Genomic DNA, 72,089 nt, shown 5'->3' on the forward strand with positions numbered 1-72,089 from the left:
AATAAAATCAAATAGTGTCAAGTTGCATGGGAGCGTTAAGGTCGGTGGGTGGTTAGTAAATAACTCAGCAGTCAATCAATCTGAACCTCAAAAGGGCGGACAGATAGCATCAGAGTTGCTGGTGAGAGACTGGAAAGAGAACCAAGGTGCACTGGTGGAAGAGAAGGGTTAGTATAAGGGAACATGGGGCAGAGGTCCCTGTCCGTAAGGCCTCTCAGTTTAAGAAGCAGAGTGATCGGGATAGAAAGATGGTTGGTAGACAAAGGGGTTGAATAATATGATAGGGATAAGGCCGATACTTTAATGAAAAGGTGAGTTTTGAGGGCTTGTTTGGGTGCTGGTAGAGAGTCTAATTGGGCGACAGAGTGAGTTCCAAAACTGGTGAGAGGAGGTGAGCAGAGAGGAGGTGGGGTAGCACTCATCGGAGGAGTTGACAGGACAGTAATGAAGATGGAGGAGGGAGTGAAGTAACTGAGGGCTTTATATGTGGGGGTGAGGAGTTTGAGTTGTATTCCGAGGTGGATGGGGAGCCAGTGAAGCAGTTTGCAGAGGGGGGAGACCAGCGCAGAGGTATGGGAGAGGTACTGTAAATGAGCGTGGCGGGAGGAAGACTAACTATGTTTGGGTAACAAATGTCCAGATGGGAAATGGCAAGTGTATGGATGAGGATGTTGGTGGTTTCCATGGTGAGAAAGGGTCGATTCTAGACATTATGAAGGTGGTAGCAGCATGATTATGAGATAGACTGGATGTGTAGCGTGAAGGAGAGGGAGGAGAGGAAGATGGCCCCCAGGCAGCAGACTTGAGAGACAGAGGAGAAGATAGTGCTGTTAACAAACAGAGAGAGGAGGGAAGGTGAGAGGTCTTCAACGTGGGGGGAAAACAATGAGTTGTGGTTTGGACATCCTGAGCTTGAGATAACATTGGGAAATCCAGGAGGAGATGGCAGAGAGACAGGGGAAGGAAAGAGGATTGAAGAGAGTTCAAGGACAACTTTAGAGCTTAAGCTCTTTGTTTTCCTTACATATATATGGTTGTGTGGGTGTGTGAGTGAATTTCAATGAGAATGTCCAAAACTTGCTAAGGTGCCCTCTAAACTCAAATCCAGATATAGTGACGCTTATGGACTTTTTCCAATGTTTCAGTATACAAATTTAAACTTTCATCAGGGATACGGAACGTAGGACTCTCTAACTTTAGATACGATCTTCATCATTCAGCTGCTGCCAACATGGCTACCAGTGGGGCGCCTGGCTCCTTCCCTACAGCGGCAGCCGATGGCTTCCGGCTCCAGCAGTGGGCACTATGGGAGAGATGTTATGACGTCTCTCCCATAGCTCCGAGGAGCGGTTGGACCAGACGGCAACAGAGGCAGGAGCGGGGCTTAAGGTAAGTATTGTGTTTGTATTTTTAATTGCATTTTTTTGTGTAAGGGGCATTATCACTGGGGGCACTACTAATGGGTGCATTACTACTGGGGGCACTACTACTGGGGGCATTGCATAGGGGGCATAGCATAAGGGGCACCACTACTTTGGGCACTGCATAAGGTGCACCACTACTGGAGGCATTCCATAAGGGGCACTACTACAGTGGGCATTGCATAAGGGGCACTACTGCTGTGGGCATTATGTGTAAGGGGCGCTACTGCTGTGGGCATTATGTGTAAGGGGCGCTACTGCTGTGGGCATTGTATAAGGAGCACTTCTACTATGGACATGATGTGTATTAGGGGTCAGGGCTGCCATTGGAAATTGTGGGGCCCGGGGACTTAGAAAATAGGCAGCCCCCCCCATCCCATATAGTACAGAAACTGTGAGCCGCAGGAGGGCTTACATACTAATATATATATATATACATATATATATATATATATATATATATTTACACACACACATATATATTTATATAATGTATATTTACATATACACACACATACCGTATATACTCGAGTATAAGTCGACCCGAATATAAGCCGAGGTACCTACTTTTATGACAAAAAACTGTGAAAACTTATTGACTCGAGTATAAGCCTAGGGTGGAAAATGCAGCAGCTGGTAGTGCCCCCAGTAGTAATTCCCCCTGGTTGTGCCCCCAGTAGTAATCCCCTCTGGTAGTGCCCCCAGTGGTAATCCCCCCTTTTAGTGCCCCCAGTAGTAATCCCCCCCCTTTTAGTGCCCCCAGTAGTAATCCCCCCCTGGTAGTTTCCCCAGTGGTAATCCCCCCTTTTAGTGCCCCAGTATTAATCCCCTCCTGGTAGTGCCCCCAGTGGTAATCCCCCCCCCTTTTAGTGCCCCCAGTAGTAATCCCCCCCTGGTAGTTCCCCCAGTGGTAATCCCCCCTTTTAGTGCCCCAGTAGTAATCCCCTCCTGGTAGTACACCCAGTGGTAATCCTTCCTTTTAGTGCCCCCTCTAGTAATTCCCCCCTGGTAGTGCCCCCTGTAGTAATCGCCCCCTGGTAGTGCCCCCAGTAGTCCCCCCCCCCAGTAGAGAGAGACGTAATAAAATAAATAAATAAATAACTTACCTGAAACCCCCGCTCCTGGTCCCGCCGCTAACAGCTCCTCCGGCCGCTTTGCATGGGAGAGACGTCATGACATCATGACGTCTCTCCCATTACCCACTGCGGGAGCCGGAAGATGGCTCCCACAGTGGGAGCAGCAGCAGCCGATGAGAGTCTGACAGACTCTCAGCGGCTGCTGATTACAGCAAACACATAGCTGCCGGCTCCGGCGGCTGTGTGTTTGTGCTGTGTAGCGCTGACCGAACTCCGTCCGGTCAGTGCTACACACTTCACTCGAGTATAAGCCGAGGGGATACTTTTTCAGCACAAAAAATGTGCTGAAAAACTCGGCTTATACTCGAGTATATACAGTATATTTTTCCCCTGGTTTATTAAATAGGACTGTAACCAGACCAGTGCCCTGCCCAGCTTTTTCTAAATTCTTTCTCCTTGGGTTTCATAAATATGACTGGAAGAGGCCAACTCAGTGCTCCGCTGTCTGCCCTGCCCAGCATTTTCTGACTTACCTTTGTCCTTGAAGAAGGCTCCGAGTACTTCCTTCTGACTTCTTCTCTTCTAATCCCCCAGCAGATGCTGCTCCTCCATCACCGCGGCTCCTCCGACCTCTCCCCTCAGCGGCGCTGCGTGACGTCATGACGTCACGAGCGCTGACTACAATACAAAAAAAACTTTATTGTGCATAGTTGCCGGGCAGGTCTCTATGTGTCCGGCTGTAGGGTGCAGGAGCAGCCCGAGCGGGCGCTGCACCATTTACTTAATGAGGACCAGGTCTGCGGTCAGTAGCAGTGGCTGGGCCTCCTTTAGAATCAAGGGGCAGTCCGGGGCTGCTGCTGGCTGTGCCCGAGTGGTAGGAGCCAGCGGGCCCCCCCTGTTCTGCCAGGGCCCGGGCCCGGGACTCAAGTCCCGGCAGTCCCCCCCTGATAGCGGCCCTGTTAGGGGCAGTACTACTGTGGCCATTGTGTAAAAGGCACACTACTGTGTGTCATAACATGAATAATGGACACTACTATGTGGTGTAATGTGAATCAGGGGCACTATGGGCCTGATTCAGAGGCGCTCGCTGTTTGCAAGCGCTCATTCTGAATCAGGGCGTTCTTTTTGCTTGTGCGAGCGGCCTAAGGTAGGGTCTCAGCACTCGCAATGCCGAGTGGACTTCCTGCTCACGAGTGATGTCAGTAGGGCCGCCCACAAATGGCAGGCGTTCCTTCGGGAACACCTCCGTTTGTGCAGCCACCCACCCTACCCGCCTACAAAACGGGGCGAGCTATCGATCACCATCGACAACCCCCCCATTTTGTTGTGAGCCCCGGAGCGAGTGAAGTTCTCACTCACCACGGGTCTTGCGCACATGCGTGGTGCTCGCTGCTCGCGTGCACTGGGCTACCATCGACCCACTTGCGAGCGCATAGCGGGTCTGAAACAAGCCCCATGCGCGGTGTAATGTGAATAAGATTGTGCTACTGTGTGGCGTAATTTGAATTGGGAATACTATTGTGTGACCATGCCCCTTTCTTTTGAGACCAAACCCTTTTTTTTGTGCCGAGTGCCTACGACAGGCGCTGTCCCTTTATTGAAAAAGCACCAAGGACGGGGGGGAGCAGAGTTCCATCATGTCTCTAGGACCACTTTAAGAACGGAGGATGACTATATGCATGTAGGGACAAGTAAACAATAACATCTCTAGCAATGCATACTCTGTAAAGCACAGGGGAGAATAAGATCCTTGCCGAAATAATAGTTATATATAATATAATATAAATATATATATATATATATATATATGTATTGCACTAGGAGGCACTTGATGTCTTTATTTGTTGCAGATTTACTACCATAGAACCATAGAATTCTATTAGTTACCACCTGCAAAAACGAGGAGTGTCTCTATCCTCAGATGCTATACTGCATGTTTATTTTATGTAGAGATGTGCGCCGACCCCCATGTTTTGGTTTTGGATCTGGATCTCCCCTGTTTTGTATCTGAATCTGGTTTTGGATTCTGTTTTGTTTTTCGGTTTTGTTTTTGGTTTTGGATCTGTATTTTTTCCCAAAAATTATATAAACAGCTAAAACCACATAATTTGGGCCTGTTTTTGTTCCTACAGTATTATTAACCTTAATAACAATCATTTTCAGGCATTTCTAGGCATTTTTAACCACCTCACAGCTCACAATATTGATTTCACTATTTTTCACCAATATAGGCCAAAGGCTGCAGCGAGCTGGCTGGCTAAAGTAAGCAACAGAGCAGCTGCACAAACGCACGGCAGATTAAAAAAATATCAGACATCTATGAAACATTGCCACACAGCAGTGGCAGACAGGATGGCAGTTTAATAAACTATAATAATGTCAGTCGGCAATGCCCCAAATTGTGCCAAATGTAAAGGAAAGAGGTGCAAGATGGAATTGTCCCTCCCACCCAGTCTTATGTGGGATATTAAAGAGGACATACACAGTTTAACAAACCAAGCACTTTAGCGACTAGGACTAACACTTTCGTGGCTGAACTCCTTGGTTTGTTTGGGCCCCACAAAACATTTTTTGGAAGGACTACCTTCAATTATTAAGGAGGAGGTTGATGATGAGGGTGTTGGTGATGGAGATTGCCTGTGCTGGTCCAAACTGCTGGTAGCCGATACTGGACTGCTTGTTATAAATTTACAAATTATAATTTTGTTAAACAAATTGCATGAACTCGCTGCAAATGACGTAACAGGGAGGAGATGCCTAAATGGTTAATGTCCCTTCCTCTGCTAACTTTGGCTTTACAAATGGAACAGATGCCTTCACAACAGTTGTCAGAATTTAGATTAAAATAATTCCACACCCAAGACGTGGCTTTTCTGGCTTTCTTTTTATCGTTAGAAGAACTGCTGCCACTGGTGGCTGATTTACGCAAACCACATCCTCCTCATCAACATCCACATTAGCGTCAGATAGGACACAAATTTCCCCCTCATCCTCCTTTTGCACTTCCTCCATACTATCATCCTCATTTTTTTATAATTTCACCATCTAATACTAGCACAGCCGTCATGGCGTCAGTGATCCGCTGTGAAACTGGGTGACAGCTGTTATACTTACTTCCTCTATCAAAGGACTGTTTAATAGTCAATTGTTTTTTTAAATTACTACTAGTAGTAGTCTTCTTGGTCCCTTTCTGGGATGAAGATCCACCCCCAGCAGCAGCAGCAACAGACATAGCACTCAATGATTCTTCTGAGGAATCACGGATAGGAGAGGAGTCAGTCATGCTTCTGAAATTGCATGCAGGACTACTTCTAATTATGAATGAGGATGTTGATGATGATGCAGGTGTTGGTGGTGGAGGTTGCAGGTGCTTGGATCCAGATAGAAGGGAGCAGCTAGGTGACACTGGACTGATTGTTGTTCGGTTTTTCGACCCCAAAGTTTTAGAATTTGAAATACCCTTTCCAATTTGGTGAATGCGCTGCAAGTGACGTAACAGGGAGGAGGTTCCAAGATGGTTAAGGTCCTTACCTCTACTCACTGTTGCTTGGCAATGGTTACAAATGGCTTGGCAATAGTTGTCCGGATTTGGGTGGAAATAATTCCACACATGAGAAGTGGATTTTTTTGGTCCTTTGCCCAGGCATGCCAACAATGGGATTTTTCCCCCCACGGGCAACAACTGTTGCCTGATTTACAGTTTTTACACAAACATCCTCGCCAATCAACATCCTCATAATCATCAACATCCTCATCATCCTTGTTGTTATCGCCAACTACATAAATATCCTCCTCATCCTCCTGCAATTCCACAGAAGCATCCTCGATTTCTACATCAGAAGGCACACAGATGGTGTAAGGAGGATCCTCTTCAAGCACAGTATTACTAGAAAGGTCAGGCTCACACATGGCAACAGCGGACACACTTGGACTCTCCTCTGGGATTTGTGATTTTTCAGAGCACACAGTTGGTTCCGGTGTCTTACTCGTCTTAACAATTAAAAAAATTTTGTACCTCTCCTATAAGCAGAGGGGCTTAAATTATCATTAGAACCATCAGTTATCATAAATACAGGCCAATGCCTTATCCTTTCCTTGCCAGTTCGTGTAGTGAATGGCATATCGCCAATTTTTTGTTTCTCTAAAGCTGACTTAGCTTTCATTTTTTTTGCTTTAACAGGGTAAAAGTTGATATCTTTAGCCTAACTTTTTGGCCTGACTTAAGCCCTGGTAGATAGGCCTCCATAGATGTCGTTGACGGCCTTGCATCGTCATCATGACTGCTGCCGGTAGCTACAAGACTGGTATGTGGCTCCTGCTCTCTGTTTATGTGATTGTCCTCCATGCTCACTACACACACAGCCACACACAAACATTATTTAAAAAAAATGTTTAGAACATTGGGGTGAACCCCTGAAAGAGGCAGCAGCCCCTTGACAGACAGCAGCACAGCACCCCTGCACACATACGCCGATGACAGGTGAGGCTAACATGAACACAAAAAATTATTTATTTTGGGAGCAGCAGCCCCTTGACAGACAGCAGCACAGCACCCCTCGCACCTACGCCGATGACAGGTGTGGCTAACATGCACACAAATAAAAAATTGGTTTATTTATTTTTTGGGCAGCAGCCCTTTGACAGACAGGAGCACAGCACCCCTGCACTCCTACGCCGATGACAGGTGTGGCTAACATGCACACAAAAAAAATGTTTATTTATTTTTTGGGCAGCAGCCCTTTGACAGACAGGAGCACAGCACCCCTGCACACCTATGCCAATGACAGGTGTGGCTAACATGCACATAAAAAAAATTGTTTATTTATTTTTTGGGCAGCAGCCCTTTGACAGACAGAAGCACAGCACCCGTGCGCACCTACGCCAATAACAGGTGTGACTAACACGCACACAAAAAAATTGTTTATTTATTTTTTGGGCAGCAGCCCTTTGACAGACAGGAGCACAGCACCCCTGCGCACCTACGCTGATGACAGGTGTGGCTAACATGCACAACATTTATTTATTTATTTATTTTTTGGCCAGCAACCCCTTGATAGACAGCAGCACAGCACTACTGCGCTCCTACACTGATGACAGGTGTGGCTAACATGCACAACATGTATTTTTTATTTTTGGCCAGCAGCCCCTTGATAGACAGCAGCACAGCACCCCTGCGCACCTACACCGATGACAGGTGTGGCTAACACGCACACACAAAAAATTGTTTATTTATTTTTTGGGCAGCAGCCCTTTGACAAACAGGAGCACAGCACCCCTGCACAACTACGCCGATGACAGGTGTGGCTAACACGCATACAAAAAATATATATTTTTACATTTTTTTTTAACACTGGGGTGAACCCCTGAAAGGGGCAGCAGCCACTTAACAGCAGCACAGCACCCCTGCACTGATGACAAGTGTGGCTAACACTATTTTTTTTTTTTTCACACTGGGGATGGGTGAAGAGCACCATTGAATGACAGAGCACCCCCTGGACAACACAGCACTACAGCCAGCCAGCCCCTATGGACTACAGCCAGCCCCTATGGACAGGACAGGACAAGCCAGCCCCTATAGATGATATATTATATGGACAGCAGCCAGTCAGCCCCTATGGATGGACAGGACAATCTCAGTCACAACAACAGCCAGCCCCTATATGGACAACAGCCAGCCGCTATGGACATTAAGCAACACAACTGTAGCCAGCCCCTATGCACAGCAGAACAACACAGCTGACAGCTCCCTCCCTCTTCACTCTCCACAGCCGGAATGAAAAATGGTAGCGAACGCTGGACCTTTATAGAATTCAAAAATCCGCGAGAATCCGACAGCAGGATGATGACGTTTTGCCTCGTTTTCAGATCCGAGTCAGGCGGGAAAACCAGAGTCGACTCGGATGTGCCTTGGATCCCCGTAGTTTGCTCATCTCTAATTTTATGTGTTTTGTTTTGGCAGAGGGAAATAACTCGCACCCAAATACACATATATATGAATGGTCGGCTAATGACATGTAGACCAATTATGGGTGAGTTTGCAAAAGCTAATTTGTTTTATGAAACTCACAAACATTGCATGAATGCGCACTCCCAACGAAGGTGTGCTAATTCGTTATCAGAATCACATACAGTAGACGATTGCTAGTGGACATGAGGAAAGTACTGGAGGTTTTTAAATTATGTCAAATGGCTGATTTTTGTGCATTTAAAAAATAATAATAATAAAGTTTTAAAAAGGAAAAAAAGTGGTAAAAATGGTGATTTTAGTGTTACTTTGAGGCCACTTTAATTTAAAAAAAAAAAATGTAAATAAAAAAAGATAAAATTAAATTATTCTTCATTTTAAAAGGAGGGGTGTTGTACAAGGGCATCTGCATTGTGTTCCCCACAGTTTTACCTTAAAATAAAAATGTATCCTACCATATCACACCCTCAGGGGGCTGCACATGAAAAATGTTTTTTCTCTGCAAAAAAAAAGTGAGTTTGGAATTGGATAGTAGGTATGATTCGCAGTACGAGTACGCCGTGAGAACTGCGCGCACAACCTAACTCGTACCTAATTGCATTGCCCCCAAAATATAGCAGAACACCTTCAGTAACTATGCTAAAGGAAACAACTGACTGTCTCATTGAGACCATGGGGAGCTACCAAATGCAATCTATAAATCCATTTGGCCTTTAATTATAGTAGAGATTTTGCATTATCAAACCCACCATGGACTCCCTGGAGATAAAGAGGTGAAAGATCTTATATAGGGCTCAATTTATTAACATTATTTTTACTAAAATAAAGTGATAAAGGCTGTTTTGTGTTGTCACACCCTTTTCACATTATTTTAGTATCACCTACAGTTATTACAGGGCAATTGGAGTAGAATTAGTAAAATTCTACTCCAACCCCTAGTATCACTTATTTTTAGTAAAGCAGATCGCATTTCCCATAATTGTAATGGGAAATGTGATCCGACCAGAGTTACTAAAAATAAATAGTAAAAAAATACCGGGGGAAGCCCTGTGATAATAACGCCACCTGGAGGTGGCGTTATCCAGGGTCTCCCCCGGTTACCGGGCTCCCACTCTGTTCTAACGGAGAGAGCAGAGGCGGGAGCCGGTACCAGTAATCAGCTATGTGGTCTAAGCAGACCGCAAGCTGATTGCTGTAAAAAAAGAAAAAAAAAAAAGAAAATTTTTTTTTTTACTTACCTGAATCCAGGGACTGGTGATCGGGCCTCCGGTGATGGCTCCTCTCCGGTCAGCTGGTCTCCCATAGTACACTGGGGCCCGGTCATCAGGTGATTGGGCCCCAGTGCAGTATGGGAGATCACCTGATCGGGAAGCCCGGAGAAGATCACCGGAGGCCACGAGGATGCAGGTAAGTGTAATGAAGGGAGGGGTGGGGTCACGGGGGGGGAGGGGGGGCACGGGGCTTAGCACCAGGGGGTGGGGCTTAGCATTGGTGGGGGGGTAGTAGCGGTGGTCGGGCGGCGCATGCGCGGGCTCTTAGTAGCGGTATTTTTTTCGAAAATACTGCGACTAGAGTGCGGAGGGGATCCGCAGGGACAGAGCTTTATCGCAAGCTCTGTCCCTGCAAGGGATTTATAGTAAATCCCTGTGATATTGCCTGAATTCGCAATGCGAATTCACTCGGTAATATCACACTACAATCCGCATTCAATATGCGGATTGTAGTAAATAGAGCCCAAAGGCTGTTTTGTGTTGTCACACCCTTTTCACATTATTTTAGTATCACCTAAAGTTACTAAAGGGCAATTGGAGTAGAATTCGTAAAATTCTACTCGAAGCCCTACAGTAATTATCACTTATTTTTAGTAAGCAGATCGCATTTCCCATAACTGTTATGGGAAATGTCATCTGGCCAAAGTTACTAAAAATAAATTTTGAAAAAATACTGGGGAAAGCGCTGTGATAATAACGTCACCTTCAGGTGGCGTTATCCAGGGTCTTCCCAGGTTACCGGACTCCTGCTCCGCTCTAAAGGGCAGAGCAGAGCCCGGAGCCGGCCCCAGTGATCAGCTGTGTGGTCTAAACAGACCACATGCTGATATACTGTAAAAAAAAATAATAATTACTAACAATAAAAAAAAAATTACCTGAGTCTAGGGACCGGTGATCAGGGCTCCGGTGATGTCCTGCCTCCAGTCAGCTGGTCTCCCAACTTGCACTGGGGCCCAGTCGTCACCTGACCTGTTTCTCCATATAATGGTGCTGCTCCTGACCTTCTATAGACTGCCTATTAGCAAAATGATGGCGTGCCATCTGTTCTTTAAATTGTGTTGGGGTTCTGCCGATATACAGCAGAACACAAGGAAATCTTATGAAGTAAACAACAAGTTAACTTGTCCATGAGAATAAAGTATCAAATATGTTTTTGCCTGAGTGCAGATGTGCAAAATAATTTCCTGAGGCTGGGAATATAAGCCATACTTGCCTACTTTGAAAAAAAAGCATTTCATGGAGATTGTGAAAGTAACACCTACGAGCGCGGCGGTAAAGTGGGCATGTACTGCTACGGTATCTATCTATCTATCTATCTATCTATCTACTTATATATATATGTTCCAATAGTTCCCAGTGTTAACAATATTAACAACCTTTTCCACCAGCAAAGCATAGCTTATCATGCATTATAATAATATTATTAGTTGTACATTAATATGTATTGTTAGGATAAAAGCTATTGCAGGGATCTGATCTAGAATAGATTGTGGGAGAGAAGTTCAGTGTAGAACAGGTGCATATTTCAGAGTTTTCTAAAAGAGAGACCATTTCTCTCTAATTACCATTTGAATCAATCAAACGCAGAGCGGCTTTATCTCACTATGGTGTAGAGACAGTTCACCATCTACTGGCAAGATGAGGTAATGCAGTACACAACATGATTTAGGGCCCTATACATCATCACTTAATTTTTACAAAAGCAGGTGAAAATGTACATTTTCACCTGCGATTGTAAAAATTAAGTTATCGGGCCATTCACCAAGAAGGTAAAGCAGGAGATATCACAGATTATCTCCCAGAATGGTCTGCTGTCTCCATACACTAGTATCACAGATATCTCCTACTTACATTCCTCTTGCGGAATGGCCGATGTCCCCATACACTAGTGTCACAAATATCTCCTGCTTACCTTCCTCTCCCAGAATGGCCTGCTGTCCCCATACACTAGTATCACAGATATCTCCTGCTTACCTTTCTCTCCCGGAATGGCCCGCTGTCCCCATACACTAGTATCACAAATATCTCCTGCTTACCTTCCTCTCCCAGAATGGCCTGCTGTCCCCATACACTAGTATCACAGATATCTCCTGCTTACCTTCCTCTCCCGGAATGACCCGCTGTCCCCATACACTAGTATCACAGATATCTCCTGTTTACCTTTCTCTCCCGGAATGACCCGCTGTCCCCATACACTAGTATCACAGATATCTCCTGCTTACCTTCCTCTCCCGGAATGACCCGCTGTCCCCATACACTAGTATCACAGATATCTCCTGATTACCTTTCTCTCCCGGAATGACCCGCTGTCCCCATATACTAGTATCACAGATATCTCCTGCTTACCTTTCTCTCCCGGAATGACCCGCTTTCCCCATACACTAGTATCACAGATATCACCTGATTACCTTTCTCTCCCGGAATGGCCCGCTGTCCCCATACACTAGTATCACAAATATCTCCTGCTTACCTTCCTCTCCCAGAATGGCCTACTATCCCCATACACTAGTATCACAGATATCTCCTGCTTACCTTCCTCTCCTGGAATGGCCTGCTGTCCCCATACACTAGTATCACAGATATCTCCTGCTTACCTTCCTCTCCCAGAATGGTCCGCTGTCCCCATACACTAGTATCACAGATATCTCCTACTTACCTTCCTCTCCCGGAATGGCCCGCTGTCCCCATACACTAGTATCACAGATATCTCCTGCTTACCTTCCTCTCTCAGAATGGCCCGCTGTCCCGATATACTAGTATCACAGATATCTCCTGCTTACTTTTCTCTCCCGCAATGTCCCGCTGTCCCCATACACTAGTATCACAGATATCTCCTACTTACCTTCCACTCCCGGAATGGCCCGCTGTCCCCATACACTAGTATCACAGATATCTCCTACTTACCTTCCACTCCTGGAATGGCACGCTGTCCCCATACACTAGTATCACAGATAACTCTTGCTTACTTTCCTCTCTTGGAATGGCCCGCTGTCCCCATACACTAGTATCACAGATATCTCCGGCTTACCTTCCTCTCCCGGAATGCCCACTGTCCCCATACACTAGTATCACAGATATCTCCTACTTACCTTCCTCTCCAGGAATGGCCCGCTGTCCCACATACACTAGTATCACAGATATCTCCTGCTTACCTTTCTCTCCCGGAATGGCCCGCTGTCTCCATACACTAGTATCACAGATATCTCCTGCTTACCTTCCTCTCCCTGAATGGCCAGCTGTCCCCATACACTAGTATCACAGATATCTCCTGCTTACCTTTCTCTCCCGGAATGGCCCGCTATCCCCATACACTAGTATCACAGATATATCCTGCTTACCTTCCTCTCCCGGAATGGACCACTGTCCCCATACACTAGTATTACAGATATCTCCTACTTACCTTCCTCTCCCGGAATGGCCCGCTGTCCCCATATACTAGTATCACAGATATCTCCTGCTTACCTTCCTCTTGTTGAATGGCCTGCAGTCCCCATACACTAGTATCACTGATATCTCCTGCTTACCTTCCTCTCCCGGAATGGCCCGCTGTCCCCATACACTAGTATCACAGATATCTCCTGCTTACCTTCCTCTCCCGGAATGTCCTGCTGTCCCCATACACTAGTATGACAGATATCTCCTGCTTACCTTTCTCTCCCGGAATGGCCCGCTGTCCCCATACACTAGTATCACAGATATCTCCTGCTTACCTTCCTTTCCCGGAATGGCCCGCTGTCCCCATACACTAGTATCACAGATATCTCCTGCTTACCTTCCTCTCCCGGAATGTCCTGCTGTCCCTATACACTAGTATCACAGATATCTCCTGCTTACCTTTCTCTCCCGGAATGGCCCGCTATCCCCATACACTAGTATCACAGATATCTCCTGCTTACCTTCCCCTCCCAGATGGCAGACTGTCCCCATACACTAGTATCACAGATATCTCCTGCTTACCTTCCTCTCCCGGAATGGCCCGCTGTCCCCATACACTAGTATCACAGATATCTCCTTCTTACCTTCCTCTCCCGGAATGGCCCTCTGTCCCCATACACTAGTATCACAGATATCTCCTGCTTACCTTCCTCTCCCGGAATGGACCACTGTCCCCATACACCAGTATCACAGATATCTCCTGCTTACCTTCCTCTCCCGGAATGGCCCGCTGTCCCCATACACTAGTATCACAGATATCTCCTACTTACCTTCCTCTCCCGGAATGATCCGCTGTCCCCATACACTAGTATCACAGATATCTCCTGCTTACCTTCCTCTCCCGGAATGGACCACTGTCCCCATACACCAGTATCACAGATATCTCCTGCTTACCTTTCTCTCCCGGAATGGCCACTGTCCCCATACACTAGTATCACAGATATCTCCTACTTACCTTCCTCTCCCGGAATGTCCTGCTGTCCCCATACACTAGTATCACAGATATCTCCTACTTACCTTCCTCTCCCGGAATGATCCGCTGTCCCCATACACTAGTATCACAGATATCTCCTGCTTACCTTCCTCTCCTGGAATGTCCTGCTGTCCCCATACACTAGTATCACAGATATCTCCTGCTTACCTTCCTCTCCCGGAATGGCACGCTGTCCCCATACACTAGTATCACAGATATCTCCTGCTTACCTTCCTCTCCCGGAATGGCCCGCTGTCCCCATACACTAGTATCACAGATATCTCCTACTTACCTTCCTCTCCCGGAATGATCCGCTGTCCCCATACACTAGTATCACAGATATCTCCTGCTTACCTTCCTCTCCTGGAATGTCCTGCTGTCCCCATACACTAGTATCACAGATATCTCCTGCTTACCTTCCTCTCCCGGAATGGCACGCTGTCCCCATACACTAGTATCACAGATATCTCCTGCTTACCTTCCTCTCCCGGAATGGCCCGCTGTCCCCATACACTAGTATGGGGACAGAATTCATCAAGCTTGAGTGCGGTAGCATTCACCATCTCCAGATGTCGAATGCTCACGATACCCGCTTCTACCCTATGGGAAGGAGTCGCGAAGAATATCCCACCACCCCTGCCCGGATCCCTCCGCCCCTGTCCGGCTCCTTCCGCAGTACATCGAGCTCTTGTGCGCATGCGTGACTCCCGTCATTGCTCTGAAAAGCAGCAGTGAACCCGCTCCCAGGGACACTGTCACTGCGCCAGAGCAATGATGAGTTGCACCGGATTCCGTGGCGAGTTAGAATGTAAATTATTCGGACCCCGATAATTAACATCCTGAATACGCCCCATAAAGGGACACAGTCATTAATATCATCATGTTTTATTTATGTGCTTGATTAAGAATAACGTAACGTGAGTGCATTTATTTTCTATCTTGTGTGCTACAATATTGCTTATAGTTGAATATATTGTTGAATATTTATTAGTTTGTTTCTAAATATAGTTGTGATTCCCATACAGTATACTGGCAGTGCAGTATGTACAGGGTATGGAGGGAAGGGAAGCGGGGCCTGTTTATGCTAAGTCACCACTGCCTGGTGCCACTACCAATTATGTCACTATGGGTCCTTGCCATTTTCTGTTCTGGCCCTGACTTTGTGTAAGCTTGGAGATCCGGTTCACTTCCCCCTTCTGTGTGGCTGCTGAAGTTGACTTTAATACAGCACATACATACTCTGAACCATGCCTTGTGAACGCAGCCTAGCGAGCAGGTCTGAATCAGGCCCCCTATGCGGCCGCACACCGCTAATTACGGCCCTGATATAAACACAGCTGATTACATCTGCAAAAAGCTCATCTGTCTCAGTAAGGGGAGCATGAGGACCAGTAGAACAATTGACACTCCCAGTAGTTGCACGATTGAAGACTGCCATGACACGCGGAGTGGAGAACCTCTGAGCCCTGGTTACCACGGCTGGTGTCTGTTGCATTGGAGACTGCCATGACACGCGGAGTGGAGAACCTCTGAGCCCTGGTTAGCAGAGTTGGTGTCTGTTGCATTGGAGACTGCCAGGACACGCGGAGTGGAAAACCTCTGAGCCCTGGTTAGCAGAGTTGGTGTCTGTTGCATTGGAGACTACCATGACACGCGGAGTGGAGAACGTCTGAGCCCTGGTTAGCAGGGTTGGTGTCTGTTGCATTGGAGACTGCCATAACACGCAGATTGGAGAACCTCTGAGCCCTGGTTAGCAGAGTTGGTGTGTGTTGCATTGGAGACTGCCATAACATGGAGAGTGGAGAACGTCTGAGCCCTGGTTAGCAGGGTTGGTGTCTGTTGCATAGGAGACTGCCATAACACGCGGAGTGGAGAACCTCTGAGCCCTGGTTAGCAGGGTTGGTGTCTGTTGCATTGGAGACTGCCATAACACGCAGAGTGGAGAACCTCTGAGCCCTGGTTAGCAGGGTTGGTGTCTGTTGCATTGGAGACTGCCATGACATGCGTAGTGGAGAACCTCTGAGCCCTGGTTAGCAGGGTAGGTGTCTGTTGCATTGGAGACTGCCATGACATGCGTAGTGGAGAACCTCTGAGCCCTGGTTAGCAGGGTTGGTGTCTGTTGCATTGGAGACTGCCATGACATGCGTAGTGGAGAACCTCTGAACCCTGCTTAGCAGGGTAGGTGTCTGTTGCATTGGAGACTGCCATAGCACGCGGAGTGGAGAACCTCTGAGCCCTGGTTAGCAGGGTTGGTGTCTGTTGCATTGGAGACTGCCATTACACGCAGAGTGGAGAACCTCTGAGCCCTGGTTAGCAGGGTTGGTGTGTGTTGCATAGGAGACTGCCATGAAACGCGGAGTGGAGAACCTCTGAGCCCTGGTTAGCAGGGTTGGTGTGTGTTGCATTGGAGACTGCCATAACATGGAGAGTGGAGAACGTCTGAGCCCTGGTTAGCAGGGTTGGTGTCTGTTGCATAGGAGACTGCCATAACACGCGGAGTGGAGAACCTCTGAGCCCTGGTTAGCAGGGTTGGTGTCTGTTGCATTGGAGACTGCCATAACACGCAGAGTGGAGAACCTCTGAGCCCTGGTTAGCAGGGTTGGTGTCTGTTGCATTGGAGACTGCCATGACATGCGTAGTGGAGAACCTCTGAGCCCTGGTTAGCAGGGTAGGTGTCTGTTGCATTGGAGACTGCCATGACATGCGTAGTGGAGAACCTCTGAGCCCTGGTTAGCAGGGTTGGTGTCTGTTGCATTGGAGACTGCCATGACATGCGTAGTGGAGAACCTCTGAACCCTGCTTAGCAGGGTAGGTGTCTGTTGCATTGGAGACTGCCATAGCACGCGGAGTGGAGAACCTCTGAGCCCTGGTTAGCAGGGTTGGTGTCTGTTGCATTGGAGACTGCCATTACACGCAGAGTGGAGAACCTCTGAGCCCTGGTTAGCAGGGTTGGTGTGTGTTGCATAGGAGACTGCCATGAAACGCGGAGTGGAGAACCTCTGAGCCCTGGTTAGCAGGGTTGGTGTCTGTTGCATTGGAGACTGCCATAACACGCGGAGTGGAGAACCTCTGAGCCCTGGTTAGCAGGGTTGGTGTCTGTTGCATTGAAGACTGCCATAACACGCAGATTGGAGAACCTCTGAGCCCTGGTTTGCAGAGTTGGTGTGTGTTGCATTGGAGACTGCCATAACATGGAGAGTGGAGAACATCTGAGCCCTGGTTAGCAGGGTTGGTGTCTGTTGCATAGGAGACTGCCATAACACGCGGAGTGGAGAACCTCTGAGCCCTGGTTAGCAGGGTTGGTGTCTGTTGCATTGGAGACTGCCATAACACGCAGAGTGGAGAACCTCTGAGCCCTGGTTAGCAGGGTTGGTGTCTGTTGCATTGGAGACTGCCATGACATGCGTAGTGGAGAACCTCTGAGCCCTGGTTAGCAGGGTAGGTGTCTGTTGCATTGGAGACTGCCATGACATGCGTAGTGGAGAACCTCTGAGCCCTGGTTAGCAGGGTTGGTGTCTGTTGCATTGGAGACTGCCATGACATGCGTAGTGGAGAACCTCTGAACCCTGCTTAGCAGGGTAGGTGTCTGTTGCATTGGAGACTGCCATAGCACGCGGAGTGGAGAACCTCTGAGCCCTGGTTAGCAGGGTTGGTGTCTGTTGCATTGGAGACTGCCATTACACGCAGAGTGGAGAACCTCTGAGCCCTGGTTAGCAGGGTTGGTGTGTGTTGCATAGGAGACTGCCATGAAACGCGGAGTGGAGAACCTCTGAGCCCTGGTTAGCAGGGTTGGTGTCTGTTGCATTGGAGACTGCCATAACACGCGGAGTGGAGAACCTCTGAGCCCTGGTTAGCAGGGTTGGTGTCTGTTGCATTGGAGACTGCCATAACCTGCAGAGTGGAGAACCTCTGAGCCCTGATTAGCAGGGTTGGTGTCTGTTGCATTGGAGACTGCCATAACACGCGGAGTGGAGAACCTCAGAGACCTGGTAAGCAGGGTTGGTGTCTGTTGCATTGGAGACTGCCATAACACGCAGAGTGGAGAACCTCTGAGCCCTGGTTAGCAGGGTTGGTGTCTGTTGCATTGGAGACTGCCATGACATGTGTAGTGGAGAACCTCTGAGCCCTGGTTAGCAGGGCAGGTTTCTGTTGCATTGGAGACTGCCATGACATGCGTAGTGGAGAACCTCTGAGCCCTGGTTAGCAGGGTTGGTGTCTGTTGCATTGGAGACTGCCATGACATGCGGAGTGGAGAACCTCTGAGCCCTGGTTAGCAGGGTTGGTGTCTGTTGCATTGCAGACTGCCATAACATGTGGAGTGGAGAACCTCTGAGCTCTGGTTAGCAGGGTTGGTGTCTGTTGCATTGAAGAATGCCATAACACGCGGAGTGGAGTACCTCTGAGCCCTGGTTAGCAGGGCTGGTGTCTGTTACATTGGAGACTGCCATGACAGGCGGAGTGGAGAACCTCTGAGCCCTGGATAGCAGGGTTGGTGTCTGTTGCATTGGAGACTGCCATAACACGCAGAGTGGAGAACCTCTGAGCCCTGGTTAGCAGGGTTGGTGTCTGTTGCATTGGAGACTGCCATAACACGTGGAGTGGAGAACCTCAGAGACCTGGTAAGCAGGGTTGGTGTCTGTTGCATTGGAGACTGCCATAACACGCGGAGTGGAGAACCTCTGAGCCCTGGTTAGCAGGGTTGGTGTGTGTTGCATTGAAGACTGCCATAACACGCGGAGTGGAGAACCTCTGAGCCCTGGTTAGCAGGGCTGGTGTCTGTTACATTGGAGACTGCCTTGACACGCCGAGTGGAGAACCTCTGAACCCTGGATAGCAGGGTTGGAATCTGTTGCATTGGAGACTGCCATAACACGCGGAGTGGAGAACCTCTGAGCCCTGGTTAGCAGGGTTGGTGTCTGTTGCATTGGAGACTGCCATAACACGCGGAGTGGAGAACCTCTGAGCCCTGGTAAGCAGGGTTGGTGTTTGTTGCATTGGAGACTGCCATAACACGCGGAGTGGAGAACCTCTGAGCTCTGGTTAGCATGGTTGGTGTCTGTTCCTTGAAGAATGCCATAACACGCGGAGTGGAGAACCTCTGAGCCCTGGTTAGCAGGGCTGGTGTCTGTTGCATTGGAGACTGCCATAACACGCAGAGAGGAGAACATCTGAGCCCTGGATAGCAGGGTTGCTGACTGTTGCATTGAAGACTGCCATAACACGCGGAGTGGAGAACCTCAGCCCTGATTAGCAGGGCTGGTGTCTGTTGCATTGGAGATTGCCATGAGACGCGGACTGGAGAACCTCTGAGCCCTGGTTAGCAGGGTTGGTGTCTGCGCGAGTTGTTGGTGATAGTGGGAGCCAAGCGTCTGGCTATAATTTATATAGGTTACACCAGGAGAGAACAGTAGTATAGGTGCCTGGGTTACACCAGGAGAGAACAGTAGTATATGCGCCTGGGTTACACCAGGAGAGAATAGTAGTATATGTGCCTGGGTTACACCAGGAGAGAACAGTAGTATATGTGCTTGGGTTACACCAGGAGAGAACAGTAGTATATGCACTTGGGTTACACCAGGAGAGAATAGTAGTATATGTTACACCAGGAGAGAACAGTAGTATATGCACCTGAGTTACACCAGGAGAGAACCGTAGTGGGTTACACCAGAAGAGAACAGTAGTTTATGTATCTGGGTTACACCAGGAGAGAACAGTAGTATATGCGCCTGGAATACAGCAGGAGGGAACAGTAGTATAAGCGCCTGGGTTACACCAGGAGAGAACAGTAGTACATGCGCCTGGGCTAAACCAGAAGAGTTCAGTAGTATACGTGCCTGGGTTACACCAGGAGAGAACAGTAGTATATCTACCTTGGTTAGACCAGGTGAGAACAGTAGTATATGTACCTGGGTTACACCAGGAGAGAACAGTAGTATAGGTGCCTGGGTTACACCAGGAGAGAACAGTAATATATGTGCCTGGGTTACACCAGGAGAGAACAGTAGTAAAGGTGCCTGGGTTACACCATGAAAGAACAGTAGTATATGTTACACCAGGAGAGAACAGTAGTATAGGTGCCTGGGTTACACTAGGAGAGAACAGTAGTATATGTATCTGGGTTACATCAGGAGAGAACAGTAGTATATTTGCCTGGGTTACACCAGGAGAAAACAGTAGTATATGCGCCTGGTTACACCAGGAGAGAACAGTAGTGGGTTACACCAGGAGAGAACAGTATTATATGTACCTAGGTTACACCAGGAGAGAACAGTAGTATATGTGCCTGGGTTACACCAGGAGAGAACAGTAGTATATGTGCCTGGGTTACACCAGGAGAACAGTAGTACTTGTGCCTGGGTTACACCAGGAGAGAACAGTAGTATATATGTTTGGGTTACACCAGGAGAGAACAGTAGTATATATGCCTGGGTTACACCAGGAGAGAACAGTAGTATATGTTTCTGGGTTACATCAGGAGAGAACAGTAGTATATGCGCCTGGGTTACACCAGGAGAGAACAGTAGTATATGTGCCTGGGTTACACCATGAGAGAACAGTAGTATATGTGCCTGGGTTACACCAGGAGAGAACAGTAGTATATGTGCCTCGGTTAAACCAGGAGAGAGCAGTAGTATATGTGCCTGGGTTACACCAGGAGAGAACAGTAGTATATGTGCCTGGGTTACACCAGGAGAGAACAGTAGTATATGTGCCTGGTTTACACCAGGAGAGAACAGTAGTATATGTGCCTGGGCTACACCAGGAGAGAACAGTAGTATATGCACCTGGGTTACACCATGAGAGAAAAGTAGTATATGCGCCTGCGTTACACCAGGAGAGAACAGTAGTATATGCACCTGGGTTACACCAGGAGAGAACAGTAGTATATGCGCCTGGTTATACCAGGAGAGAATAGTAGTATATGTGCCTGGGCTACACCAGGACAGAACAGTAGTATATGCGCCTGGGTTACACCAGGAGAGAACAGTAGTATATGCGCCTGGGTTACACCAGGAGAGAACAGTAGTATATGCGCCTGGGTTACACCAGGAGAGTACAGTAGTGTATGTGCCTGGGTTACACCAGGAGGGAACAGTAGTATATGTGCCTGGGTTACACCAGGAGAGAACAGTAGTATATGTGGCTGGGTTACACCAGGAGAGAACAGTTGTATATGTGCCTGGGTTACATCGGGAGAGAACAATAGTTTATGTGCCTAGGTTACACCAGGAGAGAACATTAGAATTAGTGATGAGCGGTTCGGATTCTGAGGAATCCGAACCGCTCCGAACAGGTGGAATCCGAGTCCACCCGAACGCAAGTTCGGGTGTTCCCGCCTGACTCGGATTCCACCTCGAGGCCGAACGTCACCCGTCCGGCGTCGGATTCTCGCGAGAGCCGAGTGACGTTCGGCCTCAATAAAAAGGCGCGGCACCCGGCAGTCGGCGCCATTTCTCGCGTGACGCGTAGTTAGGTAGTTAGCTAGTGCGCTGTCTGTTCTAGTGTTAGATAGATTAGAGTAGGCAGTGCTCTGTGACTTTACTGGGCATAAGCCCTTGTGTGTGCTCCGTGACTGGGCATAATAAGCCCACTGTGTGTATGTGTACTCTACTACTCACTGTATTATACAAGCTCCGTGACAACTGACAGGGCATAGCCCACTGAGTGTATTATACAAGCTCCGTGACAGGGCATAGCCCACTGAGTATTATACAAGCTCCTTGACAGGGCATAGCCCACTGTGTCTATTATACAAGCTCTGTGACAGGGCATAGCCCACTGTGTCTATTATACAAGCTCCGTGACAGGGCATAAGCCCACTGAGTGTATTATACAAGCTCCGTGACAGGGCATAAGCCCACTGAGTATTATACAAGCTCCGTGACAGGGCATAGCCCACTGAGTGTATTATACAAGCTCCGTGACAGGGCATAGCCCACTGAGTATTATACAAGCTCCTTGACAGGGCATAGCCCACTGTGTCTATTATACAAGCTCTGTGACAGGGCATAGCCCACTGTGTCTATTATACAAGCTCCGTGACAGGGCATAGCCCACTGAGTGTATTATACAAGCTCCGTGACAGGGCATATGCCCACTGAGTATTATACAAGCTCCGTGACAGGGCATAGCCCACTGAGTGTATTATACAAGCTCCGTGACAGGGCATAGCCCACTGTGTCTATTATACAAGCTCCGTGACAGGGCATAGCCCACTGTGTCTATTATACAAGCTCCGTGACAGGTCATAGCCCACTGGGTCTATTATACAAGCTCCGTGACAGGGCATAGCCCACTGAGTGTATTATACAAGCTCCCTGACAGGGCATAGCCCACTGTGTCTATTATACAAGCTCCGTGACAGGGCATAGCCCACTGAGTGTATTATACAAGCTCCGTGACAGGGCATAGCCCACTGTGTCTATTATACAAGCTCCGTGACAGGGCATAAACCCACTGAGTATCATACAAGCTCCGTGACAGGGCATAGCCTACTGTGTCTATTATACAAGCTCCGTGACAGGGCATAGCCCACTGAGTGTATTATACAAGCTCCGTGACAGGGCATAGCCCACTGTGTCTATTATACAAGCTCCGTGACAGGGCATAAGCCCACTGAGTATTATACAAGCTCCGTGACAGGGCATAGCCCACTGTGTCTATTATACAAGCTCCGTGACAGGGCATAGCCCACTGGGTCTATTATACAAGCTCCGTGACAGGGCATAGCCCACTGAGTGTATTATACAAGCTCCGTGACAGGGCATAGCCCACTGTGTCTATTATACAAGCTCCGTGACAGGGCATAGCCCACTGAGTGTATTATACAAGCTCCGTGACAGGGCATAGCCCACTGTGTCTATTATACAAGCTCCGTGACAGGGCATAAACCCACTGAGTATTATACAAGCTCCGTGACAGGGCATAGCCTACTGTGTCTATTATACAAGCTCCGTGACAGGGCATAGCCCACTGAGTGTATTATACAAGCTCCGTGACATGGCATAAGCCCACTGAGTATTATACAAGCTCCGTGACAGGGCATAAGCCCACTGAGTATTATACAAGCTCCGTGACAGGGCATAGCCCACTGAGTGTATTATACAAGCTCCGTGACAGGGCATAGCCCACTGTGTCTATTATACAAGCTCCGTGACAGGGCATAGCCCACTGAGTGTATTATACAAGCTCCGTGACAGGGCATAGCCCACTGTGTCTATTATACAAGCTCCGTGACAGGGCATAGCCCACTGAGTGTATTATACAAGCTCCGTGACAGGGCATAGCCCACTGTGTCTATTATACAAGCTCCGTGACAGGGCATAAACCCACTGAGTATTATACAAGCTCCGTGACAGGGCATAGCCTACTGTGTCTATTATACAAGCTCCGTGACAGGGCATAGCCCACTGAGTGTATTATACAAGCTCCGTGACAGGGCATAAGCCCACTGAGTATTATACAAGCTCCGTGACAGGGCATAAGCCCACTGAGTATTATACAAGCTCCGTGACAGGGCATAGCCCACTGAGTGTATTATACAAGCTCCGTGACAGGGCATAGCCCACTGTGTCTATTATACAAGCTCCGTGACAGGGCATAGCCCACTGAGTGGATTATACAAGCTCCGTGACAGGGCATAGCCCACTGTGTCTATTATACAAGCTCCGTGACAGGGCATAAACCCACTGAGTATTATACAAGCTCCGTGACAGGGCATAGCCTACTGTGTCTATTATACAAGCTCCGTGACAGGGCATAGCCCACTGAGTGTATTATACAAGCTCCGTGACAGGGCATAAGCCCACTGAGTATTATACAAGCTCCGTGACAGGGCATAAGCCCACTGAGTATTATACAAGCTTCGTGACAGGGCATAGCCCACTGAGTGTATTATACAAGCTCCGTGACAGGGCATAGCCCACTGTGTCTATTATACAAGCTCCGTGACAGGGCATAAGCCCACTGAGTATTATACAAGCTCCGTGACAGGGCATAAGCCCACTGTGTCTATTATACAAGCTCTGTGACAGGGCATAAGCCCACTGTGTCTATTATACAAGCTCCGTGACAGGGCATAGCCCACTGAGTCTATTATACAAGCTCCGTGACAGGGCATAAGCCCACTGAGTATTATACAAGCTTCGTGACAGGGCATAGCCCACTGAGTGTATTATACAAGCTCCGTGACAGGGCATAGCCCACTGTGTCTATTATACAAGCTCCGTGACAGGGCATAGCCCACTGTGTCTATTATACAAGCTCCGTGACAGGGCATAAGCCCACTGTGTCTATTATACAAGCTCTGTGACAGGGCATAGCCTACTGTGTCTATTATACAAGCTCCGTGACAGGGCATAGCCCACTGAGTGTATTATACAAGCTCCGTGACAGGGCATAAGCCCACTGAGTATTATACAAGCTCCGTGACAGGGCATAAGCCCACTGAGTATTATACAAGCTTCGTGACAGGGCATAGCGCACTGAGTGTATTATACAAGCTCCGTGACAGGGCATAGCCCACTGTGTCTATTATACAAGCTCCGTGACAGGGCATAAGCCCACTGAGTATTATACAAGCTCCGTGACAGGGCATAAGCCCACTGTGTCTATTATACAAGCTCTGTGACAGGGCATAAGCCCACTGTGTCTATTATACAAGCTCCGTGACAGGGCATAGCCCACTGAGTCTATTATACAAGCTCCGTGACAGGGCATAAGCCCACTGAGTATTATACAAGCTTCGTGACAGGGCATAGCCCACTGAGTGTATTATACAAGCTCCGTGACAGGGCGTAGCCCACTGTGTCTATTATACAAGCTCCGTGACAGGGCATAGCCCACTGTGTCTATTATACAAGCTCCGTGACAGGGCATAAGCCCACTGTGTCTATTATACAAGCTCCGTGACAGGGCATAGCCCACTGAGTGTATTATACAAGCTCCGTGACAGGGTATAGCCCACTGTGTCTATTATACAAGCTCCGTGACAGGGCATAAGCCCACTGAGTATTATACAAGCTCCGTGACAGGGCATAGCCCACTGAGTGTATTATACAAGCTCCGTGACAGGGCATAGCCCACTGTGTCTATTATACAAGCTCCGTGAAAGGGCATAGCCCACTGTGTGTATACAAGCTCTGTGACTCCAGTTCATAGTGATAAAGTAATATGGATCACGAGAATGAACTGAGAGGAGAGCAGAAACAACATGTAAATGCTAGCATTGCAGCGGCTGGAAGTCCATCACTTTTATCTAAAGCTGATGCTCAAGGGCGTAGAGGCTTTAAAACCTTAGGGAACCTGAAATCAAAAAATTTAGATTTTACAGGGGTAAAGACAAAAAAAAAACCTCTAAAGACTACTACTTTTGCAGAGAAACAGAAAATTGGCAACATACCATTCACCACACGTAGCGGCAAGGAAAGACTCAGGCTTTGCCCTTTATTTCTGAGTGGTGGTTCTGCAGCTGTCAGTGAGGCATCTTGTGCCTCTCGTGATGATAAAAGACCTTTTCAATCAGATTATAGAAGTGTGAAAAAATTTAAAACCAATAAGGCAGTCGAACAAACTGTGTTTTTTGAAACACAAATGTCAGAAATCCCTGAGGAGAGTCTAAGTGGGTCCACAAGTGGCATTTCTATGTGTAAGCCTGACCTTTCAGAGAAGCCGCCCTCCACAGTTTCTTTTCCATCTGTAGTTGTGGGGATGAGCAGTATTGCCGAGGACATAGAAATTGAGGATGCCACCGTGGAATTGCAAGAGGATGAGAGGAATATATGTGCAGCTGATGCTGGCACTAATGAGGATGTTGAGGATGAGGATATTATTTGTATAAGTCAGGCACCAGTGGAAGCAGCTCTTGGCCAAGATAAGAAGGCCATTGCCATGCCTGGGCATAGAACCAAGAAATCCACATCTTTTGTGTGGAATTACTTTTACCCAAACCCTGACAACGTTTGTCAAGCCATTTGTAGCCTCTGTGAGACCACAGTTAGTAGAGGTAGGGACGTTAAACATCTAGGAACCTCTACGCTATTACGTCATCTGCAGCGAGCTCATGACAGGTGTTTGATAACAGAAACTACTGCAAAAAAAATAACAACAAGCAGTCCAGCATTAGCTAGATGCCTTCTCTCTACTAAATCCCAGCACCTGCAATCTCCGCCGACAACACCTTCCTCCTCAATATCCTCAGGAATGATCAGTGGTAGTACAACATCCAATTTATTAGTGCTAAGTCACGGTGACTCCTCCAATTTCCAGGACACCTCAGAAGAAACTGAATCTTTGAGCGCTAGGCCTGCTGCTGCTGCTGCTGGTGGATCTTCATCCCAGAAGTGGACAAAGAAGACTACTAGTAGTATACCAAAAAAACAATTGACTGTTAAAGAATCTCTTGCAAGGGGAAGCAAGTATGACAGCTCTCACCCTGTCGCACAGCGGATCACTGACGCCATGACAGCTATGCTAATATTAGATCTGCGTCCAATATCCTCAATTAATGCAGTGGGATTTACACAGCTAGTTGAGGTCATGTGTCCCCGGTACCAAATTCCATCTCGGTTTCATTTTACCCGAAAAGCCATTCCTCAGCTGTACCAGGACGTTAAACAGAACCTAATTATTGGTCTGCAAAATGCTATTGTACCCACTGTCCACTTAACCACAGATATGTGGACAAGCGGTAGTGGACAAACTAAAGATTACATGACTGTGACAGCCCACTGGGTGGGTGAATCGCCTTCAGCAGCAGCAGTATCTAACAAACAACACCAGCTCATTCAGAGGCAGGCAACTCTGTGCATCACCGGATTCAATAAGAGGCATACCGCTGACAACCTCTTAGAAAAACTAAGAGATGTCATAGAAACATGGCTTACCCCACTTGGACTCTCCTCAGGATTTGTGATTTCTGACAATGCTACAAATATAGTGAAAGCATTACAGCTGGGTGAATTCCAACACATCCCCTGTTTTGCTCACACAATAAACTTAGTGGTGCAGGGTTTTTTAAAAAACGACAGGGGCGTTCAGGAGATGCTGTCTGTGGCCCGAAAAATTTCGGGACATTTTCGGCATTCAGCAACAGCGTGCAGGAGATTGCAGCACCTGCAAGAGCAGTTTAATTTGCCCTGCCATCAACTGAAGCAAGAAGTGGTAACGAGGTGGAACTCAACCCTGTATATGCTTCAGCGGATGGAGGAGCAGCAAAAAGCCATCCATAGCTATACGACAAGCCATGACATTGGGAGAGGAGGGGGAATGTACCTTACCCCAGCACAGTGGAGAGTACTTTCTGTCTTGTGCAAGGTGCTCAAACCATTTGAAGTTGCCACTTGTGAAGTGAGTGCTGACACTGCTAGCTTGAGTAAGGTGATTCCCCTGATTTCGCTTTTGGAAAAGCAGCTGGAGAAATTGAAGGATGATATTAAACAAAGTGATTCCGCAAAGTATGCTGGACTGATAGATCAAGTCCTTTGTTCGCTTCGCCAGGATCCACGGGTGGCCAAGATCTTGAAATCTGATCATTATATTTTAGCAACCATTCTTGATCCTAGGTTCAAGTCATATGCTGTGTCTTTCTTTACAACTGACCCAGATCTTAAAAGAACCAAAGCGCTCCTGGTGAGCAAGTTGGCAGCTGAAGTGACACATGGCACTACGATGACGTCTCCTCCTTCGGTTTCTGCAGCAGCAGCCAGAAAAAAATGCACCTTTTCCAAAAGACCCAGTGGTGATGCAGATAAGTCAAGTCAACATTTTGACATCTGGTCGGGTCTAAAAGATTTGCCCAACACCAGTGACACCTCTACCGCAACTCCATCTAATACGATTACCATCCAAAGAATGGTGGAGGATTATTTTCAGGACACCATACACGTAGACATGTCACAGAGTCCCTTCGAATATTGGAAGAAAAAAAAGGCAATTTGGAGACCCTTGTATAAACTGGCTTTGCATTATTTAAGCTGCCCACCCTCCAGTGTGTACTCGGAGAGAGTTTTCAGTACAGCCGGGAACCTTGTGAGTGAACGACGAAGGAGGCTACTTCCACAAAATGTAGAAAAAATGATGTTCATTAAAATGAACTGGAAATTTCACGAGGAAAACCTTTCCCACCAATCACGTCACAGTACAGATACTTCTGTAATGGTAGATTCCAGCGGGGATGAACTGATATTGTGTGAGGAATCGGATGATGTACACACTGATGAGGGTGAGGATGGCAATGATGGTGACATCATGCCACTGTAGACCTGTTGCCTTTAGTAGATTGGAAGATTTTTTTGTGGGGGCCCAAACAAACCAAGCACTTCAGCCACAAAGTGGCAGTACCTGTCGCTGAAATGCTTTGTTGTTAAAGTGTGCATGTCCTTTTTAAGATCCAACATAAAGGGTGGGTGGCAGGGCCCAAGGACAATTCCATCTAGCACTACCTTTCATTTCTGCCACTGCTGTGTGGCATAGTTTCATAGATGTGCTTTAAACTGTGGTGTCTGTGCCACTGCGCCGCTGCTCTGACGCTTGGTCACCAGTCAGCTCACTGCAACCTTTGGCCAATAATGGTGAAACCAATAATTTAAGCTGTGAGGTGGTCTAAATTGACTGTAAATGACTGGAAATTAATGTTATTGAGGTAAATAACACTCTAGGAAGAAAAAAAAGCCCAATTTATGTAATTTTAGCTTTTTTTGCCAATTTTGGCAAAAAATCCAAATCCAAATCCAAATCCAAATCCAAAGCCAGTCACCGCAGTTTGGCAAATCCAAATCCAAAGCCGGATGACGAATTAGAACCAAATCCAAATCCGGCAAAAATGGTCCGGCGCACATCCCTAATTAGAATAGGTTCCTTGGTTACACCAGGAGAGAACAGTAGTGTATGTACCTGGGTTACACCAGGAGAGAACAGTAGTATATGTGCCTGGGTTACACCAGGAGAGAACAGTAGTATATGTGGCTGGGTTACACCAGGAGAGAACAGAAGTATATGCACCTGGGTTACACCAGGAGAGAATAGTAGTATATGTGCCTGGGTTACACCAAGAGAGAACAGTAGTATATGTGCCTGGGTTACACCAGGAGAGAGCAGTAGTATATGTGCCTGGGTTACACCAGGAGAGAACAGTAGTATATGTGCCTGGGTTACACCAGGAGAGAACAGTAGTATATGTGCCTGGTTTATACCAGGAGAGAACAGTAGTATATGCGCCTGGGCTACACCAGGAGAGAACAGTAGTATATGCACCTGGGTTATACCATGAGAGAAAAGTAGTATATGCGCCTGCGTTACACCAGGAGAGAACAGTAGTATATGCACCTGGTTACACCAGGAGAGAACAGTAGTATATGCGCCTGGTTATACCAGGAGAGAATAGTAGTATATGTGCCTGGGCTACACCAGGACAGAACAGTAGTATATGTGCCTGGGTTACACCAGGAGAGAACAGTAGTATATGCGCCTGGGTTACACCAGGAGAGAACAGTAGTATATGCGCCTGGGTTACACCAGGAGAGAACAGTAGTTTATGTACCTGGGTTACACCAGGAGGGAACAGTAGTATATGTGCCTGGGTTACACCAGGAGAGAACAGTAGTATATGTGCCTGGGTTACACCAGGAGAGAACAGTAGTATATGTGCCTGGGTTACACCAGGAGAACAGTAGTACTTGTGCCTGGGTTACACCAGGAGAGAACAGTAGTATATATGTTTGGGTTACACCAGGAAAGAACAGTAGTATATATGCCTGGGTTACACCAGGAGAGAACAGTAGTATATGTGTCTGGGTTACACCAGGAGAGAACAGTAGTATATGCGCCTGGGTTACACCAGGAGAGAACAGTAGTATATGCGCCTGGGTTACACCATGAGAGAACAGTAGTATATGTGCCTGGGTTACACCAGGAGAGAACAGTAGTATATGTGCCTGGGTTACACAAGGAGAGAGCAGTAGTATATGTGCCTGGGTTACACCAGGAGAGAACAGTAGTATATGTGCCTGGGTTACACCAGGAGAGAACAGTAGTATATGTGCCTGGTTTACACCAGGAGAGAACAGTAGTATATGCGCCTGGGCTACACCAGGAGAGAACAGTAGTATATGCACCTGGGTTACACCATGAGAGAAAAGTAGTATATGCGCCTGCGTTACACCAGGAGAGAACAGTAGTATATGCACCTGGGTTACACCAGGAGAGAACAGTAGTATATGCGCCTAGTTATACCAGGAGAGAATAGTAGTATATGTGCCTGGGCTACACCAGGACAGAACAGTAGTATATTTGCCTGGGTTACACCAGGAGAGAACAGTAGTATATGCGCCAGGGTTACACCAGGAGAGTACAGTAGTGTATGTACCTGGGTTACACCAGGAGGGAACAGTAGTATATGTGCCTGGGTTACACCAGGAGAGAACAGTAGTATATGTGGCTGGGTTACACCAGGAGAGAACAGTTGTATATGTGCCTGGGTTACATCTGGAGAGAACAATAGTTTATGTGCCTAGGTTACACCAGGAGAGAACATTAGAATAGGTTCCTTGGTTACACCAGGAGAGAACAGTAGTGTATGTACCTGGGTTACACCAGGAGAGAACAGTAGTATATGTGCCTGGGTTACACCAGGAGAGATCAGTAGTATATGTGGCTGGGTTACACCAGGAGAGAACAGAAGTATATGCACCTGGGTTACACCAGGAGAGAATAGTAGTATATGTGCCTGGGTTACACCAGGAGAGAACAGTAGTATATGTGCCTGGGTTACACCAGGAGAGAGCAGTAGTATATGTGCCTGGGTTACACCAGGAGAGAACAGTAGTATATGTGCCTGGGTTACACCAGGAGAGAACAGTAGTATATGTGCCTGGTTTACACCAGGAGAGAACAGTAGTATATGCGCCTGGGCTACACCAGGAGAGAACAGTAGTATATGCACCTGGGTTACACCATGAGAGAAAAGTAGTATATGCGCCTGCGTTACACCAGGAGAGAACAGTAGTATATGCACCTGGTTACACCAGGAGAGAACAGTAGTATATGCGCCTGGTTATACCAGGAGAGAATAGTAGTATATGTGCCTGGGCTACACCAGGACAGAACAGTAGTATATGTGCCTGGGTTACACCAGGAGAGAACAGTAGTATATGCGCCTGGGTTACACCAGGAGAGAACAGTAGTATATGCGCCTGGGTTACACCAGGAGAGAACAGTAGTTTATGTACCTGGGTTACACCATGAGGGAACAGTAGTATATGTGCCTGGGTTACACCAGGAGAGAACAGTAGTATATGTGGCTTGGTTACACCAGGAGAGAACAGTAGTATATGTGCCTGGGTTACATAGGGAGAGAACAATAGTTTATGTGCCTAGGTTACACCTGGAGAGAACATTAGTAAAGGTTCCTTGGTTACACCAGGAGAGAACAGTAGTGTATGTACCTGGGTTACACCAGGAGAGAACAGTAGTATATGTGTCTGGGTTACACCAGGAGAGAACAGTAGTATATGCGCCTGGGTTACACCAGGAGAGAACAGTAGTATATGCGCCTGGGTTACACCAGGAGAGAACAGTAGTATATGTGGCTGGGATACACCACTAGAGAACAGTAGTATATGCACCTGGGTTACACCAGGAGAGAATAGTAGTATATGCGCCTGGGTTACACCAGGAGAGAACAGTAGTATATGTGTCTGGGTTACACCAGGAGAGAACAGTAGTATATGCGCCTGGGTTACACCAGGAGAGAACAGTAGTATATGCACCTGGGTTACACCAGGAGAGAACAGTAGTATATGTGGGTGGGTTACACAAGGAGAGAACAGTAGTATATGCACCTGGGTTACACCAGGAGAGAATAGTAGTATATGTTACACCAGGAGAGAACAGTAGTATATGTGCCTGGGTTACACCAGGAGAGAACAGTAGTATATGTGCCTAGGTTACACCAGGAGAACAGTAGTACTTGTGCCTGGGTTACACCAGGAGAGAACAGTAGTATATATGTTTGGGTTACACCATGAGAGAACAGTAGTATATGTGCCTGGGTTACACCAGGAGAGAATAGTAGTATATGTGCCTGGGTTACACCAGGAGAGAACAGTAGTATATGTGCCTGGGTTACACCAGGAGACAGCAGTAGTATATGTGCCTGGGTTACACCAGGAGAGAACAGTAGTATATGTGCCTGGGTTACACCAGGAGAGAGCAGTAGTATATGTGCCTGGGTTACACCAGGAGAGAACAGTAGTATATGTGGTTGGGTTACACCAGGAGAGAACAGTTGTATATGTGCCTGGGTTACATCGGGAGAGAACAATAGTTTATGTGCCTAGGTTACACCAGGAGAGAACATTAGAATAGGTTCCTTGGTTACACCAGGAGAGAACAGTAGTGTATGTACCTGGGTTACACCAGGAGAGAACAGTAGTATATGTGCCTGGGTTACACCAGGAGAGAATAGTAGTATATGTGCCTGGGTTACACCAGGAGAGAACAGTAGTATATGTGCCTGGGTTACACCAGGAGACAGCAGTAGTATATGTGCCTGGGTTACACCAGGAGAGAACAGTAGTATATGTGCCTGGGTTACACTAGGAGAGAACAGTAGTATATGTGCCTGGTTTACACCAGGAGAGAACAGTAGTATATGCGCCTGGGCTACACCAGGAGAGAACAGTAGTATATGCGCCTGGGTTACACCATGAGAGAAAAGTAGTATATGCGCCTGCGTTACACCAGGAGAGAACAGTAGTATATGCACCTGGTTACACCAGGAGAGAACAGTAGTATATGCGCCTGGTTATACCAGGAGAGAATAGTAGTATATGTGCCTGGGCTAGACCAGGACAGAACAGTAGTATATGCGCCTGGGTTACACCAGGAGAGAACAGTAGTATATGCGCCTGGGTTACACCAGGAGAGAACAGTAGTATATGCGCCTGGGTTACACCAGGAGAGAACAGTAGTTTATGTACCTGGGTTACACCATGAGGGAACAGTAGTATATGTGCCTGGGTTACACCAGGAGAGAACAGTAGTATATGTGGCTGGGTTACACCAGGAGAGAACAGTAGTATATGTGCCTGGGTTACATCGGGAGAGAACAATAGTTTATGTGCCTAGGTTACACCAGGAGAGAACATTAGTAAAGGTTCCTTGGTTACACCAGGAGAGAACAGTAGTGTATGTACCTGGGTTACACCAGGAGAGAACAGTAGTATATGTGTCTGGGTTACACCAGGAGAGAACAGTAGTATATGCGCCTGGGTTACACCAGGAGAGAACAGTAGTATATGCGCCTGGGTTACACCAGGAGAGAACAGTAGTATATGTGGCTGGGTTACACCAGGAGAGAACAGTAGTATATGCACCTGGGTTACACCAGGAGAGAATAGTAGTATATATGCCTGGGTTACACCAGGAGAGAACAGTAGTATATGTGTCTGGGTTACACCAGGAGAGAACAGTAGTATATGCGCCTGGGTTACACCAGGAGAGAACAGTAGTATATGCGCCTGGGTTACACCAGGAGAGAACAGTAGTATATGTGGCTGGGTTACACCAGGAGAGAACAGTAGTATATGCACCTGGGTTACACCAGGAGAGAATAGTAGTATATGTTACACCAGGAGAGAACAGTAGTATATGTGCCTGGGTTACACCAGGAGAGAACAGTAGTATATGTGCCTAGTTTACACCAGGAGAACAGTAGTACTTGTGCCTGGGTTACACCAGGAGAGAACAGTAGTATATATGTTTGGGTTACACCAGGAGAGAACAGTAGTATATATGCCTGGGTTACACCAGGAGAGAACAGTAGTATATGTGTCTGGATTACACCAGGAGAGAACAGTAGTATATGCGCCTGGGTTACACCAGGAGAGAACAGTAGTATATGCGCCTGGGTTACACCAGGAGAGAACAGTAGTATATGTGCCTGGGTTACACCAGGAGAGAACAGTAGTATATGTGCCTGGGTTACACCAGGACAGAGCAGTAGTATATGTGCCTGGGTTACACCAGGAGAGAACAGTAGTATATGTGCCTGGGTTACACCAGGAGAACAGTAGTACTTGTGCCTGGGTTACACCAGGAGAGAACAGTATGGATGTGTCTGGGTTACACCAGGAGAGAACAGTAGTATATGTGCCTGGGTTACACCAGGAGAGAACAGTATTATATGCGCCTGGGATACGCCATGAGAGAAAAGTGGTATATGCGCCTGCGTTACACCAGGAGAGAACAGTAGTATATGCACCTGGTTACACCAGGAGAGAACAGTAGTATATGCGCCTGGGTTACACCAGGAGAGAACAGTAGTATATGTGGCTGGGTTACACCAGGAGAGAACAGAAGTATATGTGCCTGGGTTACACCAGGAGAGAACAGTAGTATATGTGGCTGGGTTACACCAGGAGAGAGCAGTAGTATATGTGCCTGGGTTACATCGGGAGAGAACAATAGTTTATGTGCCTAGGTTACCCCGGGAGAGAACATTAGTATAGGTTCCTTGGTTACACCAGGAGAGAACAGAAGTGTATGTACGTGGGTTACACCAGGAGAGAACAGTAGTATATGTGCCTGGGTTACACCAGGAGAGAACAGTAGTATATGTGGCTGGGTTACACCAGGAGAGAACAGTAGTATATGCACCTGGGTTACACCAGGAGAGAATAGTAGTATATGTGCCTGGGGTACACCAGGAGAGAACAGTAGTATATGTGCCTGGGTTACACCAGGAGAGAACAGTAGTATATGTGCCTGGGTTACACCAGGAGAGAACAGTAGTATATGTGCCTGGTTTACACCAGGAGAGAACAGTAGTATATGCGCCTGGGCTACACCAGGAGAGAACAGTAGTATATGCACCTGGGTTACACCATGAGAGAAAAGTTGTATATGCGCCTGCGTTACACCAGGAGAGAACAGTAGTATATGCACCTGGTTACACCAGGAGAGAACAGTAGTATATGCGCCTGGTTATACCAGGAGAGAATAGTAGTATATGTGCCTGGGCTACACCAGGACAGAACAGTAGTATATGTGCCTGGGTTACACCAGGAGAGAACAGTAGTATATGCGCCTGGGTTACACCAGGAGAGAACAGTAGTATATGCGCCTAGGTTACACCAGGAGAGAACAGTAGTGTATGTACCTGGGTTACACCAGGAGGGAACAGTAGTATATGTGCCTGGGTTACACCAGGAGAGAACAGTAGTATATGTGGCTGGGTTACACCAGGAGAGAACAGTAGTATATGTGCCTGGGTTACATCGGGAGAGAACAATAGTTTATGTGCCTAGGTTACACCAGGAGAGAACATTAGTATAGGTTCCTTGGTTACACCAGGAGAGAACAGTAGTGGATGTACCTGGGTTACACCAGGAGAGAACAGTAGTATATGTGCCTGGGTTACACCAGGAGAGAACAGTAGTATATGTGCCTGGGTTACACCAGGAGAACAGTAGTACTTGTGCCTGGATTACACCAGGAGAGAACAGTAGTATATATGTTTGGGTTACACCAGGAGAGAACAGTAGTATATATGCCTGGGTTACACCAGGAGAGAACAGTAGTATATGTGTCTGGGTTACACCAGGAGAGAACAGTAGTATATGCGCCTTGGTTACACCAGGAGAGAACAGTAGTATATGCACCTGGGTTACACCAGGAGAGCAGTAGTATATGTGCCTGGGTTACACCAGGAGAGAACAGTAGTATATGTGCCTGAGTTACACCAGGAGAGAGCAGTAGTATATGTGCCTGGGTTACACCAGGAGAGAACAGTAGTATATGTGCCTGGGTAACACCAGGAGAGAACAGTAGTATATGCGCCTGGTTTACACCAGGAGAGAACAGTAGTATATGCGCCTGGGCTACACCAGGAGAGAACAGTAGTATATGCACCTGGGTTACACCATGAGAGAAAAGTAGTATATGCGCCTGCGTTACACCTGGAGAGAACAGTAGTATATGCACCTGGTTACACCAGGAGAGAACAGTAGTATATGCGCCTGGTTATACCAGGAGAGAATAGTAGTATATGCGCCTGGGTTACACCAGGAGAGAATAGTAGTATATGCGCCTGGGTTACACCAGGAGAGAACAGTAGTGTATGTACCTGGGTTACACCAGGAGGGAACAGTAGTATATGTGCCTGGGTTACACCAGGAGAGAACAGTAGTATATGTGGCTGGGTTACACCAGGAGAGAACAGTAGTATATGTGCCTGGGTTACATCGGGAGAGAACAATAGTTTATGTGCCTAGGTTACACCAGGAGAGAACATTAGTATAGGTTCCTTGGTTACACCAGGAGAGAACAGTAGTGTATGTACATGGGTTACACCAGGAGAGAACAGTAGTATATGTGCCTGGGTTACACCAGGAGAGAACAGTAGTATATGTGGCTGGGTTACACCAGGAGAGAACAGTAGTATATGCACCTGGGTTACACCAGGAGAGAATAGTAGTATATGTTACACCAGGAGAGAACAGTAGTATATGCGCCTGGGCTACACCAGGAGAGAATAGTAGTATATGCGCCTGGGATACGCCATGAGAGAAAAGTAGTATATGCGCCTGCATTACACCAGGATAGAACAGTAGTATATGCGCCTGCGTTACACCAGGATAGAACAGTAGTATATGCACCTGGTTACACCAGGAGAGAACAGTAGTATATGCGCCTGGGTTACACCAGGAGAGAACAGTAGTATTATGCCTGGGTTACACCAGGAGAGAACAGTAGTATATGTGCCTAAGTTACACCAGGAGAGAACAGTAGTATAGGTTCCTGGGTTACACTAGGAGAGAACAGTAGTATAGGCTCCTGGGTTACACCAGGAGAGAACAGTAGTATATGTGCCTGGGTTACACCAGGAGAGAACAATAGTATATGTGCTTGGGTTACACCAGGAGAGAACAGTAGTATATGCACCTGGGTTACACCAGGAGAGAATAGTAGTATATGTTACACCAGGAGAGAACAGTAGTATATGCACCTGAGTTACACCAGGAGAGAACCGTAGTATATGTGCCTGGGTTACACCAGAAGAGAACAGTAGTTTATGTATCTGGGTTACACCAGGAGAGAACAGTTGTATATGCGCCTGGAATACAGCAGGAGGGAACAGTAGTATAAGCGACTGGGTTACACCAGGAGAGAACAGTAGTACATGCGCCTGGGCTAAACCAGAAGAGTTCAGTAGTATACGTGCCTGGGTTACACCAGGAGAGAACAGTAGTATATCTACCTTGGTTAGACCAGGTGAGAACAGTAGTATATGTACCTGGGTTACACCAGGAGAGAACAGTAGTATAGGTGACTGGGTTACACCAGGAGAGAACAGTAATATATGTGCCTGGGTTACACCAGGAGAGAACAGTAGTATAGGTGCCTGGGTAACACCAGGGGAAAACAGTAGTATATGTACCTGGGTTACACTAGGAGAGAACAATAGTGGTTTAAACTAGGAGAGAACAGTATTTTATGTATCTGGGTTACACCGAGAAACGGAACAGTAGTAAAGGTGCCTGGGTTACACCATGAAAGAACAGTAGTATATGTTACACCAGGAGAGAACAGTAGTATAGGTGTCTGGGTTACACTAGGAGAGAACAGTAGTATATGTATCTGGGTTACATCAGGAGAGAACAGTAGTATATGTGCCTGGTTAAACCAGGAGAGAACAGTATTATATTTGCCTGGGTTACACCAGGAGAGAACAGTAGTATATGTGCCTGGTTAAACCAGGAGAGAACAGTAGTGGGTTACACCAGGAGAGAACAGTAGTATATGTGCCTGGGTTACACCAGGAGAGAACAGTAGTATATATGTGCCTGGGTTACACCAAGAGAGAACAGTAGTAAATGTGCCTGAGTTACACCAGGAGAGAACAGTAGTATATGTTACACCAGGAGAGAACAGTAGTATATGCGCCTGGGTTACACCAGGAGAGAACAGTAATGGGTTTCACAAGGAGAGAACAGTAGTATATGTGCCTGGGTTACATCAGGAGAGAACATTAGTATATGTTCCTGAATTATACTAGGAGAGAACAGTAGTATATGTGTCTGGGTTACACAAGGACAGAACAGTAGTATATGTGCCTGGGTTACACTAGGAGAGAACAGTAGTATATGTACCTGGGTTACACCAGGAGAGAATAGTAGTAAATGTGCCTGGGTTACACCAGGAGAGAACAGTTGTATATGCACCTGGGTTACACCAGTAGAAAACAGTAGTATATGAGCCAGGTTACACAAGAGAGAACAGTAGTATATGTGCCTGGGTTACACAAGGACAGAACAGTAGTATATGTGCCTGGGTTACACTAGGAGAGAACAGTAGTATATGTGCTTGGGTTACACTAGGAGAGAACAGTAATATATGTATCTGGGTTACACCAGGAGAGAACAGTATGGATGTGCCTGGGTTACACCAGGAGAGAGCAGTATGGATGTGTCTGGGTTACACCAGGAGAGAACAGTATTATATGTGCCTGGGTTACACCAGGAGAGAACAGTAGTATATGTTCCTGGGTTACACCAGGAGAGAACAGTAGTATATGTGCCTGGGTTACACCAGGAGAGAACAGAAGTATATGTGCCTGGGTTACACCAGGAGAGAACAGTAGAATATGCGCCTGGGTTACACCAGGAGAGAACAGTAGTATATGTGCCTGGGTTACACCAGGAGAGAACAGTAGTACATGCGCCTGGGCTAAACCAGAAGAGTTCAGTAGTATACGTGCCTGGGTTACACCAGGAGAGAACAGTAGTATATCTACCTTGGTTAGACCAGGTGAGAACAGTAGTATATGTACCTGGGTTACACCAGGAGAGAACAGTAGTATAGGTGACTGGGTTACACCAGGAGAGAACAGTAATATATGTGCCTGGGTTACACCAGGAGAGAACAGTAGTATAGGTGCCTGGGTAACACCAGGGGAAAACAGTAGTATATGTACCTGGGTTACACTAGGAGAGAACAATAGTGGTTTAAACTAGGAGAGAACAGTATTTTATGTATCTGGGTTACACCGAGAAAGGGAACAGTAGTAAAGGTGCCTGGGTTACACCATGAAAGAACAGTAGTATATGTTACACCAGGAGAGAACAGTAGTATAGGTGCCTGGGTTACACTAGGAGAGAACAGTAGTATATGTATCTGGGTTACATCAGGAGAGAACAGTAGTATATTTGCCTGGGTTACACCAGGAGAGAACAGTAGTATATGTGCCTGGTTAAACCAGGAGAGAACAGTAGTATATGTGCCTGGGTTACACCAGGAGAGAACAGTAGTATATGTGCCTAGGTTACACCAGGAGAGAACAGTAGTATATATGTGCCTGGGTTACACCAAGAGAGAACAGTAGTAAATGTGCCTGAGTTACACCAGGAGAGAACAGTAGTATATGTTACACCAGGAGAGAACAGTAGTATATGCGCCTGGGTTACACCAGGAGAGAACAGTAATGGGTTTCACAAGGAGAGAACAGTAGTATATGTGCCTGGGTTACACCAGGAGAGAACTTTAGTATATGTGCCTGAATTATACTAGGAGAGAACAGTAGTATATGTGTCTGGGTTACACAAGGACAGAACAGTAGTATATGTGCCTGGGTTACACTAGGAGAGAACAGTAGTATATGTACCTGGGTTACACCAGGAGAGAATAGTAGTAAATGTGCCTGGGTTACACCAGGAGAGAACAGTTGTATATGCGCCTGGTTTACACCAGGAGAGAACAGTAGTATATGCACCTGGGTTACACCAGTAGAGAACAGTAGTATATGAGCCAGGTTACACAAGAGAGAACAGTAGTATATGTGCCTGGGTTACACAAGGACAGAACAGTAGTATATGTGCCTGGGTTACACTAGGAGAGAACAGTAGTATATGTGCCTGGGTTACACTAGGAGAGAACAGTAATATATGTATCTGGGTTACACCAGGAGAGAACAGTATGGATGTGCCTGGGTTACACCAGGAGAGAACAGTATGGATGTGTCTGGGTTACACCAGGAGAGAACAGTATTATATGTGCCTCGGTTACACCAGGAGAGAACAGTAGTATATGTTCCTGGGTTACACCAGGAGAGAACAGTAGTATATGTGCCTGGGTTACACCAGGAGAGAACAGTAGTATATGTGGTGGGGTACACCAGGAGAGAACAGTAGTATATGTGCCTGGGTTACACCAGGAGAGAACAGTAGTATATGTGCCTGGGTTACACTAGGAGAGAACAGAAGTATATGTGCCTGGGTTACACCAGGAGAGAACAGTAGAATATGCGCCTGGGTTACACCAGGAGAGAACAGTAGTATATGTGCCTGGGTTACACCAGGAGAGAACAGTAGTATATGTGCCTGGGTTACACCAGGAGAGAGCAGTAGTATATGTGCCTGGGTTACACTAGGAGAGAACAGTAGTATATGTGCCTGGGTTACACCAGGAGAGAACAGTAGTATATGTGCCTAGGTTACACCAGGAGAACAGTAGTACTTGTGCCTGGGTTACACCAGGAGAGAACAGTAGTATATATGTTTGGGTTACACCAGGAGAGAACAGTAGTATATATGCCTGGGTTACACCAGGAGAGAACAGTAGTATATGCGCCTGGGTTACACCAGGAGAGAACAGTAGTATATGTGCCTGGGTTACACCAGGAGAGAACAGTAGTATATGTGCCTGGGTTACACCAGGACAGAGCAGTAGTATATGTGCCTGGGTTACACCAGGAGAGAACAGTAGTATATGTGCCTGGGTTACACCAGGAGAACAGTAGTACTTGTGCCTGGGTTACACCAGGAGAGAACAGTATGGATGTGTCTGGGTTACACCAGGAGAGAACAGTAGTATATGTGCCTGGGTTACACCAGGAGAGAACAGTATTATATGCGCCTGGGATACGCCATGAGAGAAAAGTGGTATATGCGCCTGCGTTACACCAGGAGAGAACAGTAGTATATGCACCTGGTTACACCAGCAGAGAACAGTAGTATATGCGCCTGGGTTACACCAGGAGAGAACAGTAGTATATGTGGCTGGGTTACACCAGGAGAGAACAGAAGTATATGTGCCTGGGTTACACCAGGAGAGAACAGTAGTATATGTGGCTGGGTTACACCAGGAGAGAGCAGTAGTATATGTGCCTGGGTTACATCGGGAGAGAACAATAGTTTATGTGCCTAGGTTACACCGGGAGAGAACATTAGTATAGGTTCCTTGGTTACACCAGGAGAGAACAGAAGTGTATGTACGTGGGTTACACCAGGAGAGAACAGTAGTATATGTGCCTGGGTTACACCAGGAGAGAACAGTAGTATATGTGGCTGGGTTACACCAGGAGAGAACAGTAGTATATGCACCTGGGTTACACCAGGAGAGAATAGTAGTATATGTGCCTGGGTTACACCAGGAGAGAACAGTAGTATATGTGCCTGGGTTACACCAGGAGAGAGCAGTAGTATATGTGCCTGGGTTACACCAGGAGAGAACAGTAGTATATGTGCCTGGGTTACACCAGGAGAGAACAGTAGTATATGTGCCTGGTTTACACCAGGAGAGAACAGTAGTATATGCGCCTGGGCTACACCAGGAGAGAACAGTAGTATATGCACCTGGGTTACACCATGAGAGAAAAGTTGTATATGCGCCTGCGTTACACCAGGAGAGAACAGTAGTATATGCACCTGGTTACACCAGGAGAGAACAGTAGTATATGCGCCTGGTTATACCAGGAGAGAATAGTAGTATATGTGCCTGGGCTACACCAGGACAGAACAGTAGTATATGCGCCTGGGTTACACCAGGAGAGAACAGTAGTATATGCGCCTGGGTTACACCAGGAGAGAACAGTAGTATATGCGCCTAGGTTACACCAGGAGAGAACAGTAGTGTATGTACCTGGGTTACACCAGGAGGGAACAGTAGTATATGTGCCTGGGTTACACCAGGAGAGAACAGTAGTATATGTGGCTGGGTTACACCAGGAGAGAACAGTAGTATATGTGCCTGGGTTACATCGGGAGAGAACAATAGTTTATGTGCCTAGGTTACACCAGGAGAGAACATTAGTATAGGTTCCTTGGTTACACCAGGAGAGAACAGTAGTGGATGTACCTGGGTTACACCAGGAGAGAACAGTAGTATATGTGCCTGGGTTACACCAGGAGAGAACAGTAGTATATGTGCCTGGGTTACACCAGGAGAACAGTAGTACTTGTGCCTGGATTACACCAGGAGAGAACAGTAGTATATATGTTTGGGTTACACCAGGAGAGAACAGTAGTATATATGCCTGGGTTACACCAGGAGAGAACAGTAGTATATGTGTCTGGGTTACACCAGGAGAGAACAGTAGTATATGCGCCTTGGTTACACCAGGAGAGAACAGTAGTATATGCGCCTGGGTTACACCAGGAGAGCAGTAGTATATGTGCCTGGGTTACACCAGGAGAGAACAGTAGTATATGTGCCTGGGTTACACCAGGAGAGAGCAGTAGTATATGTGCCTGGGTTACACCAGGAGAGAACAGTAGTATATGTGCCTGGGTAACACCAGGAGAGAACAGTAGTATATGTGCCTGGTTTACACCAGGAGAGAACAGTAGTATATGCGCCTGGGCTACACCAGGAGAGAACAGTAGTATATGCACCTGGGTTACACCATGAGAGAAAAGTAGTATATGCGCCTGCGTTACACCTGGAGAGAACAGTAGTATATGCACCTGGTTACACCAGGAGAGAACAGTAGTATATGCGCCTGGTTATACCAGGAGAGAATAGTAGTATATGCGCCTGGGTTACACCAGGAGAGAATAGTAGTATATGCGCCTGGGTTACACCAGGAGAGAACAGTAGTGTATGTACCTGGGTTACACCAGGAGGGAACAGTAGTATATGTGCCTGGGTTACACCAGGAGAGAACAGTAGTATATGTGGCTGGGTTACACCAGGAGAGAACAGTAGTATATGTGCCTGGGTTACATCGGGAGAGAACAATAGTTTATGTGCCTAGGTTACACCAGGAGAGAACATTAGTATAGGTTCCTTGGTTACACCAGGAGAGAACAGTAGTGTATGTACATGGGTTACACCAGGAGAGAACAGTAGTATATGTGCCTGGGTTACACCAGGAGAGAACAGTAGTATGTGTGGCTGGGTTACACCAGGAGAGAACAGTAGTATATGCACCTGGGTTACACCAGGAGAGAATAGTAGTATATGTTACACAAGGAGAGAACAGTAGTATATGCGCCTGGGCTACACCAGGAGAGAATAGTAGTATATGCGCCTGGGATACGCCATGAGAGAAAAGTAGTATATGCGCCTGCGTTACACCACGATAGAACAGTAGTATATGCGCCTGCGTTACACCAGGATAGAACAGTAGTATATGCACCTGGTTACACCAGGAGAGAACAGTAGTATATGCGCCTGGGTTACACCAGGAGAGAACAGTAGTATTATGCCTGGGTTACACCAGGAGAGAACAGTAGTATATGTGCCTAAGTTACACCAGGAGAGAACAGTAGTATAGGTTCCTGGGTTACACTAGGAGAGAACAGTAGTATAGGCTCCTGGGTTACACCAGGAGAGAACAGTAGTATATGTGCCTGGGTTACACCAGGAGAGAACAATAGTATATGTGCTTGGGTTACACCAGGAGAGAACAGTAGTATATGCACCTGGGTTACACCAGGAGAGAATAGTAGTATATGTTACACCAGGAGAGAACAGTAGTATATGCACCTGAGTTACACCAGGAGAGAACCGTAGTATATGTGCCTGGGTTACACCAGAAGAGAACAGTAGTTTATGTATCTGGGTTACACCAGGAGAGAACAGTAGTATATGCGCCTGGAATACAGCAGGAGGGAACAGTAGTATAAGCGCCTGGGTTACACCAGGAGAGAACAGTAGTACATGCGCCTGGGCTAAACCAGAAGAGTTCAGTAGTATACGTGCCTGGGTTACACCAGGAGAGAACAGTAGTATATCTACCTTGGTTAGACCAGGTGAGAACAGTAGTATATGTACCTGGGTTACACCAGGAGAGAACAGTAGTATAGGTGACTGGGTTACACCAGGAGAGAACAGTAGTATAGGTGCCTGGGTAACACCAGGGGAAAACAGTAGTATATGTACCTGGGTTACACTAGGAGAGAACAATAGTGGTTTAAACTAGGAGAGAACAGTATTTTATGTATCTGGGTTACACCGAGAAAGGGAACAGTAGCAAAGGTGCCTGGGTTACACCATGAAAGAACAGTAGTATATGTTACACCAGGAGAGAACAGTAGTATAGGTGTCTGGGTTACACTAGGAGAGAACAGTAGTATATGTATCTGGGTTACATCAGGAGAGAACAGTAGTATATGTGCCTGGTTAAACCAGGAGAGAACAGTATTATATTTGCCTGGGTTACACCACGAGAGAACAGTAGTATATGTGCCTGGTTAAACCAGGAGAGAACAGTAGTGGGTTACACCAGGAGAGAACAGTAGTATATGTGCCTGGGTTACACCAGGAGAGAACAGAAGTATATATGTGCCTGGGTTACACCAAGAGAGAACAGTAGTAAATGTGCCTGAGTTACACCAGGAGAGAACAGTAGTATATGTTACACCAGGAGAGAACAGTAGTATATGCGCCTGGGTTACACCAGGAGAGAACAGTAATGGGTTTCACAAGGAGAGAACAGTAGTATATGTGCCTGGGTTACACCAGGAGAGAACATTAGTATATGTTCCTGAATTATACTAGGAGAGAACAGTAGTATATGTGTCTGGGTTACACAAGGACAGAACAGTAGTATATGTGCCTGGGTTACACTAGGAGAGAACAGTAGTATATGTACCTGGGTTACACCAGGAGAGAATAGTAGTAAATGTGCCTGGGTTACACCAGGAGAGAACAGTTGTATATGCGCCTGGTTTACACCAGGAGAGAACAGTAGTATATGCACCTGGGTTACACCAGTAGAAAACAGTAGTATATGAGCCAGGTTACACAAGAGAGAACAGTAGTATATGTGCCTGGGTTACACAAGGACAGAACAGTAGTATATGTGCCTGGGTTACACTAGGAGAGAACAGTAGTATATGTGCCTGGGTTACACTAGGAGAGAACAGTAATATATGTATCTGGGTTACACCAGGAGAGAACAGTATGGATGTGCCTGGGTTACACCAGGAGAGAACAGTATGGATGTGTCTGGGTTACACCAGGAAGGAACAGTATTATATGTGCCTGGGTTACACCAGGAGAGAACAGTAGTATATGTTCCTGGGTTACACCAGGAGAGAACAGTAGTAAATGTGCCTGGGTTACACCAGGAGAGAACAGTAGTATATGTGGTGGGGTACACCAGGAGAGAACAGTAGTATATGTGCCTGGGTTACACCAGGAGAGAACAGTAGTATATGTGCCTGGGTTACACTAGGAGAGAACAGAAGTATATGTGCCTGGGTTACACCAGGAGAGAACAGTAGAATATGCGCCTGGGTTACACCAGGAGAGAACAGTAGTATATGTGCCTGGGTTACACCAGGAGAGAACAGTAGTATATGTGCCTGGGTTACACCAGGAGAGAACAGTAGTACATGCGCCTGGGCTAAACCAGAAGAGTTCAGTAGTATACGTGACTGGGTTACACCAGGAGAGAACAGTAGTATATCTACCTTGGTTAGACCAGGTGAGAACAGTAGTATATGTACCTGGGTTACACCAGGAGAGAACAGTAGTATAGGTGACTGGGTTACACCAGGAGAGAACAGTAATATATGTGCCTGGGTTACACCAGGAGAGAACAGTAGTATAGGTGCCTGGGTAACACCAGGGGAAAACAGTAGTATATGTACCTGGGTTACACTAGGAGAGAACAATAGTGGTTTAAACTAGGAGAGAACAGTATTTTATGTATCTGGGTTACACCGAGAAAGGGAACAGTAGTAAAGGTGCCTGGGTTACACCATGAAAGAACAGTAGTATATGTTACACCAGGAGAGAACAGTAGTATAGGTGCCTGGGTTACACTAGGAGAGAACAGTAGTATATGTATCTGGGTTACATCAGGAGAGAACAGTAGTATATTTGCCTGGGTTACACCAGGAGAGAACAGTAGTATATGTGCCTGGTTAAACCAGGAGAGAACAGTAGTATATGTGCCTGGGTTACACCAGGAGAGAACAGTAGTATATGTGCCTAGGTTACACCAGGAGAGAACAGTAGTATATATGTGCCTGGGTTACACCAAGAGAGAACAGTAGTAAATGTGCCTGAGTTACACCAGGAGAGAACAGTAGTATATGTTACACCAGGAGAGAACAGTAGTATATGCGCCTGGGTTACACCAGGGGAGAACAGTAATGGGTTTCACAAGGAGAGAACAGTAGTATATGTGCCTGGGTTACACCAGGAGAGAACTTTAGTATATGTGCCTGAATTATACTAGGAGAGAACAGTAGTATATGTGTCTGGGTTACACAAGGACAGAACAGTAGTATATGTGCCTGGGTTACACTAGGAGAGAACAGTAGTATATGTACCTGGGTTACACCAGGAGAGAATAGTAGTAAATGTGCCTGGGTTACACCAGGAGAGAACAGTTGTATATGCGCCTGGTTTACACCAGGAGAGAACAGTAGTATATGCACCTGGGTTACACCAGTAGAGAACAGTAGTATATGAGCCAGGTTACACAAGAGAGAACAGTAGTATATGTGCCTGGGTTACACAAGGACAGAACAGTAGTATATGTGCCTGGGTTACACTAGGAGAGAACAGTAGTATATGTGCCTGGGTTACACTAGGAGAGAACAGTAATATATGTATCTGGGTTACACCAGGAGAGAACAGTATGGATGTGCCTGGGTTACACCAGGAGAGAACAGTATGGATGTGTCTGGGTTACACCAGGAGAGAACAGTATTATATGTGCCTGGGTTACACCAGGAGAGAACAGTAGTATATGTTCCTGGGTTACACCAGGAGAGAACAGTAGTATATGTGCCTGGGTTACACCAGGAGAGAACAGTAGTATATGTGGTGGGGTACACCAGGAGAGAACAGTAGTATATGTGCCTGAGTTACACCAGGAGAGAACAGTAGTATATGTGCCTGGGTTACACTAGGAGAGAACAGAAGTATATGTGCCTGGGTTACACCAGGAGAGAACAGTAGAATATGCGCCTGGGTTACACCAGGAGAGAACAGTAGTATATGTGCCTGGGTTACACCAGGAGAGAACAGTAGTATATGTGCCTGGGTTACACCAGGAGAGAGCAGTAGTATATGTGCCTGGGTTACACTAGGAGAGAACAGTAGTATATGTGCCTGGGTTACACCAGGAGAGAACAGTAGTATATGATTGTGCCTGAGTTATACCAGGAGAGAACAGTAGTATATGTGCCTGGGTTACACCAGGAGAGAACAGTAGTATATGCGCCTGGTTTACACCAGGAGAGAACAGTAGTATATGCACCTGGGTTACACCAGTAGAGAACAGTAGTATATGAGCCAGGTTACACAGAGAGAACAGTAGTATATGTGCCTGGGTTACACAAGGACAGAACAGTAGTATATGTGCCTGGGTTACACTAGGAGAGAACAGTAGTATATGTGCCTGGGTTACACTAGGAGAGAACAGTAATATATGTATCTGGGTTACACCAGGAGAGAACAGTATGGATGTGCCTGGGTTACACCAGGAGAGAACAGTATGGATGTGTCTGGGTTACACCAGGAGAGAACAGTATTATATGTGCCTGGGTTACACCAGGAGAGAACAGTAGTATATGTTCCTGGGTTACACCAGGAGAGAACAGTAGTATATGTGCCTGGGTTACACCAGGAGAGAACAGTAGTATATGTGGTGGGTTACACCAGGAGAGAACAGTAGTATATGTGCCTGGGTTACACCAGGAGAGAACAGTAGTATATGTGCCTGGGTTACACTAGGAGAGAACAGTAGTATATGTGCCTGGGTTACACCAGAAGAGAACAGTAGTATATGCGCCTGGGTTACACCAGGAGAGAACAGTAGTATATGTGCCTGGGTTACACCAGGAGAGAACTGTAGTATATGTGCCTGGGTTACACCAGGAGAGAGCAGTAGTATATGTGCCTGGGTTACACTAGGAGAGAACAGTAGTATATGTGCCTGGGTTACACCAGGAGAGAACAGTAGTATATGATTGTGCCTGAGTTACACCAGGAGAGAACAGTAGTATATGCGCCTGGGTTACACCAGGAGAGAACAGTAGTATATGCGCCTGGTTTACACCAGGAGAGAACAGTAGTATATGCACCTGGGTTACACCAGTAGAGAATAGTAGTATATGAGCCAGGTTACACAAGAGAGAACAGTAGTATATGTGCCTGGGTTACACAAGGACAGAACAGTAGTATATGTGCCTGGGTTACACAAGGAGAGAACAGTAGTATATGTACCTGGGTTACACCAGGAGAGAACAGTAGTAAATGGAGACTGCCATGACACGCGGAGTGGAGAACCTCTGAGCCCTGGTTAGCATGGTTGGTGACTGTTGCATTGAAGACTGCCATAACACGCGGAGTGAAGTACCTCTGAGCCCTGGTTAGCAGGGCTGGTGTCTGTTACATTGGAGACTGACATGACAGGCGGAGTGGAGAACCTCTGAGCCCTGGATAGCAGGGTTGGTGTCAGTTGTATTGGAGACTGCCATAACACGCGGAGTGGAGAACCTCTGAGCCCTGGTTAGCAGGGTTGGTGTCTGTTGCATTGGAGACTGCCATAACACGCGGAGTGGAGAACCTCAGAGACCTGGTAAGCAGGGTTGGTGTCTGTTGCATTGGAGACTGCCATAACACGCGGAGTGGAGAACCTCTGAGCCCTGGTTAGCAGGGTTGGTGTCTGTGCGAGTTGTTGGTGATAGTGGGAGCCAAGCGTCAGGCTATAATTTGTATAGGTTACACCAGGAGAGAACAGTAGTATAGGTGCCTGGGTTACACCAGGAGAGAACAGTAGTATATGCGCCTGGGTTACACCAGGAGAGAATAGTAGTATATGTGCCTGGGTTACACCAGGAGAGAACAGTAGTTTATGTTCCTGGGGTACACCAGGAGAGAACAGTAGTATATGTGCCTGGGTTACACTAGGAGAGAACTGTAGTATATGTGGTGGGTTACACCAGGAGAGAACAGTAGTATATGTGCCTGGGTTACACCAGGAGAGAACAGTAGTATATGTGCCTGGGTTACACCAGGAGAGAACAGTAGTATATGTGCCTGGGTTACACCAGGAGAGAACAGTAGTATATGCGCCTGGGTTACACCAGGAGAGAACAGTAGTATATGTGCCTGGGTTACACCAGGAGAGAACAGTAGTATATGTGCCTGGGTTACACCAGGAGAGAGCAGTAGTATATGTGCCTCGGTTACACTAGGAGAGAACAGTAGTATATGTGCCTGGGTTACACCAGGAGAGAACAGTAGTATATGTGCCCAGGGCCGCAACTAGGGGGGGGGCTGGAGGTGCACGTGCACCGGGTGAGCCGCTGTACCTGGTGCCAGTAACCTCCAGCCCGGCGCTGCTGAGAGGCTCCAAGCCGGACGTCCGCTGGTAATATTTATTACCAGCGGGCACCCGGCTCCTTCTCTGCAGCGACGCGGTGTAGCCGGAGCCGGAGGCTGGAGTTCTCTCTCGAACTCCAGCTTCCGGCTCTCCCCACGGGCACTATGGGGGAGACGTCATGACATCTCCCCCATAGTTCCAAGGAGCAGTCGGCGGACCGGACACGACGCTGGATGCAGGAGCGGGGTTCAAGGTAAGTATTTTTTTTTTTAATAAGCTGCACTACAGGGGCATTATTATGGGGGCAGGGGCATTACCACAGGGGCATTACTATGGGGGCATAGGCAATAAGGGGCATTACTAATGGGGCATGAGCACTACAGGGGCATTACTATTGGGGCATGGGCACTACAGGGGCATTACCACAGGGGCATTACTGTGGGGCATGAGCACTACAGGGGCATTACTGTAAGGGCACTACAGGAATATTACTATGGGGCATGGGCAATACAGGGGCATTACTATGAGAGCATGGGCACTACAGGGGCATTACTATGAAAGCATGGGCACTACAGGGGCATTAATATGGGAGCATGGGCACTACAGGGGCATTACTGTATGGTGGGCACTACAGGGGCATTACTATGGGGGTATTAACATATGGGCATTACTATGGGGGAATTACAATATGGGCACTACTGCACGGGGAATTACATGGGGGGCGCCAAATTACTGTCTTGCCCCTGGTGACAAAAATCCTAGTTTCGGCCCTGATGTGCCTGAGTTACACCAGGAGAGAACAGTAGTATATGTGCCTGGGTTACACCAGGAGAGAACAGTAGTATATGCGCCTGGTTTACACCAGGAGAGAACAGTAGTATATGCACCTGGGTTACACCAGTAGAGAACAGTAGTATATGAGCCAGGTTACACAAGAGAGAACAGTAGTATATGTGCCTGGGTTACACAAGGACAGAACAGTAGTATATGTGCCTGGGTTACACAAGGAGAGAACAGTAGTATATGTACCTGGGTTACACCAGGAGAGAACAGTAGTAAATGGAGACTGCCATGACACGCGGAGTGGAGAACCTCTGAGCCCTGGTTAGCATGGTTGGTGACTGTTGCATTGAAGACTGCCATAACACACGGAGTGGAGTACCTCTGAGCCCTGGTTAGCAGGGCAGGTGTCTGTTACATTGTAGACTGACATGACAGGCGGAGTGGAGAACCTCTGAGCCCTGGATAGCAGGGTTGGTGTCAGTTGTATTGGAGACTGCCATAACACGCGGAGTGGAGAACCTCTGAGCCCTGGTTAGCAGGGTTGGTGTCTGTTGCATTGGAGACTGCCATAACACGCGGAGTGGAGAACCTCAGAGACCTGGTAAGCAGGGTTGGTGTCTGTTGCATTGGAGACTGCCATAACACGCAGAGTGGAGAACCTCTGAGCCCTGGTTAGCAGGGTTGGTGTCTGTGCGAGTTGTTGGTGATAGTGGGAGCCAAGCGTCAGGCTATAATTTATATAGGTTACACCAGGAGAGAACAGTAGTATAGGTGCCTGGGTTACACCAGGAGAGAACAGTAGTATATGCGCCTGGATTACACCAGGAGAGAATAGTAGTATATGTGCCTGGGTTACACCAGGAGAGAACAGTAGTATATGTGCTTGGGTTACACCAGGAGAGAACAGTAGTATATGCACCTAGGTTACACCGGGAGAGAATAGTAGTATATGTTACACCAGGAGAGAACAGTAGTATATGCACCTGAGTTACACCAGGAGGGAACCGTAGTGGGTTTCACCAGAAGAGAACAGTAGTTTATGTATCTGGGTTACACCAGGAGAGAACAGTAGTATATGCGCCTGGAATACAGCAGGAGGGAACAGTAGTATAAGCGCCTGGGTTACACCAGAAGAGAACAGTAGTTTATGTATCTGGGTTACAGCAGGAGAGAACAGTAGTATAAGCGCCTGGAATACAGCAGGAGGGAACAGTAGTATAAGCACCTGGGCTAAACCAGAAGAGTTCAGTAGTATACGTGCCTGGGTTACACCAGGAGAGAACAGTAGTATAGGTGCCTGGGTTACAACAGGAGAGAACAGTAATATATGTGCCTGGGTTACACCAGGAGAGAACAGTAGTATAGGTGCCTGGGTAACACCAGGAGAAAACAGTAGTATATGTGCCTGGGTTACACCAGGAGAGAACAATAGTGGTTTACACTAGGAGGGAACAATATTTTATGTATCTGGGTTACACCGAGAAAGGGAACAGTAGTAAAGGTGCCTGGGTTACATCATGAAAGAACAGTAGTATATGTTACACCAGGAGAGAACAGTAGTATAGGTGCCTGGGTTACACCAGGAGAGAACAGTAGTATATGTATCTGGGTTACATCAGGAGAGAACAGTAGTATATTTGCCTGGGTTACACCAGGAGAGAACAGTAGTATATGCGCCTGGTTACACCAGGAAAGAACAGTAGTGGGTTACACCAGGAGAGAACAGTAGTATATGTACCTAGGTTACACCAGGAGAGAACAGTAGTATATGTGCCTGGGTTACACCAGGAGAGAACAGTAGTATATGTGCCTGGGTTACACCAGGAGAACAGTAGTACTTGTGCCTGGGTTACACCAGGAGAGAACAGTATGGATGTGTCTGGGTTACACCAGGAGAGAACAGTAGTATATGTGCCTGGGTTACAACAGGAGAGAACAGTATTATATGTGCCTGGGTTACACCAGGAGAGAACAGTAGCATATGTGCCTGAGTTACACCAGGAGAGAACAGTAGCATATGTGCCTGAGTTACACCAGGAGAGAACAGTAGCATATGTGCCTGGGTTACACCAGGAGAGAACAGTAGTATATGTGCCTGGGTTACACCAGGAGATAACAGTAGTATATGTGCCTGGGTTACACCAGGAGAGAACAGTAGTATATGTGCCTGGGTTACACCAGAAGAGAACAGTAGTATATGTGCCTGGGTTACACCAGGAGAGAACAGTAGTATATGTGCCTTGTTTACACCAGGAGATGACAGTAGTACTTGTGCCTGGGTTACACCAGGAGAGAACAGTATGGATGTGTCTGGGTTACACCAGGAGAGAACAGTAATAAATGTGCCTGGGTTACACCAGGAGAGAACAGTATTATATGTGCCTGGGTTACACCAGGAGAGAACAGTAGTATGTGTATCTGGGTTACATCAGGAGAGAACAGTATTATATGTGCCTGGGTTTCACCAGGAGAGAACAGTAGTATATGTGCCTGGTTACACCAGGAAAGAACAGTAGTGGGTTACACCAGGAGAGAACAGTAGTATATGTACCTAGGTTACACCAGGAGAGAACAGTAGTATATGTGCCTGGGTTACACCAGGAGAGAACAGTAGTATATGTGCCTGGGTTACACCAGGAGAACAGTAGTACTTGTGCCTGGGTTACACCAGGAGAGAACAGTATGGATGTGTCTGGGTTACAGCAGGAGAGAACAGTAGTATATGTGCCTGGGTTACACCAGGAGAGAACAGTATTATATGTGCCTGGGTTACACCAGGAGAGAACAGTAGCATATGTGCCTAGGTTAAACCAGGAGATAACAGTAGTACTTGTGCCTGGGTTACACCAGGAGAACAGTAGTACTTGTGCCTGGGTTACACCAGGAGAGAACAGTATGGATGTGTCTGGGTTACACCAGGAGAGAACAGTAGTATATGTGCCTGGGTTACACCAGGAGAGAACAGTATTATATGTGCCTGGGTTACACCAGGAGAGAACAGTAGCATATGTGCCTGAGTTACACCAGGAGAGAACAGTAGTATATGTACCTGGGTTACACCAGGAGAGAACAGTAGTATATGCACCTGGGTTACACCAGGAGAGAACAGTAGTATATGTGGCTGGGTTACACCAGGAGAGAACAGTAGTATATGCGCCTGGGATACACCAGGAGAGAACAGTAGTATATGTGCCTGGGTTACACCAGGAGAGAACAGTAGCATATATGCCTGGGTTACACCAGGAGAGAACAGTAGTATATGTACCTGGGTTACACCAGGAGAGAACAGTAGTATATGTGGCTGGGTTACACCAGGAGAGAACAGTAGTATATGTGCCTGGGATACACCAGGAGAGAACAGTAGTATATGTGCCTGGGTTACATCGGGAGAGAACAATAGTTTATGTGCCTAAGTTACACCAGGATAGAACAGTAGTATAGGTTCCTGGGTTACACCAGGAGAGAACAGTAGTATATGCTCCTTGGTTACGCCAGGAGAGAACAGTAGTATATGTGCCTGGGTTACACCAGGAGAGATCAATAGTATATGTGCTTGGGTTACACCAGGAGAGAACAGTAGTATATGCACCTGGGTTACACCAGGAGAGAATAGTAGTATATGTTACACCAGGAGAGAACAGTAGTATATGCACCTGAGTTACACCAGGAGAGAACCGTAGTATATGTGCCTGGGTTACACCAGAAGAGAACAGTAGTTTATGTATCTGGGTTACACCAGGAGAGAACAGTAGTATATGCGCCTGGAATACAGCAGGAGGGAACAGTAGTATAAGCGCCTGGGTTAAACCAGGAGAGAACAGTAGTACATGCGCCTGGGCTAAACCAGAAGAGTTCAGTAGTATACGTGCCTGGGTTACACCAGGGGAGAACAGTAGTATTTCTACCTTGGTTAGACCAGGTGAGAACAGTAGTAAATGTACCTGGGTTAGACCAGGAGAGAACAGTAGAATAGGTGCCTGGGTTACACCAGGAGAGAACTGTAATATATGTGCCTGGGTTACACCAGGAGAGACCAGTAGTATAGGTGCCTGGGTAACACCAGGAGAAAACAGTAGTATATGTGCCTGGGTTACACCAGGAGAGAACAATAGTGGTTTAAACTAGGAGAGAACAGTGTTTTATGTATCTGGGTTACACCGAGAAAGGTAACAGTAGTAAAGGTGCCTGGGTTACACCATGAAAGAACAGTAGTATATGTTACACCAGGAGAGAACAGTAGTATAGGTGCCTGGGTTACACTAGGAGAGAACAGTAGTATATGTATCTGGGTTACATCTGGAGAGAACAGTAGTATATTTGCCTGGGTTACACCAGGAGAGAACAGTAGTATATGTGCCTGGTTACACCAGGAGAGAACAGTAGTGGGTTACACCAGGAGAGAACAGTAGTATATGTGCCTGGGTTACACCAGGAGAGAACAGTAGTATATACGTGCCTGGGTTACACCAGGAGAGAACAGTAGTAAATGTGCCTGGGTTACACCAGGAGAGAACAGTAGTATATGTTACACCTGGAGAGAACAGTAGTATATGCGCCTGGGTTACACCAGGAGAGAACAGTAATGGGTTTTATAAGGAGAGAACAGTAGTATATGTGCCTGGGTTACACCAGGAGAGAACAGTAGTATATGTGCCTGAATTATACTAGGAGAGAACAGTAGTATATGTGTCTGGGTTACACCATGAGAGAATAGTAGTAAATGTGCCTGGGTTACACCAGGAGAGAACAGTAGTATATGCGCCTGGTTTACACCAGGAGAGAACAGTAGTATATGCACCTGGGTTACACCAGTAGAGAACAGTAGTATATGAGCCAGGTTACACAAGAGAGAACAGTAGTATATGTGCCTGGGTTACACTAGGAGAGAACAGTAGTGTATGTATCTGGGTTACATCAGGAGAGAACAGTAGTATATTTGCCTGGGTTACACAAGGAGAGAACAGTAGTATATGTGCCTGGTTACACCAGGAAAGAACAGTAGTGGGTTACACCAGGAGAGAACAGTAGTATATGTACCTAGGTTACACCAGGAGAGAACAGTAGTATATGTGCCTGGGTTACACCAGGAGAGAACAGTAGTATATGTGCCTGGGTTACACCAGGAGAACAGTAGTACTTGTGCCTGGGTTACACCAGGAGAGAACAGTATGGATGTGTCTGGGTTACACCAGAAGAGAACAGTAGTATATGTGCCTGGGTTACACCAGGAGAGAACAGTATTATATGTTCCTGGGTTACACCAGGAGAGAACAGTAGCATATGTGCCTGAGTTACACCAGGAGAGAACAGTAGCATATGTGCCTGGGTTACACCAGGAGAGAACAGTAGTATATGTACCTGGGTTACACCAGGAGATAACAGTTGTATATGTGCCTGGGTTCCACCAGGAGAGAACAGTAGTATATGTGCCTGGGTTACACCAGAAGAGAACAGTAGTATATGTGCCTGGGTTACACCAGGAGAGAACAGTAGTATATGTGCCTAGGTTACACCAGGAGATAACAGTAGTACTTGTGCCTGGGTTACACCACGAGAGAACAGTATGGATGTGACTGGGTTACACCAGGAGAGAACAGTAGTATATGTGCCTGGGTTACACCAGGAGAGAACAGTATTATATGTGCCTGGGTTACACCAGGAGAGAACAGTAGCATATGTGCCTGAGTTACACCAGGAGAGAACAGTAGTATATGCACCTGGGTTACACCAGGAGAGAACAGTAGTATATGCGCCTGGGTTACACCAGGAGAGAACAGTAGTATATGCGGCTGGGTTACACCAGGAGAGAACTGTAGTATATGTGCCTGGGATACACCAGGAGAGAACAGTAGTATATGTGCCTGGGTTACACCAGGAGAGAACAGTAGCATATGTGCCTGGGTTACACCAGGAGAGAACAGTAGTATATGTACCTGGGTTACACCAGGAGAGAACAGTAGTATATGCGCCTCGGTTACACCAGGAGAGAACAGTAGTATATGTGGCTGGGTTACACCAGGAGAGAACAGTAGTATATGTGCCTGGGATACACCAGGAGAGAACAGTAGTATATGTGCCTGGGTTACATCGGGAGAGAACAATAGTTTATGTGCCTAAGTTACACCAGGATAGAACAGTAGTATAGGTTCCTGGGTTACACCAGGAGAGAACAGTAGTATATGGTCCTTGGTTACACCAGGAGAGAACAGTAGTATATGTGCCTGGGTTACACCAGGAGAGAACAATAGTATATGTGCTTGGGTTACACCAGGAGAGAACAGTAGTATATGCACCTGGGTTACACCAGGAGAGAATAGTAGTATATGTTACACCAGGAGAGAACAGTAGTATATGCACCTGAGTTACACCAGGAGAGAACCGTAGTATATGTGCCTGGGTTACACCAGAAGAGAACAGTAGTTTATGTATCTGGGTTACACCAGGAGAGAACAGTAGTATATGCGCCTGGAATACAGCAGGAGGGAACAGTAGTATAAGCGCCTGGGTTACACCAGGAGAGAACAGTAGTACATGCGCCTGGGCTAAACCAGAAGAGTTCAGTAGTATACGTGCCTGGGTTACACCAGGGGAGAACAGTAGTATTTCTACCTTGGTTAGACCAGGTGAGAACAGTAGTATATGTACCTGGGTTAGACCAGGAGAGAACAGTAGTATAGGTGCCTGGGTTACACCAGGAGAGAACAGTAATATATGTGCCTGGGTTACACCAGGAGAGAACAGTAGTATAGGTGCCTGGGTAACACCAGGAGAAAACAGGAGTATATGTGCCTGGGTTACACCAGGAGAGAACAATAGTGGTTTAAACTAGGAGAGAACAGTATTTTATGTTTCTGGGTTACACCAGGAGAGAACAGTAGTATAGGTGCCTGGGTTACACCAGGAGAGAACAGTAGTATATGTGCCTGGGTTACACCATGAAAGAACAGTAGTATATGTGCCTGGGTTACACCAGGAGAGAAGAGTAGTATATGTGCCTGGGTTACACCAGGAGAGAACAGTAGTATAGGTGCCTGGGTTACACTAGGAGAGAACAGTAGTATATGTATCTGGGTTACATCAGGAGAGAACAGTAGTATATTTGCCTGGGTTACACCAGGAGAGAACAGTAGTATATGTGCCTGGTTACACCAGGAGAGAACAGTAGTGGGTTACACCAGGAGAGAACAGTAGTATATGTGCCTGGGTTACACCAGGAGAGAACAGTAGTATATATGTACCTGGGTTACACCAGGAGAGAACAGTAGTAAATGTGCCTGGGTTACACCAGGAGAGAACAGTAGTATATGTTACACCAGGAGAGAACAGTAGTATATGCGCCTGGGTTACACCAGGAGAGAACAGTAATGGGTTTCACAAGGAGAGAACAGTAGTATATGTGCCTGGGTTACACCAGGAGAGAACAGTAGTATATGTGCCTGAATTATACTAGGAGAGAACAGTAGTATATGTGTCTGGGTTACACAAGGACAGAACAGTAGTATATGTGCCTGGGTTACACTAGGAGAGAACAGTAGTATATGTACCTGGGTTACACCAGGAGAGAATAGTAGTAAATGTGCCTGGGTTACACCAGGAGAGAACAGTAGTATATGCGCCTGGTTTACACCAGGAGAGAACAGTAGTATATGCACCTGGGTTACACCAGTAGAGAACAGTAGTATATGAGCCAGGTTACACAAGAGAGAACAGTAGTATATGTGCCTGGGTTACACAAGGACAGAACAGTAGTATATGCACCTGGGTTACACCAGGAGAGAACAGTAGTATATGTGCCTGGGTTACACTAGGAGAGAACAGTAGTATATGTGCCTGGGTTACACCAGGAGAGAACAGTAGTATATGCGCCTGGGTTACACCAGGAGAGAACAGTAGTATATGTGCCTGGGTTACACCAGGAGAGAACAGTAGTATATGTGCCTGGGTTACACTAGGAGAGAACAGTAGTATATGTGCCTGGGTTACACCAGGAGAGAACAGTAGTATATGTGCCCAGGGCCGCAACTAGAGGGGGGCTGGAGGTGCACGTGCACCGGGTGAGCCGCTGTACCTGGTGCCAGTGACCTCCAGCCCGGCGCTGCTGAGAGGCTCCAAGCCGGACGTCCGCTGGTAATATTTATTACCAGCGGGCACCCGGCTCCTTCTCTGCAGCGACGCGGTGTAGCCGCAGCCGGAGGCTGGAGTTCTCTCTCGAACTCCAGCTTCCGGCTCTCCCCACGGGCACTATGGGGGAGACGTCATGACATCTCCCCCATAGTTCCAAGGAGCAGTCGGCGGACCGGACGCGACGCTGGATGCAGGAGCGGGGTTCAAGGTAAGTATTTTTTTTTTTAAAAAGCTGCACTACAGGGGCATTACTATGGGGCATGGACAATACAGGGGCATTACTATGAGAGCATGGGCACTACAGGGGCATTACTATGAAAGCATGGGCACTACAGGGGCATTAATATGGGAGCATGGGCACTACAGGGGCATTACTGTATGGTGGGCACTACAGGGGCATTACTATGGGGGTATTAACATATGGGCATTACTATGGGGGCATTACAATATGGGCACTACTGCAGGGGGAATTACATGGGGGGCGCCAAATTACTGTCTTGCCCCTGGTGACAAAAATCCTAGTTTAGGCCCTGATGTGCCTGAGTTACACCAGGAGAGAACAGTAGTATACGTGCCTGGGTTACATCAGGAGAGAACAGTAGTATATGCGCCTGGTTTACACCAGGAGAGAACAGTAGTATATGCACCTGGGTTACACCAGTAGAGAACAGTAGTATATGAGCCAGGTTACACAAGAGAGAACTGTAGTATATGTGCCTGGGTTACACAAGGACAGAACAGTAGTATATGTGCCTGGGTTACACAAGGAGAGAACAGTAGTATATGTGCTTGGGTTACACTAGGAGAGAACAGTAATATATGTATCTGGGTTACACCAGGAGAGAACAGTATGGATGTGCCTGGGTTACACCAGGAGAGAACAGTATGGATGTGTCTGGGTTACACCAGGAGAGAACAGTATTATATGTGCCTGGGTTACACCAGGAGAGAACAGTAGTATATGTTCCTGGGTTACACCAGGAGAGAACAGTAGTATATGTGCCTGGGTTACACCAGGAGAGAACAGTAGTATATGTGGTGGGGTACACCAGGAGAGAACAGTAGTATATGTGCCTGGGTTACACCAGGAGAGAACAGTAGTATATGTGCCTGGGTTACACTAGGAGAGAACAGAAGTATATGTGCCTGGGTTACACCAGGAGAGAACAGTAGAATATGCGCCTGGGTTACACCAGGAGAGAACAGTAGTATATGTGCCTGGGTTACACCAGGAGAGAACAGTAGTACATGCGCCTGGGCTAAACCAGAAGAGTTCAGTAGTATACGTGCCTGGGTTACACCAGGAGAGAACAGTAGTATATCTACCTTGGTTAGACCAGGTGAGAACAGTAGTATATGTACCTGGGTTACACCAGGAGAGAACAGTAGTATAGGTGACTGGGTTACACCAGGAGAGAACAGTAATATATGTGCCTGGGTTACACCAGGAGAGAACAGTAGTATAGGTGCCTGGGTAACACCAGGGGAAAACAGTAGTATATGTACCTGGGTTACACTAGGAGAGAACAATAGTGGTTTAAACTAGGAGAGAACAGTATTTTATGTATCTGGGTTACACCGAGAAAGGGAACAGTAGTAAAGGTGCCTGGGTTACACCATGAAAGAACAGTAGTATATGTTACACCAGGAGAGAACAGTAGTATAGGTGCCTGGGTTACACTAGGAGAGAACAGTAGTATATGTATCTGGGTTACATCAGGAGAGAACAGTAGTATATTTGCCTGGGTTACACCAGGAGAGAACAGTAGTATATGTGCCTGGTTAAACCAGGAGAGAACAGTAGTATATGTGCCTGGGTTACACCAGGAGAGAACAGTAGTATATGTGCCTAGGTTACACCAGGAGAGAACAGTAGTATATATGTGCCTGGGTTACACCAAGAGAGAACAGTAGTAAATGTGCCTGAGTTACACCAGGAGAGAACAGTAGTATATGTTACACCAGGAGAGAACAGTAGTATATGCGCCTGGGTTACACCAGGAGAGAACAGTAATGGGTTTCACAAGGAGAGAACAGTAGTATATGTGCCTGGGTTACACCAGGAGAGAACTTTAGTATATGTGCCTGAATTATACTAGGAGAGAACAGTAGTATATGTGTCTGGGTTACACAAGGACGGAACAGTAGTATATGTGCCTGGGTTACACTAGGAGAGAACAGTAGTATATGTACCTGGGTTACACCAGGAGAGAATAGTAGTAAATGTGCCTGGGTTACACCAGGAGAGAACAGTTGTATATGCGCCTGGTTTACACCAGGAGAGAACAGTAGTATATGCACCTGGGTTACACCAGTAGAGAACAGTAGTATATGAGCCAGGTTACACAAGAGAGAACAGTAGTATATGTGCCTGGGTTACACAAGGACAGAACAGTAGTATATGTGCCTGGGTTACACTAGGAGAGAACAGTAGTATATGTGCCTTGGTTACACTAGGAGAGAACAGTAATATATGTATCTGGGTTACACCAGGAGAGAACAGTATGGATGTGCCTGGGTTACACCAGGAGAGAACAGTATGGATGTGTCTGGGTTACACCAGGAGAGAACAGTATTATATGTGCCTGGGTTACACCAGGAGAGAACAGTAGTATATGTTCCTGGGTTACACCAGGAGAGAACAGTAGTATATGTGCCTGGGTTACACCAGGAGAGAACAGTAGTATATGTGGTGGGGTACACCAGGAGAGAACAGTAGTATATGTGCCTGGGTTACACCAGGAGAGAACAGTAGTATATGTGCCTGGGTTACACTAGGAGAGAACAGAAGTATATGTGCCTGGGTTACACCAGGAGAGAACAGTAGAATATGCGCCTGGGTTACACCAGGAGAGAACAGTAGTATATGTGCCTGGGTTACACCAGGAGAGAACAGTAGTATATGTGCCTGGTTTACACCAGGAGAGAGCAGTAGTATATGTGCCTGGGTTACACTAGGAGAGAACAGTAGTATATGTGCCTGGGTTACACCAGGAGAGAACAGTAGTATATGTGCCTAGGTTACACCAGGAGAACAGTAGTACTTGTGCCTGGGTTACACCAGGAGAGAACAGTAGTATATATGTTTGGGTTACACCAGGAGAGAACAGTAGTATATATGCCTGGGTTACACCAGGAGAGAACAGTAGTATATGTGTCTGGATTACACCAGGAGAGAACAGTAGTATATGCGCCTGGGTTACACCAGGAGAGAACAGTAGTATATGCGCCTGGGTTACACCAGGAGAGAACAGTAGTATATGTGCCTGGGTTACACCAGGAGAGAACAGTAGTATATGTGCCTGGGTTACACCAGGACAGAGCAGTAGTATATGTGCCTGGGTTACACCAGGAGAGAACAGTAGTATATGTGCCTGGGTTACACCAGGAGAACAGTAGTACTTGTGCCTGGGTTACACCAGGAGAGAACAGTATGGATGTGTCTGGGTTACACCAGGAGAGAACAGTAGTATATGTGCCTGGGTTACACCAGGAGAGAACAGTATTATATGCGCCTGGGATACGCCATGAGAGAAAAGTGGTATATGCGCCTGCGTTACACCAGGAGAGAACAGTAGTATATGCACCTGGTTACACCAGCAGAGAACAGTAGTATATGCGCCTGGGTTACACCAGGAGAGAACAGTAGTATATGTGGCTGGGTTACACCAGGAGAGAACAGAAGTATATGTGCCTGGGTTACACCAGGAGAGAACAGTAGTATATGTGGCTGGGTTACACCAGGAGAGAGCAGTAGTATATGTGCCTGGGTTACATCGGGAGAGAACAATAGTTTATGTGCCTAGGTTACACCGGGAGAGAACATTAGTATAGGTTCCTTGGTTACACCAGGAGAGAACAGAAGTGTATGTACGTGGGTTACACCAGGAGAGAACAGTAGTATATGTGCCTGGGTTACACCAGGAGAGAACAGTAGTATATGTGGCTGGGTTACACCAGGAGAGAACAGTAGTATATGCACCTGGGTTACACCAGGAGAGAATAGTAGTATATGTGCCTGGGTTACACCAGGAGAGAACAGTAGTATATGTGCCTGGGTTACACCAGGAGAGAGCAGTAGTATATGTGCCTGGGTTACACCAGGAGAGAACAGTAGTGTATGTGCCTGGGTTACACCAGGAGAGAACAGTAGTATATGTGCCTGGTTTACACCAGGAGAGAACAGTAGTATATGCGCCTGGGCTACACCAGGAGAGAACAGTAGTATATGCACCTGGGTTACACCATGAGAGAAAAGTTGTATATGCGCCTGCGTTACACCAGGAGAGAACAGTAGTATATGCACCTGGTTACACCAGGACAGAACAGTAGTATATGCGCCTGGGTTACACCAGGAGAGAACAGTAGTATATGCGCCTGGGTTACACCAGGAGAGAACAGTAGTATATGCGCCTAGGTTACACCAGGAGAGAACAGTAGTGTATGTACCTGGGTTACACCAGGAGGGAACAGTAGTATATGTGCCTGGGTTACACCAGGAGAGAACAGTAGTATATGTGGCTGGGTTACACCAGGAGAGAACAGTAGTATATGTGCCTGGGTTACATCGGGAGAGAACAATAGTTTATGTGCCTAGGTTACACCAGGAGAGAACATTAGTATAGGTTCCTTGGTTACACCAGGAGAGAACAGTAGTGGATGTACCTGGGTTACACCAGGAGAGAACAGTAGTATATGTGCCTGGGTTACACCAGGAGAGAACAGTAGTATATGTGCCTGGGTTACACCAGGAGAACAGTAGTACTTGTGCCTGGATTACACCAGGAGAGAACAGTAGTATATATGTTTGGGTTACACCAGGAGAGAACAGTAGTATATATGCCTGGGTTACACCAGGAGAGAACAGTAGTATATGTGTCTGGGTTACACCAGGAGAGAACAGTAGTATATGCGCCTTGGTTACACCAGGAGAGAACAGTAGTATATGCGCCTGGGTTACACCAGGAGAGCAGTAGTATATGTGCCTGGGTTACACCAGGAGAGAACAGTAGTATATGTGCCTGGGTTACACCAGGAGAGAGCAGTAGTATATGTGCCTGGGTTACACCAGGAGAGAACAGTAGTATATGTGCCTGGGTAACACCAGGAGAGAACAGTAGTATATGTGCCTGGTTTACACCAGGAGAGAACAGTAGTATATGCGCCTGGGCTACACCAGGAGAGAACAGTAGTATATGCACCTGGGTTACACCATGAGAGAAAAGTAGTATATGCGCCTGCGTTACACCTGGAGAGAACAGTAGTATATGCACCTGGTTACACCAGGAGAGAACAGTAGTATATGCGCCTGGTTATACCAGGAGAGAATAGTAGTATATGTGCCTGGGTTACACCAGGAGAGAATAGTAGTATATGCGCCTGGGTTACACCAGGAGAGAACAGTAGTGTATGTACCTGGGTTACACCAGGAGGGAACAGTAGTATATGTGCCTGGGTTACACCAGGAGAGAACAGTAGTATATGTGGCTGGGTTACACCAGGAGAGAACAGTAGTATATGTGCCTGGGTTACATCGGGAGAGAACAATAGTTTATGTGCCTAGGTTACACCAGGAGAGAACATTAGTATAGGTTCCTTGGTTACACCAGGAGAGAACAGTAGTGTATGTACATGGGTTACACCAGGAGAGAACAGTAGTATATGTGCCTGGGTTACACCAGGAGAGAACAGTAGTATGTGTGGCTGGGTTACACCAGGAGAGAACAGTAGTATATGCACCTGGGTTACACCAGGAGAGAATAGTAGTATATGTTACACCAGGAGAGAACAGTAGTATATGCGCCTGGGCTACACCAGGAGAGAATAGTAGTATATGCGCCTGGGATACGCCATGAGAGAAAAGTAGTATATGCGCCTGCGTTACACCACGATAGAACAGTAGTATATGCGCCTGCGTTACACCAGGATAGAACAGTAGTATATGCACCTGGTTACACCAGGAGAGAACAGTAGTATATGCGCCTGGGTTACACCAGGAGAGAACAGTAGTATTATGCCTGGGTTACACCAGGAGAGAACAGTAGTATATGTGCCTAAGTTACACCAGGAGAGAACAGTAGTATAGGTTCCTGGGTTACACTAGGAGAGAACAGTAGTATAGGCTCCTGGGTTACACCAGGAGAGAACAGTAGTATATGTGCCTGGGTTACACCAGGAGAGAACAATAGTATATGTGCTTGGGTTACACCAGGAGAGAACAGTAGTATATGCACCTGGGTTACACCAGGAGAGAATAGTAGTATATGTTACACCAGGAGAGAACAGTAGTATATGCACCTGAGTTACACCAGGAGAGAACCGTAGTATATGTGCCTGGGTTACACCAGAAGAGAACAGTAGTTTATGTATCTGGGTTACACCAGGAGAGAACAGTAGTATATGCGCCTGGAATACAGCAGGAGGGAACAGTAGTATAAGCGCCTGGGTTACACCAGGAGAGAACAGTAGTACATGCGCCTGGGCTAAACCAGAAGAGTTCAGTAGTATACGTGCCTGGGTTACACCAGGAGAGAACAGTAGTATATCTACCTTGGTTAGACCAGGTGAGAACAGTAGTATATGTACCTGGGTTACACCAGGAGAGAACAGTAGTATAGGTGACTGGGTTACACCAGGAGAGAACAGTAGTATAGGTGCCTGGGTAACACCAGGGGAAAACAGTAGTATATGTACCTGGGTTACACTAGGAGAGAACAATAGTGGTTTAAACTAGGAGAGAACAGTATTTTATGTATCTGGGTTACACCGAGAAAGGGAACAGTAGTAAAGGTGCCTGGGTTACACCATGAAAGAACAGTAGTATATGTTACACCAGGAGAGAACAGTAGTATAGGTGTCTGGGTTACACTAGGAGAGAACAGTAGTATATGTATCTGGGTTACATCAGGAGAGAACAGTAGTATATGTGCCTGGTTAAACCAGGAGAGAACAGTATTATATTTGCCTGGGTTACACCAGGAGAGAACAGTAGTATATGTGCCTGGTTAAACCAGGAGAGAACAGTAGTGGGTTACACCAGGAGAGAACAGTAGTATATGTGCCTGGGTTACACCAGGAGAGAACAGTAGTATATATGTGCCTGGGTTACACCAAGAGAGAACAGAAGTAAATGTGCCTGAGTTACACCAGGAGAGAACAGTAGTATATGTTACACCAGGAGAGAACAGTAGTATATGCGCCTGGGTTACACCAGGAGAGAACAGTAATGGGTTTCACAAGGAGAGAACAGTAGTATATGTGCCTGGGTTACACCAGGAGAGAACATTAGTATATGTTCCTGAATTATACTAGGAGAGAACAGTAGTATATGTGTCTGGGTTACACAAGGACAGAACAGTAGTATATGTGCCTGGGTTACACTAGGAGAGAACAGTAGTATATGTACCTGGGTTACACCAGGAGAGAATAGTAGTAAATGTGCCTGGGTTACACCAGGAGAGAACAGTTGTATATGCGCCTGGTTTACACCAGGAGAGAACAGTAGTATATGCACCTGGGTTACACCAGTAGAAAACAGTAGTATATGAGCCAGGTTACACAAGAGAGAACAGTAGTATATGTGCCTGGGTTACACAAGGACAGAACAGTAGTATATGTGCCTGGGTTACACTAGGAGAGAACAGTAGTATATGTGCCTGGGTTACACTAGGAGAGAACAGTAATATATGTATCTGGGTTACACCAGGAGAGAACAGTATGGATGTGCCTGGGTTACACCAGGAGAGAACAGTATGGATGTGTCTGGGTTACACCAGGAAGGAACAGTATTATATGTGCCTGGGTTACACCAGGAGAGAACAGTAGTATATGTTCCTGGGTTACACCAGGAGAGAACAGTAGTAAATGTGCCTGGGTTACACCAGGAGAGAACAGTAGTATATGTGGTGGGGTACACCAGGAGAGAACAGTAGTATATGTGCCTGGGTTACACCAGGAGAGAACAGTAGTATATGTGCCTGGGTTACACTAGGAGAGAACAGAAGTATATGTGCCTGGGTTACACCAGGAGAGAACAGTAGAATATGCGCCTGGGTTACACCAGGAGAGAACAGTAGTATATGTGCCTGGGTTACACCAGGAGAGAACAGTAGTATATGTGCCTGGGTTACACCAGGAGAGAACAGTAGTACATGCGCCTGGGCTAAACCAGAAGAGTTCAGTAGTATACGTGACTGGGTTACACCAGGAGAGAACAGTAGTATATCTACCTTGGTTAGACCAGGTGAGAACAGTAGTATATGTACCTATGTTACAAAAGAAGAGAACAGTAGTATAGGTGACTGGGTTACACCAGGAGAGAACAGTAATATATGTGCCTGGGTTACACCAGGAGAGAACAGTAGTATAGGTGCCTGGGTAACACCAGGGGAAAACAGTAGTATATGTACCTGGGTTACACTAGGAGAGAACAATAGTGGTTTAAACTAGGAGAGAACAGTATTTTATGTATCTGGGTTACACCGAGAAAGGGAACAGTAGTAAAGGTGCCTGGGTTACACCATGAAAGAACAGTAGTATATGTTACACCAGGAGAGAACAGTAGTATAGGTGCCTGGGTTACACTAGGAGAGAACAGTAGTATATGTATCTGGGTTACATCAGGAGAGAACAGTAGTATATTTGCCTGGGTTACACCAGGAGAGAACAGTAGTATATGTGCCTGGTTAAACCAGGAGAGAACAGTAGTATATGTGCCTGGGTTACACCAGGAGAGTACACCAGGAGAGAACAGTAGTATATGTGCCTAGGTTACACCAGGAGAGAACAGTAGTATATATGTGCCTGGGTTACACCAAGAGAGAACAGTAGTAAATGTGCCTGAGTTACACCAGGAGAGAACAGTAGTATATGTTACACCAGGAGAGAACAGTAGTATATGCGCCTGGGTTACACCAGGGGAGAACAGTAATGGGTTTCACAAGGAGAGAACAGTAGTATATGTGCCTGGGTTACACCAGGAGAGAACTTTAGTATATGTGCCTGAATTATACTAGGAGAGAACAGTAGTATATGTGTCTGGGTTACACAAGGACAGAACAGTAGTATATGTGCCTGGGTTACACTAGGAGAGAACAGTAGTATATGTACCTGGGTTACACCAGGAGAGAATAGTAGTAAATGTGCCTGGGTTACACCAGGAGAGAACAGTTGTATATGCGCCTGGTTTACACCAGGAGAGAACAGTAGTATATGCACCTGGGTTACACCAGTAGAGAACAGTAGTATATGAGCCAGGTTACACAAGAGAGAACAGTAGTATATGTGCCTGGGTTACACAAGGACAGAACAGTAGTATATGTGCCTGGGTTACACTAGGAGAGAACAGTAGTATATGTGCCTGGGTTACACTAGGAGAGAACAGTAATATATGTATCTGGGTTACACCAGGAGAGAACAGTATGGATGTGCCTGGGTTACACCAGGAGAGAACAGTATGGATGTGTCTGGGTTACACCAGGAGAGAACAGTATTATATGTGCCTGGGTTACACCAGGAGAGAACAGTAGTATATGTTCCTGGGTTACACCAGGAGAGAACAGTAGTATATGTGCCTGGGTTACACCAGGAGAGAACAGTAGTATATGTGGTGGGATACACCAGGAGAGAACAGTAGTATATGTGCCTGGGTTACACCAGGAGAGAACAGTAGTATATGTGCCTGGGTTACACTAGGAGAGAACAGAAGTATATGCGCCTGGGTTACACCAGGAGAGAACAGTAGAATATGCGCCTGGGTTACACCAGGAGAGAACAGTAGTATATGTGCCTGGGTTACACCAGGAGAGAACAGTAGTATATGTGCCTGGGTTACACCAGGAGAGAGCAGTAGTATATGTGCCTGGGTTACACTAGGAGAGAACAGTAGTATATGTGCCTGGGTTACACCAGGAGAGAACAGTAGTATATGATTGTGCCTGAGTTATACCAGGAGAGAACAGTAGTATATGTGCCTGGGTTACACCAGGAGAGAACAGTAGTATATGCGCCTGGTTTACACCAGGAGAGAACAGTAGTATATGCACCTGGGTTACACCAGTAGAGAACAGTAGTATATGAGCCAGGTTACACAGAGAGAACAGTAGTATATGTGCCTGGGTTACACAAGGACAGAACAGTAGTATATGTGCCTGGGTTACACTAGGAGAGAACAGTAGTATATGTGCCTGGGTTACACTAGGAGAGAACAGTAATATATGTGCCTGGGTTACACTAGGAGAGAACAGTAATATATGTATCTGGGTTACACCAGGAGAGAACAGTATGGATGTGCCTGGGTTACACCAGGAGAGAACAGTATGGATGTGTCTGGGTTACACCAGGAGAGAACAGTATTATATGTGCCTGGGTTACACCAGGAGAGAACAGTAGTATATGTGCCTGGGTTACACCAGGAGAGAACAGTAGTATATGTGGTGGGTTACACCAGGAGAGAACAGTAGTATATGTGCCTGGGTTACACCAGGAGAGAACAGTAGTATATGTGCCTGGGTTACACTAGGAGAGAACAGTAGTATATGTGCCTGGGTTACACCAGAAGAGAACAGTAGTATATGCGCCTGGGTTACACCAGGAGAGAACAGTAGTATATGTGCCTGGGTTACACCAGGAGAGAACTGTAGTATATGTGCCTGGGTTACACCAGGAGAGAGCAGTAGTATATGTGCCTGGGTTACACTAGGAGAGAACAGTAGTATATGTGCCTGGGTTACACCAGGAGAGAACAGTAGTATATGATTGTGCCTGAGTTACACCAGGAGAGAACAGTAGTATATGCGCCTGGTTTACACCAGGAGAGAACAGTAGTATATGCACCTGGGTTACACCAGTAGAGAATAGTAGTATATGAGCCAGGTTACACAAGAGAGAACAGTAGTATATGTGCCTGGGTTACACAAGGACAGAACAGTAGTATATGTGCCTGGGTTACACAAGGAGAGAACAGTAGTATATGTACCTGGGTTACACCAGGAGAGAACAGTAGTAAATGGAGACTGCCATGACACGCGGAGTGGAGAACCTCTGAGCCCTGGTTAGCATGGTTGGTGACTGTTGCATTGAAGACTGCCATAACACGCGGAGTGAAGTACCTCTGAGCCCTGGTTAGCAGGGCTGGTGTCTGTTACATTGGAGACTGACATGACAGGCGGAGTGGAGAACCTCTGAGCCCTGGATAGCAGGGTTGGTGTCAGTTGTATTGGAGACTGCCATAACACGCGGAGTGGAGAACCTCTGAGCCCTGGTTAGCAGGGTTGGTGTCTGTTGCATTGGAGACTGCCATAACACGCGGAGTGGAGAACCTCAGAGACCTGGTAAGCAGGGTTGGTGTCTGTTGCATTGGAGACTGCCATAACACGCGGAGTGGAGAACCTCTGAGCCCTGGTTAGCAGGGTTGGTGTCTGTGCGAGTTGTTGGTGATAGTGGGAGCCAAGCGTCAGGCTATAATTTGTATAGGTTACACCAGGAGAGAACAGTAGTATAGGTGCCTGGGTTACACCAGGAGAGAACAGTAGTATATGCGCCTGGGTTACACCAGGAGAGAATAGTAGTATATGTGCCTGGGTTACACCAGGAGAGAACAGTAGTTTATGTTCCTGGGGTACACCAGGAGAGAACAGTAGTATATGTGCCTGGGTTACACCAGGAGAGAACTGTAGTATATGTGGTGGGTTACACCAGGAGAGAACAGTAGTATATGTGCCTGGGTTACACCAGGAGAGAACAGTAGTATATGTGCCTGGGTTACACCAGGAGAGAACAGTAGTATATGCGCCTGGGTTACACCAGGAGAGAACAGTAGTATATGTGCCTGGGTTACACCAGGAGAGAACAGTAGTATATGTGCCTGGGTTACACCAGGAGAGAGCAGTAGTATATGTGCCTCGGTTACACTAGGAGAGAACAGTAGTATATGTGCCTGGGTTACACCAGGAGAGAACAGTAGTATATGTGCCCAGGGCCGCAACTAGGGGGGGGGGCTGGAGGTGCACGTGCACCGGGTGAGCCGCTGTACCTGGTGCCAGTAACCTCCAGCCCGGCGCTGCTGAGAGGCTCCAAGCCGGACGTCCGCTGGTAATATTTATTACCAGCGGGCACCCGGCTCCTTCTCTGCAGCGACGCGGTGTAGCCGGAGCCGGAGGCTGGAGTTCTCTCTCGAACTCCAGCTTCCGGCTCTCCCCACGGGCACTATGGGGGAGACGTCATGACATCTCCCCCATAGTTCCAAGGAGCAGTCGGCGGACCGGACACGACGCTGGATGCAGGAGCGGGGTTCAAGGTAAGTATTTTTTTTTTTAATAAGCTGCACTACAGGGGCATTATTATGGGGGCAGGGGCATTACCACAGGGGCATTACTATGGGGGCATAGGCAATAAGGGGCATTACTAATGGGGCATGAGCACTACAGGGGCATTACTATTGGGGCATGGGCACTACAGGGGCATTACCACAGGGGCATTACTGTGGGGCATGAGCACTACAGGGGCATTACTGTAAGGGCACTACAGGAATATTACTATGGGGCATGGGCAATACAGGGGCATTACTATGAGAGCATGGGCACTACAGGGGCATTACTATGAAAGCATGGGCACTACAGGGGCATTAATATGGGAGCATGGGCACTACAGGGGCATTACTGTATGGTGGGCACTACAGGGGCATTACTATGGGGGTATTAACATATGGGCATTACTATGGGGGAATTACAATATGGGCACTACTGCACGGGGAATTACATGGGGGGCGCCAAATTACTGTCTTGCCCCTGGTGACAAAAATCCTAGTTTCGGCCCTGATGTGCCTGAGTTACACCAGGAGAGAACAGTAGTATATGTGCCTGGGTTACACCAGGAGAGAACAGTAGTATATGCGCCTGGTTTACACCAGGAGAGAACAGTAGTATATGCACCTGGGTTACACCAGTAGAGAACAGTAGTATATGAGCCAGGTTACACAAGAGAGAACAGTAGTATATGTGCCTGGGTTACACAAGGACAGAACAGTAGTATATGTGCCTGGGTTACACAAGGAGAGAACAGTAGTATATGTACCTGGGTTACACCAGGAGAGAACAGTAGTAAATGGAGACTGCCATGACACGCGGAGTGGAGAACCTCTGAGCCCTGGTTAGCATGGTTGGTGACTGTTGCATTGAAGACTGCCATAACACACGGAGTGGAGTACCTCTGAGCCCTGGTTAGCAGGGCAGGTGTCTGTTACATTGTAGACTGACATGACAGGCGGAGTGGAGAACCTCTGAGCCCTGGATAGCAGGGTTGGTGTCAGTTGTATTGGAGACTGCCATAACATGCGGAGTGGAGAACCTCTGAGCCCTGGTTAGCAGGGTTGGTGTCTGTTGCATTGGAGACTGCCATAACACGCGGAGTGGAGAACCTCAGAGACCTGGTAAGCAGGGTTGGTGTCTGTTGCATTGGAGACTGCCATAACACGCAGA

This window comes from Taudactylus pleione, unplaced genomic scaffold, assembly GCF_031769625.1.
Source record: "Taudactylus pleione unplaced genomic scaffold, aTauple2 ptg001095l, whole genome shotgun sequence".
NCBI classification, from domain to species: Eukaryota; Metazoa; Chordata; class Amphibia; order Anura; family Myobatrachidae; genus Taudactylus; species Taudactylus pleione.